Genomic DNA, 72,089 nt, shown 5'->3' on the forward strand with positions numbered 1-72,089 from the left:
AGAAGGCGCCCACGACAGGCGCCACCAGTGCGCCCCGGCGCGGGGTTATGTACCGTCGGTAGAAAAAGGGATGCCCCAGGGAGAGCCAGCACTCCAGGGCCATGGCCAGCAGCTGCAGCGTCGAGGCAAGCCCGAAGAAGGACATGAAGAAGGCGAAGGTTTGGCACAGCGAGCTGCCGGATGCGGGCGCCAGGCCCCTCAGGCTCCGGTTCTGCGCGTAGGCGGACAGCACGAAGGGGCTCACGAGGGACTTGCCCAGCAGGTCGGTGACCGTCAAGCCGCACACCAGCACGTAGAAGACGGAGGGCGGCGGGCGCGGCGAGCGCCGCGGGCACGTCCGCAGCCCTGAGCGCGCCAGCAGCCCCAGGGCTAGCAGGTTGCCCAGGAGGCCCGTGCTGAAGAGCAACCCGCCCATCGTCGCTGAGTTTCCCTTCTCCACCGACGTGGTGTTGCAGCAGCGGTAGAACAGCGGCCTCATGGCGGGAGGCGCGGCGAGCCAGAGCGGAGGCTGCGGGAGGGCTGGGGCCACGGCGTCTGCGTGCAGAGAAGCCCCCCGGCCGCCCCAGGCGCGGCTCCGCCAGAGAGGCTGAGCCGTCAAGGAAGCTCCGCGTATGGCGGTGCGCTCACCACAGCAGGCGCCTCTTATCTCAACTCTCGGGTCACACCCCGCCCCTCGGGGCGGGACGCGCTGCAGGCTGCGCACCCGGCGCCGGCTTCGCAGAGACCCCCGGCAGCCGAGTGAAGAGCTCCGCCCCAACGCGCCGGGTCCTGAGGAGACAGGTCCTCAAGCCCAGAGTCGGAAGAAGGGAGGGAGGGAGGGGAAAAGTAGGCAGACTCCCAGCATCCAAGACCAGTCCTTCCTGCGAGGCAAGAGAACTACTGAAATGGAGGGGAAATTAAGCCGCCGCCACTGCGAGGAGAGGGGCCCGAGGAGGAGGTGGTGGCGTGGAGGGACTCTAGCGGTGGCCGAGAAGAGGCTGGGAGGCTGAGAAAGAGCTACCACTAGTTTTCGCATTAGTGCTTTAAGGAGGGGAAAAGGTAACCAACCTTCGCATAACACCTAAGCCTTAGCTCCATTCTCTTCTAGATCCTGAAACAGGAACAATGAGCTTCATTGCCTAGGTGAGGAAACTGAGATCTTGGAAGGTTAAGTCATCTCCCAACGTGACAGAGCTAGTACTTGAGCTGGACCTGGAACCCGGATCTTCTGTTTATAGAGTCCATCTGTCTTGCTTTCATGGCTTCTCCTCTCAAGATTTCAGGCAAGTGGCTCCAGGGAAAACCAAGAGGAGATGTTGGGTAGCGTGAATCACGGTGGTTGTGTAGACATGGTGGGAGGAAGATGGTTAAGAGTGCTGATAACGTCAGACCCGGGTTTATGTCCTGGTTCTGTTACTCACTGCGTGACCCTGAGAGGCTTGCTCAACCTCGCAAGAAGTAACATCTAACCAGCTTGTTTGGCTCTTTCGAAACACAGGGATAACACGTGTAAAGTGCGAACACATAGGAAGCACTAAGTACATACTTTTGTCAGGATTCTATCATGTTTTAGGAAGGCTGTTTTAGCAGCTAATGTTTAACTGCAATTTTGAGACCAGAAAGTAGGAGACTTAGTTTGGAGCTTTTTCACTCTGGTTTGTGACTACTAGAAAACATTTCTGCCTTCCTGGCCTTTCACTTGGCTGCATGATAGAGTGGAGGGAGTTAATTGTGCTTAGCGTGACTTATTTCTTTAATTAACACTTGACACCCTGGGAAAGAAACTGGCTTGAGTGTGGAATTTCAGGGGGATGACCAGGACCCTATTACATAAGGAAGTAGATTATGCCTTGGCTTGAAGAAGCTCATTTTGTGGCTCAGTGCCTGTTCTGATGGACAGACTCAGGGAGAGAGTAAGACCGGGCTTTAGACGTAAAAGCCTAAAGGGTAGCCGGAGAGGCTGCTTTCAGCTGGCCAGTAATTCAAGTCTTGGGGTGGAGACAAAGAATCCAAGCTTTGGAATTTGATCTTTCTGAACTCCAGCACTAGCTGTGACCCACGGGTTAGTTTACTTAATCTCTCTGAGTCCGTTTCCTCATAAATAGGATATGGGACTTATGCTGACCTTGTAGGGTTATTGTGAAGCTGAGAAAGCGTAAGGCTTTTGGCATAGAGTAATAAAAATAGTGAGAGCTAACATTTATAAGCCCCTGTTTATATATGCTGAACACTCTCTAATCCTTTCACATCTATTGACTCAATTAATAGAAGGTCTTCCGAGGGCTTAGTTCCCTTCTACCTCTCGTCCCCACCACCTCTTATTCCCACCTCCAGCCCCTAACAAATAATGATGGACTTAGAGGAGCTCCATTTGAGTTGATGAAGAGGAAGAAGTAGCAGGCCCAATAACCAAAGGGCACAAAAATCTGATGAATCTGAGGTCTCTCTAGACAGACAGCCACACGTATGCACAATTTATACCAATTTCAGTGTGTTCACAGTTTCCTGAAGTCTCGCTATGCTGTCTGGAGGAGGCCCAATAGACTCTAGGTTAAGAATCTTCCTCGAATGACGTTGTATCGGGATGTTCTCTGAAGTGTACCGACTCCCATTTTTTGCAGTCTTATTTTTCTGTTCCAGCTGTCTTGACCTTCATACCCATTCCGAGAATGTACACAACTTTTTAGAAACAACTCTCAAGGGACTGAAGGGGCAGCTGTCCATCCTTGACATGGTCTATATATGTCATGCTTCACGGCTGGTGGCTTTGAACGGATACAATTCAGGAAAACACGTGCTTCCTTCCAGCCAATGTAGCTGGCCTTCACCATGGGATTTCCATCTGCTTTCCTTCCTGTTTGCTCTGGTTCACCCCGCCCTATTCTCATGGTTAACTTTGGAGTCTCCTGTCCCTCCGCCTAAGAAATCTTACTGTACAACTTCATTGTTCAGCCCAGAAAAGTATCATTTGTTCATACATCAAGTATTTTTTGAGCTCTTACTTTGTGCCAGGCATGGGAGTGAGGTGTGTGGGCCTTGAGGAACATACAGCAAAGAAGGGAAGGCAAATGTCATGTCATGTGACCTTTACATGGTTATACACTTTTATATCAGTTTTCATAGTAACAAGGCTAAGGTTCCCCACCCCCCACCCCGACCCCTAGAGGGAAACTTCTAATGAAAATATCTTGGGCCCAGTTACATAGTAAAGTTATCTTCATTATCTGCAGGTTGCTTAATTGGGTTATAAGACAGATCTTCTGGAAAAATATATATGGTATAATGTGAACATCTAAATATATAATTATATTATGGTTTTGTAAATATAAAAACCATATATGCTCATGGACAAGAACTAGAAGTTGGCATAGGCAAATAAAACAACTTAAACTTGAGAACGGATGGTTGAAAAATTTCTCTTGGATTTGTGATATTTCAGTATGGTACCTGTAATAATTATCTACAAATTTTTTAAACAGAAAACAAGTGTGCTCATGGCCAGATTTTAGAAAGGGGAGAGTAGGAGAAAGAATAGGATTTCCTGGGTCCATCCCTCACTCCTACTGAACTCTAAGCAATATTTTGGGCTGGGGATTGTACAGAGCAAAGGATAGAGAGGAGGAAAGCTAAAAAGTAAAGACAAACTCAGCTACCAATTTTGGAGCGTCTGCTGTGTGCTAGCGGCCGTGCTAGATACTCTTCACATGCAGGGGGTGAGGTGGTGGCACGGCAGTGTGGTGGTGATGGGAAGGGTCTTTGTGGTCATACTGTGTGAATTCAGATCTCAGCTTTGCCCCCTTGCTAGCTCTGTACCCTTGAGCGACCTTCTAACCTTTCTAAACCTGTTTCCTTGTCTGTGGAAATGGAGGGAGGAGTACTTATACTGAACTCATGTGCTAGTTATGTACCTTAAATAGAAAATAATCTTCATGGAGCAATCATTCTCAACCTTGGCTGTACTTTATTTATTCATTTATTTATTATTTTTAATTGAAATATAGTTGATTTACAATGTTTCAGGTATACAGCAAAGTGATTCCATTTATAGTTTTATATATATATATATTTCAGATTCTTTTCCATTATAGGTTATTACAAGATATCGAATATAGTTCCCTGTGTTATACAATAGGTCCTTGTTGTTTATCTATTTTATACATAGTAGTGTGTATCTGTTAATCCCAAATTCCTAATTTATCCCTCCTTCACCTCCCCTTTTTAACCATAAGTTTGTTTTCTATGTCTGTGAGTCTGTTTCTGTTTCGTAAATATAAGTTCATTTGTATCATTTTTTTATATTCCACATATAAGTGATATCATATAATATTTGTCTTTGTCTGACTTATTTCACTAAGCATAATATTATCTAGGTCCATCCATGTTGCTGCCAATGGCATTATTTCATTCTTTTTTAGGTCTGAGTAGTATTCCATTGTATATATATATCACACCTTCTTTACCCGTTCATCTGTCAATGGACACTTAGGTTGCTTCCATGTCTTGGCTATTGTATAGAGTGCTGCTATGAATATTGGGGTGCATGTGTCTTTCTGAATTAGTGTTTTCATCTTTTCTGGATATAAGCCCAGGAGTGGGATTGCTGGATCATATCTCCTTTTAGTTGTTTAAGGAGCCCCCAAACTGTTTTCCATAGCGGCTGCAATCCTTGGCTGCACTTTAGAATCACTTAGAAAGCTGTATACATTTCTGATGACTGGACACCTTAAACCAATTATATCAGACTCTCTGGGAGTTCCCTCCAGGCTTCACTCCACTGTGCAGTTACAGTGAGACTAGAATTTAAGCTTAGTGCTGTACTTACTCTGCATGGCTCTGTCAGTGATGTCAATATTTTTATTCCTGTCAGTGGCACCCGAGAAGTCTTCTTTCTTTTTCTCCCATTTTTCAGATAAGGAAAATGAGACTCAGCTTAATAACTTCTCCAAGTTTACATAATTAGTAAGTGATGAGGCTAGAATGGCATCCAGATCTTTTGGATTCCCCAGGCCTCTGCTTTGGAGGAAGAGACGAGCAGAGAAGACAAGAGGGTGGGAGAGAAAGGAAGGACCCTGCAATTTCCTTTATTTGCTCAGAGGTGGGGAGGCAGAACTCCCCCAGGGTCAGACAGCATGCCAGTTGCCTACATTTCTGCTGGTTGCGTATGTCATGTGGCCAAGTCTGCACAAACATCATATCAGCATCTGTTGGCTAAAGTTTGCAGGTGGTTTAGTAAACTCTTCATTTTGTCCCATTCTGATTTCTGCTTTTTTGGGTTCCCCAACCTCTTGTCCATCAAGAAGTTTCATTTTGATATCTTTTGCTGCCAAAGCAAGTAATTAAATACTCCAGAGATTCTGGGGAGTGGGTGTGTCCTGGCTGACCGCAGTGTCAGGATCAGGGTCTCTGTATGCTTGGATCTTGGAGAAAACGTATTCTCAATTAGAGCTTGGCTGTAGTTTAAACCCTAAAGCTCAGAATGAATTTTTGAAACTGTCTTTGGGTGATGACCTGGGAATAAATAAATGGTGGAATAATACATTTGTCAACCCAATTATAGGTTTGACGGTTCACTGATTACTGAGATTTTCTAGCAGTTTGCCTGTGGTTCTAAGGGGTGTTGTTGGCAGGTGTGGCTGGTTTGTTCCCTGTGAAGCGGACTCTATGATGGAGGCTAGTGTGTAGGATATTTATTAGGAGTGCTTTGGTGATGAACACCTGTGAAAGGGAAGCAACAGAAGCAGGATTGGGCAGAGGGTGAAGGCAGGCTGTGATAGTTTCAATAAAAGGACCGAACCAACCTGACTGGTAGCTCAGAAGCTGAAAGGAGTCTTCGGAGTTGCCCCAAACTGGGGGTGAGGGCCTTATCACCTTGGGTGGGCCAGGCACTGGGGGCCCAGGGAAGGGCACATGACCTCGAGTGCAGCAATTCTTTTGAGACAAGGCAACAGCTAGAGGGGGCTGATAGTGAGGACTGCGTGCCAGTAGCTGGAGGAGTAAGCCCTTTAGTCTGCATCCAGCATCCACTACCAGGATGGTACTGGTGGGCATCTCAGCTAAGACCCAGAGGCAGTGGGCCCTTAAGCTCCACCTACACTTACCTCAGGTTTAAAGAAGCCTCCCTAAACCCCTTTTTGGTGACCTCAGGCAAGTTAGGCCAACGCCTAGCTCACAGCACTCCAATGCTATTTCTTTATTCATACCTTTTTTAAATCTTGCTTTCCTCAGCATAGCCTTGGATTTTTATTTCAACAGACTTCTTCAGATTCTCCCAGAAGTTCCTCACCCTCATCCCTGAACCTAAGAAGCCCACTTTCTTGGGCTCTCTGAAAGCCCCATCACATTTAATGTATTATATTGTGTTGTGTGTTTGCACATTGGGGTGTGAATCTCTCAAGGGCAGGGCCTGTGTCTTATTTAACTTTCTCCCACAGTCCCAGCGTATGCTGCTAGGCATATGGTAGGCTCTGCATAAATATTTACTAAATGAATGAATAACAATGGCACTGTTTTTCCTTGTCCTGGAAGACTCTATCCTGAGTCAGAAACAATTTTGATCTCACATTCTAAGAAGCTAAGATATTCTTCTGTATTCAACTGCCAGACAGAAAGCCCAGGTCAAACAAATTTAAGTTGTATGCTTATGTAAGTCTGGGTGTCAAAATTATCTTGTATACCTGTATGTGGCTCTGGAAAAAATGGAGACTGGCTCTTGAAATCACTTGTTTCTCTGTGCATGTGCTAATTTATATGAAAGATGAGTTATTTGAAATAACACACATTCTTAGCAGGAGAGCGTTGAGAACAAACAATTGAAAAGTTGGAAACTTCCAACTTTAAGAATGAGTTACTATTATTACTGTTAATTAGGTTGGAGAGAGAGGAGGAAAATTTATGTGGTTCAAACGTTTCTGTTATCACCTTGAATTTCAATACAGATAAATGTCTTCCTATTAGAGAATAATCTGAGCTGAAGGAAGGATAATTTATAGGCAGGCCATTTTTAACCGCTGGTCAAGAGTAGACAGTAAATGTCATCTGTTAGTAACCATGGTAAGGAAATGCTGGGGAAGACTTTGATATACAGTCTACAGAGAGAATTAAACTAACAGGGGAGTCATTAATCTGGGCAGTAAGACACTGTGATCCCTGTGTATCTTATAAACTTCATCGGTGCTTTTTTTGTACTTGGCAAAAAAGCCTTATTGTTGACAACAACCAACATGACTCACATTTTGCAATTTTGGCTTTCTTGGGGGATTTAAAGTACAAACTCATAGTACATCTTATCTCATCTATTTCTTTATCTCAGTAGTTTTCAAACTTCACTTTTCACGGCTATAAAGGGGAACAAGTCTAATTGTGATTAGAAATGGTTCTTATTAGGGCAGAATGCAAATTAATTCATGCTTTATGACGACAACAATAAGAGAAAAAAATGTTGAGTAATACACTTGTTATGGCAGACAGTAAAGAAGAAATGCTCATCTTTGGCTTAAAGGATTGAACGAGTAAGATTTTCTGCCCTAGAATGTACGCAGTCAGGGTGCAGTGACTATGGCCTGTTCCATTCATTCCTGGTGGTTGGGTTAGGGCCGAATCTATTACTGAATGGCTTAACTGTAATGGTAGGCCAGAGACTAGCTAGTTGCCCACTAAACCCATTTCCTCCTCTTGGGTAGTCACACGTATTACATTTTCTTGCCTCCTCTGCAGTTATGTCTCATCATATAGCTGAGTTCTGGCCTCCTACATGCTGTCCTTCATCCCCTTTCTCCATCTACTAGCTGAATGTAGAGGATTTGGAGGTCCTAGAAAAAGATGGAATACATGCAAGGGACCTGGGTCCCAGAATGACCATGTAGGAGTTTTTCTGCTGGCTAGGAACATACATTTTGAGTATTATGTGAGCAAGAAAGTACTATTGTCTAAGCTGATGAGAATTTAGAATTTATCTTTTACAGCAGCTGACATTAACCTAATGAATTCAAGCATGTAAGCTTATGTTTCCTAAGGCCATCTCTACTACAAGAAAGGCTGGGAAATTTTGTCCTTTAGTTGGACATGTTACCACTTCAAATAAGATTGGAGTTGTGTTGGTAAGGAAAAGGGGAGAATGGGATATTTGGTAGTCAACCAACAGTCTCTGCCATGGTATGTAATAGTTCACATATTGCAGAGTGAACGAGGAAAATGAAGACTAAGAAAAGATCATTGAATGTGGCAAGTAGGAAGTCACTGATGACCTTCAAGAGCCCAGAGTAGAGCAATTATCAGATTGTAGATGAAGGAGTGCACGGGTCATGAGTCATTGGAGCCAGCAATTCGTTTTGGCTGTGAAAGGAAAGAAAGAAATTAAAAGAGCAGAGGGGAAAACAAAGCCTTTTTCAAGCTGGGGGAAAATTGTTCCTATTTTGAGAGCTGACAAAGGAGAGAGTAAAGCTGCTGGAGAAGAGGAGATGATTGAGGGAGCAAGACTCAGAGATATTGGGAATGGAAATAGTGGTGAGGAAGTGAGCCCTAGAAGGATAAGATCTTCTCCCATGATGGGAGTTAAGAATCTGAAGGTGGTGTATATGGAGACAGAGATATTTTGAGATGAAAAGTAGGGTACAAGATAGAGCTGACCCCAGAGAGCCTCATTCATACATTCACTAAATATTCATTCACTAAATATCACTAAATAAGGCTGTGAACATGAAAGATGTGGTCCCTGCCTACGTGGAATAAGGATAGATGACCACTGAGCAAAAACTTACAATTAAATAAGAAGAGTGAGGTGAAGAGTTTGTCTGGAAAGTAAGGAATGTCAGGGGTATGAGGAATTTGGAGAAGGATGGAGGAGCCAATGTGGGGAAGGCCCTAAAGCACCACTAGGAAGTGATGGGGTGGTCGTCATGGTGATGGTGGTTGACAGACAAGAGTGAGAGCACAGCTGAAATTAGCATGAATTCGTAGTGCGTCCTTTAGCACAGTTCTTTACTTTCTCAGCATTCACACTCTGTGACCCCAAGGCAGGAAAGCAGAGGAAACACATGGGTCAGTCCAGGGAGTATTCTGTCTCCAATGTTAAGTGTAGTAAATTTTGGAATAATGGTCCAAATAAGTGAAAATTCTATACAATAACCTAGTTAAAAGCCATTAGTTTTATTATTTTTGTATAAGTTAGTTAAAGAGAAAAAAAACACTAGTAAGGATAAATTACACTTTAGAATTTAGTGAACATTAATTTTTATCATACATGAGTGAATTTGAGCACAACTTAAAAGTCCATTAAAGAATTCTTAGCTCCTTGAGCTTGGTTTGGAAAAATTGATTTTAAATTGAATTCCCACTAATTACTGTAGTAGAGATGAACTGCTCACTGTACCAGTTTCCTCTTTTCCCCAGGCACACAGCTAAATGACATTTCCCAGCCCCCCTTAAATTTGGATGTGGCTGGTGGCTGACGTCTGGCCCATGAAGTGGAGGTGGAAGTGATGTATGCTACTTGCAGATTCAGCCTATGAAAACTTAGCCACCCATGATCCTCCAGTTACTTTCTTCTTTTGCCTACTGGCTGAATGCAGAACATCCAGTGGAGGACTCTGAGGCCCAGGGATTAAAGGAGCCAGGGTTCCTGAATTCCACATGGAAGGCTGCCTGCTGAAAACCCAACTGAACTGTAAGTGTGCAAAGTAAACCACTGTGTCAGGCCTGTGAGATCCTGAGGCTTGCTGGTGATAGCACCTAGCTTCATCTAACTAATAAAATTATCAATCAGATGGGAAGTTGGATTCCTTAATAATAATGCAGTTTTGTAGTCTGAAATACAGTCATCCCTAGGTATCCATGGAGGATTGTTTCCAGGACCCCTGCAGATACCAAAATTCGAGGATGCTCAAGTTCCTCATATAAAATGGCACATTACTTGCATATAACCTATGTACACCCTCCTTCATATTTTAAATCATCTCTAGATATCTTATAATACTTGATACAAATGTAAATGCTATATAAATCATTGTAAATACAGTGTAAATGCTATCTAAATAGTTGTTTGTACATGACAAATTCAAGTTTTGCTTTTTGGAACTTTCTGGGAAAAAATTTGTTTTTTTCCAAATACTTTCTATCATGGTTGATTGAATTCGCAGATGGGGAACCTGCAGATACCAAGGGCCAACTGTATAGCAAGCCCTGCCCAACCTCAAATTTCTTTACACGAAATTTTAGTACAATTTACTTAATATCTGTCCTAAAATTATGAAAATGTTGGATAATGTATATGTGGATTTCAAGGCACTAATATTGAAGATGAATGGAAAAATTGCTAAGAATAAAGGGAGGTGAAGTATCTGGCAAAGGCTGGGAAGAGGCCTTTGGAATGCAGCCATGGGAAAGTAAAAGAATTCAAGCAAAGCCCTCCTGGGTCTTGCACCTGCATTCCTGACACCACAGTGGAGAGACAGCTGAGCTGCCTGAGCAGCAGTGTGCTGATGCATGCTGGAAGGAAGTTTTCAGGGGAGTGCCAAGTTTTTCAAATCCTAGGAACAGGGAAAGGAGTTTGAGAAATACTCCTGGGGGCCAACCTGGAATTCTATACCCAGTGAAAATATTCCTGAAATCAGAGACAAAACAAAGACATTTCTCAACAAAGAAAATCTAAGAGAATTCATTGCCAGAGGACTCACTCTAAAAGAAGTAATAAAGAGAATTCTTCAGGCATAAGGAAAGTGATCACAGACAGAAAAAAACAGAAATGCAGGAAAGAAAGAGTAAACACTTGGGTAAATCTAAATAAATACACACTATACAAACAACAATCGTAATGCCTTGTGTAGTTTAAATATATATAGAACTAAATGCATGACAACAGTAACACAAAAGGCATGGGGATAAATGGAGTTAAAATGTTTTAAGGTTTTAGCATCATCTAGGAAGTGGTAAAAGTATTAATACACACTATACAATAATAAGTCAGTAATGCATGTCATACTCTCTAGAGTAACAGCTAAATAATAGTAAAAGAATATATAATTAATAAAGAAGAAAATGGAATGACATAAAATATTCATCTATTTCAAAAGAAGGGAAAAAAGAAGAAAAAATATAAAATATGAAAACAAATAGTGAGATGGTAGATACAAATTCAAATATACCGTCAATAATATTAAATGTAAGTGAACCAAAGTCATTATAGACTTTTAATTTTGAAAAAAATTAAGCTACTTCTCACTTGATAGAAGCACACAGCACATAGTAGGTACAGTGGAACTAAGCAAATTAGGAATTTATTTGCGCATCCTTTACAATGAATTTAAAAGTAAAATTTTTTTTGGAAACTACAGATAAATCAATCATCTCTTCTGCCTCTTGTTTTTCCAAATCAGGTCTTTCATGTTTTGAAACATCAACTGGCAGCGAAGAGATAGAATGAATGAGAGGACACTACACCAAAAAAGGGAAAGGACTTACATACAACTCTTTAAAACATTGACTTCTATAGCTTTTGTGAAAGGCTGGTGCTTAAATATTGAATAAAAACCAGGTAACTAATATTTTCAAGACATTGAAAAAAAAGAAATTAGAAGTTAGCACATCAATTCGCATCAGTTAAATGAACATTAGTAAGGCTTTTGAATGTAGGTTCTGGGACTCATGGCTAGACAGAGACAATTTGGGAGCAATCTTCACTGCAAGTTTCTCAAACTTGGACTCCTATTCATAAGCCCAAAGATTAACAAGCTTGTAAGAACTCTTAATTTTACATTTTTATTTAAATAATTTTAAACATTTCTATAAATCGATTCTGGCTAGTCAGTGTGACCTAGTATTGTTCCTATATGTTTCTGTTCATAACCACATGGTCCCAAGGCCTTATGATGTCATGGCACAGCGTAAAAGAAATGTTCCACACTTGTTCCAATAAAGAAAAGCTGTGGAAGCATCCCTCTACCACATGGCACATAGTGATATAGGCCCACAGAATCCAATAGAACCTTCAAGGCAATAGTCAATTCCATATTCATATTTTGAATAGATGTTTTTTGTACAATAGATCTTGCATACCAACTTTGCAAATTCGATCAGCAGTAAATGCAGTAGTAAAAACCCAATGAAGACTTCTCTGTTAAATTTGTATTTTAGGGTACACAAAAAAACGAGCTGTCAAAATAATAGATCTGTGGCTTAAAATGAGTTCACTATAAAAAGGAAAAAACAACAATACAAAACGTACTGAAATAAAAGGTAATTACCTTTAAAAAAAAAAAAGGAAAAAACAAAACATAAGGATGATGATGGTTCATCACCTTGAAAACAAAGTTGTAGGGAGCTATAGCTGTGCTCCCTTCTCTATGGTCCAAATGGGAGCTTGGCAACAACCGTAGGAACGTCCCAAGCAAGCAACCACAAGCATTCATGCCTGGAGTATCTTGACTCAAGGGAATCCTTGATGTTCTAGGGAAGATCAAGAGCAGCTGACGGGAGCATGCCCAGACTCTTTGGGTCCTTAGGAGATTGAAGAAGGGTGAAACCTTGTTAACCCTGAGAGGTCAAGGAAACCAAGAAACAAAAATGTTTCCTCTTGGGAGCTGCTTTCTATAGAACAGCAGCAAACTATTTAAGGCATGTAGGTAAACTGAGTCTCTGACCAACTCCAAGAAAAAGAACAATAAACCTAAACAGCCAAGCTTTCATGGAGAGGAAAAACAAGTGAAACAGGCTCTAACACACCAGAGGCACAGACGGGGAATGGTGATAACAGCAAAAATAATAACAGCACTTAAGGAGATTTGGGTATAGCTCAGAAAAGATTTTCTGAAATTAAAAACATGAGTGTCAAACAAACACAACTTAGTAGGTGAAATGAAAGAGAAGTTGCTTGCTTTTGAGACAGAGATGCTTTCTTTGCCTGTCTCGTTGTTTATTCAAAAGTTCAGATCCTTTTGTGTGTTATGGTTGGAATTGATCACAGCCTCTTTCTGGACCCCGTCATGGCCTGAGAGATTTGGTTTTGGACCCTAACAGTTCTCTGTATCGACTCCTGTATATGTTTCAAACTTCTTTTGCTGTTCCTAGGATTTAAAAAAACTTGGCACTCCCCTGAAAACTTCCTTCCAGCATGCATCAGCACACTGCTGCTCAGGCCAGCTCAGCTGTCTCTCCACTGTGGTGTCAGAAATGCAGGCGCAAGACCTAGGAGGGCTTTATTTGAGGTTCTTTTACTTTCCCATGGCTGCATTCCAAAGCCCTCTTCCTATGCTCTGCCAGATACTTTACTTCCCTTTTCTCTTCACTACTTTTCCACTAATATTAATAGTCCTTAATATTGGTAATTTGCAATCTACATATATTGACCCAAAGTTTTAGAGTTCTAGAACTTATGTTTGTGTTTTTTATACATTCCAGTCCTTTTGTGAAATTCTCTATCCTATCATGTATTTTACTGAACATTTTAATCACAGTTACTTGAAAGTCCATGGCAGATCATTCTAATACCTGAGTCATCTGTAAGTACATTTCTATGGTCCTCTTTTTCTCTTGGTCCAGACAATTTTTGATTAAATGCTGAGCATTGTGTAAAAATACTGTAGAAGCTTTAATGAAGTTATCTTTCTCCAGGGAGGGTTCACGTATCTTTTAGAGGATAATTAGAACGAGGGCAAATTACCTTAATCCATCAGGGATTGAGCTGATTTGAGGCTGGGTTGAAGTCTTTTTGAAGCAACCTTGGCTGAGGGAGTGAATGGGGGCCGAAATCTAGCCTGTAACTCTGCTCCCTAAGCCATGATTCCTATTGTGCTCTACATCTGCCCAAAAAAAGCGTGATCTTTTCAATTCATACAAAAGTATGCATATGGGCTAAGTAGCTGCCCATTTTCAGCTCTTCTCATTACTGTCGCTTTTAGGGAAAATGGAAATGTAAACGAGTAGGCAACCTCAGTTATGGTTACGGTTTTCCAACACTTGTAGTTCTGAAATTCCAAGAAACTTATAAGGCAAATTAACTGAATAGAGCAGGACCAGTCCATTAAAAAAACATGAAAGTGGCATTGTGATGCATCAGGTCTGCACTTTTAGAATAATTTTGTAAAACAAAACAAAAACATTGTCCTGAGATGTTTAGATGTCTAATTAATTCAGAGCAGTACTGAGTGGCAAGTATCAAGACAAAGGGGCCAGGATACAGAATAGATGCTTTCTGAAGAGTGATAGGCAAATTTTCTCTAAAATCCCACAGGTATGTTCAGTGGACATTTATAAACTTTCTTGGTTTCAAGATGATGGGAGCAAAGAGAGTAGCAGACCTAGTAAATAGTTAGAACTTCTGCCAAAGCTAGACACCAGGCTGCCTCATCTAATATGGTGCTTTCAGTCTGGCCCACAATAGACATACGCTTGTTCAAATGACTTCTTTCCTTATTTAAATCACTTTCTATATGGATATTTGTGCCCCCAAATCAAAGGTGTTATTTAGAAGTAACTCTTGCAGTATGTTTTGACTAAAGGAAGCACCCCTTGATTTCACCCCAAACAACTTTGCAGTTATATAATATTTTCCATGAGTTAGTAAATTAGGGTAAGTGACATGAAGCAGAAACAGAAAGGTGCTGTAGCCTCTATTGCGTTTTTCAATTGTTTATTTTCAGGAGATATTTATTGGTAGCTTCTAGCGTGTATACTTGCACATTTATGAAAGTTCATACCAGCAATTTATGAATTTCCAATTAGACATACCTAAACATGAAAGAAAGAAGTCTGCAAAAAAGTCTCTTTCATGATTTTTCCTTCTTCCTTAATGTATGTGGCTGTACCCTACCCAGAGGTCTTGCCCTGTGCCCTGCTTCATTTCATCTGGATATGCCCCTGATAACTAAGTCACTGTAAGTGGGAATACTCCTTCGCATTAGGCCTCTTCTGTCCTGTTCCCAACGGCGACCTGTAGGTCTGGCATCTGACATGGGAAAGGAAAAGCCCTAAGGGCAGCCAACATGACTCTCCAACTGTTCTATCTGAAGTACAGTTTATGGTAAAAGCTACCCCCTTAATCCTTTAGGGCCCAAGATTTTAGAAATTCGAAGACATTTTTCCTCAGAGCTATAAGCTCTAACATAATTTCAAAATCCTCATTAGAAACCAAAAGCCAGGCCTTACTTTCTTTGTTTCCTGGCCGTCACTGTTACATCTCTTCCCTGAGGCAAAGGACGGGCCAGAAGTACAGCACTTCAGAGGAGCTTTGATACCACATTAGGCGTCATAACAATTACAAATAGTTTTCCAACGAATACCCTTCCTAATCTGACCAGGCCTACTTTTTTTTTTGAAAACCTTATCACTTATTCCCTGCCTTCCCTTACCCTGCCATCCCCACCCCAGCCTGCCTGCTCACTCACCATGTACCCTCTGGTCCAGCTGTATAGGAGAGCTTTTCATTTCCTGAGCATGCTGGGCACTTTCATACCTGTATTCTTTGCTCATGCTGACTCTGCCTAGAGTGTTCTTTCCCCCTGTGACTCTCTCCACTGCTGAAAGCTTACTGATTCTTTAACGTTCAGCTGATATAGGACTTCCTTGGAGAAGTCTTCTGGCCTGTGCCTCATCCCGGATTCTTCCTCTATGCTTTGCCAGCAGGTAGTTCCTACTGTTCAAAATAAAGGCATGTATCAGAGTATTTATGGGCAGCCCAACAGCTGTGGATGGGTCTCCCCCATAGAACTGAGCCCCTAGAGAGATGGAACATTGTTCTGGGCCTCTTTGAACCCCTAGTGCATAGCACAGTGCCCAGCACATGAAGAGAATTCTGTAAACAGAGAATACTTAAATAAATTAAAGAATGAATGGGGAAAAAAGGAACAAATTTAGATAAGGGGATGGTAACAATGGATTTGATTTTAGATACATTAAATTTGAGGATACCAGTGGGACATCCAGGTAAAGATTCTCCATCATCTAAGTTATCGCTGATATCCCTCCAGGATTCATAGTGGTTGCTACATGTGTCTTAAAATGATGCTGATTGGACCCATTCAGGTTTGGAACTGTATCAGTTAGGTTGTGGTAAGAAAAAGACACCATCCTGGCGTGGACATACATACACGACCCAGTGGAAACTAGATAGCTAGTGGGAAGCAACTGCATAGCACAGGGAGATTAGCTTGGTGCTTTGTGACCACCTAGAGGGGGATAGGGAGGGTGGGAGGGAGATGCAAGAGGGAGGAGATATGGGAACATATGTATATGTATACCTGATTCACTTTGTTACACAGCAGAAACTAACACACCATTGTAAAGCAATTATATTCCAATAAAAATGTTAAAAAAAAAGAGAAAAAGACAGCATCCTTAAGTGGGAAAATTGAAGAGGGGTTAATGGACTGCTTTCCAAGACATTAGGGGAAAATAACAGGGATGTTGAAGCACATCCTACCAATACATGTCTTATTCCTGAAAAGGCAAGGAGTGGTTACTGGAATTTACAAGACTGGAGCTTATGGAGTTATGGTTGTCGTTATAGCTGTAGGAGAAGCTGCTGGAGGGAAGCTGTGGTCTTTGGTGGAGGGATGCAGCTGTTGCCAGCCTGCAACCACACAGGAGGGAGCCGAAGGAATAAATACCTTGCCCTCTCTTTTCTACTTATCCCCGAACTGCTGCCAGTCCTTTCCATTGGCCTAACCCTACTGGAAATCAGTGGGCAAGGGCTCCTGTTTTTTATCCATAGAGTGACCTCTGGACAGTAAACAGGATCCCTTCTGGGGGCTGGGACAGGTAGAAAAGTGTGGAGAGGGGATCTGGAAGGCAACCTGAGGTCACTTGGCACAGAGGCTCTCTAAATCAGGCCATCGTAGCTGTTTGCAGCCCTTCTACATGCTAGCCTTTATTGGGGCTTGCCTCTTGAGCATACGCCATTCAAGGTTCCAGGGCTCGGGCTGGACAGACGAGGTGATGAGCTACAAAGCAGGGACCTCAAAGGGAGGAGCTGTAATTGAGTATGGAAGCTAGAGGTCAGAGCTGGCTAGAGAAGCGATACCAAGCCAAATCTATGCAATGAGACCGTTTGAGGAATGAGTGAAGGAGTTAGAAAGAGAGCCGGAATAAGCAGGATGTAGAGGGCTGGAGTGGTGGGAGTGTCTCATTCAGGAAGGGAGAACAAAGGAGGTGAGTTGTTATAGGTGAGCTCTTACCTGAGCAAGCATCACAGCAGGGGGAGGAGAGGTGCCCGCCTCCTCAGTGAATTATGCCAGGCCAGCCGCAACACAACTCTTGTTGACATTCCACTGACTGTTTCCAATCACGACCACAATTCTTAAGTCTCTGTCTCCAGCCCAACCTACCTCTTTCAGCACTGGACCTGGCTCCTACTTCACCAGGGTGATTGGGGTCATCAGAAGTAGGCTTGCTCAACCTCTCCCTACTACCTCCCTTCCCGTCTTCCCTTCCTCTTGCCTCAGGGAAAAAGTTTTCTTTCTTCATCTCTATGGCTCTCCGAGCCTTCCCCTGCATCCTTAATCTCTTTATCCCTCCATTCCCCAAAAGGACGTTGGCATTTCAGTTATCTTCTCTCTCTAATACTTTCCACTAATGTTCCTTCACATAAATTATCCCGAAAAACAAAATCACAGACTGATCACTCTTTTCCAGCTGCTGTCCTCTCGCTCCTTACCTTGGGCATCAAAATCCTAGAAAAAAATGTCTCATGGGGGCTTCCCTGGTGGCGCAATGGTTGAGAGTCCGCCTGCCGATGCAGGGGATGCGGGTTCGCGCCCCGGTCCGGAAGATCCCACATGCCGCGGAGCGGCTGGGCCCGTGAGATATGGCCGCTGAGCCTGCGTATCCAGAGCCTGTGCTCCGCAACGGGAGAGGCCACAACAGTGAGACGCCTGCGTACCGCAAAAAAAAAAAAAAAGGCTCATGGTCGCTGCCTCGCAATCCTACCACCTACTCCCTCTTTACTCCTCTGTGTTTTGGCTCCTTTGACATTGCTCCAGAAGTCTCCTGGGGCCAACTAATCAGCCCCTTAAAACCTTTTTCTCAGTCTAGGGTTATGAATTATCTGAGAGATTTATAATTATGAACAACGCTTGCCTTCTTGAAACTCCTCCCTTCACATCCATGACCCAGTGTTCTCCTGGACCTCTGCCCACTTCTCCTATAGTCCCTCTCCCTTCTCCAGCAATGTTGGGCCCAGGGTGCAGCTCTGGAATTAGACTTCCTGGGTTCAAATCCTGGCTCAGGCACTTCCTATTTGTCATTGGATCCTGCTGTACCTTGGTTTCCTTGTCTGATAAACAGAAGTGGGAATGGTAGCTGCCCTTTTGAGTTGTATGAGGATTCAATGGTATGAAGAATGTAAAGCACTTTGCAGGCTGCCTGGCTTTAAGAAGTACTGAGTTAGCTGTCAGCATTTATATCTCTCCCCTCTTGTCTCTGATATATTTTCTTCCACCAGGTGTATGTACATATCATTTCTTGGACTTTCTTTGTGCTTTGCTGATTTTGCTTACACCATTGCCCCTCCCAGCTTCACCTATTGAAATCCCTCTGCTTCTTTAAGACCCACTTAAATGCCACCTTCTCTGTGAAACTCTTCCAGGTCACTCAAGCCAAAGCTAATTTCTCCTCCAATGAAATCTCATAGTCTCTTGCTCATTCTCCTGGCATTTTCTGCCTTGTATTATAATTCTATAATTTATCTTCCTTACAATATTTTAAGTTCTTTGATTGCAAAAGGATACCTAGTAGGTGTTGAGTAGTAGGTGATCATGAAAACATTAATATGGGGCCAGGTATCCTAATCCAGTGGGGAAGGCATTATATTAGATTCAGTGGAAATATCTTTACAAAGAATATAGATGATCTCAAGGGAATACTGAGCAGAGTTTGCTTATATGATTCTGAAATAAGATTGCATGGGAAAAGCAAAAGAATGAGCACATGGATTCTTCATATGTTTTTAATGAATATAAAACACTGGGGAAATATATAGAAAACTGGAGGTTGTAACCTCAGAAAAGCTATTTGATTTTTTTTTTTTTTTTGCGTTACGCGGGCCTCTCACTGTCGTGGCCTCTCCCGTTGCGGAGCACAGGCTCTGGATGCGCAGGCTCAGCGGCCGTAGCTCACGGGCCCAGCCGCTCCGCGGCATGTGGGATCTTCCCGGACCGGGGCACGAATCCGTGTCCCCTGCATCAGCAGGCGGACTCTCAACCACTGCGCCACCAGGGAAGCCCAGCTATTTGATTTTAACACACATAAGAATGAAGTGCTGAGCTGAAGTTGTTTAGGAATTAATCAAGTAAAAAAGGAAAATTTATATATTGAGTCCATGCCTGTTCTCAGAATCTCAGGAAACTACTGAGAGAGTTTGAATTTGGCTCAATATGAGAGAAGGAAAGAGAGATAATGGTACAAATCTTGCACACAGTGGGTCTTTGTTAAATATGAGTGAACAAATGAGTTAGGAAATGAATCTGTCAGGGTTAAATCTTATTGCTTTAAGATCACCATATTCAACAAGAGTAGATCGAATTTAATGAATTTGCCTGTGTGGCTTTGACAGTGAGCTCTTTTCACTCTGCAAATATTTGTCACTGATGCACATTTTCTCTTCAATGTTCCCTCTTCTCCTGGATCCTTTTGAGATACTGCCGTAATGAACCTAGAGATGATCATACTAAGTGAAGTAAGTCAGACAAAGACATATATCATATGATATCACTTATATATTGAATCTTAAAAAAAGATACAAATGAACTTATTTATAAAACAGAAATAGACTCACAGAGGTAGAAAACAAACTGATGGTTACCAAAGGGGAAAAGGCAGGGGGAGTTTGGGATTAACAGATACATGCTATTATATATAAAATAGATAAACAACAAGGACCTACCGTATAGCAGGGAACTATATACAATATCCTTTAGTAACATATAATGGAAAAGCATCTGGAAAAGAAGATATATATTTATAAATATATATAGCTGAATCACTTTGCTGCACACCTGAAGCTAACACAATGTTGCAAATCAAATGTACTTCAATTAAAAAAAAAAAGATACTGCCATGGTTTTCTTCCTACTTCTCTGGCTACATATTCTCAGTTTCTCTTCCTCAGCATTCCATTCTTGGAGTGTGTCTCTTCTCATTTTGCTCTCTGTATCCTTTCTACATGATCCATCCATCCATGCCCATTGTTTCAACTCTCTTTCATATGCTGATAACTCTCAAATATGCATTTCCAGGCTCCAGACACACTTATCCAACCAACTATGTGAAGTTGTCACATTTCACTTGTCACATACGGAGCTGAACTCATCCGCTTCCACCACCCAGCATGAGACTGAGCTACATGAGCCTCTTAGCTAGTTATTAATTTGTCCCTTCATGTCACCCTTTCAATATTGATTGATTGATTGTATAGTTTATCACATATAACATATTAGTTTTAGGTGCAACCTAATGATTCATGTATATTGCAAAATGACCACCACAATAAGTCTAGCTAATATCCTCAACCTTTATTTAGAATAGAGGCTGAGAACTTTTGAGAAGGGCAGAGAAAGAATTGTCAGTGTTCCAAAGCCCCAGCCTCTCTTCTATTTTCCTGACCAAATTAGCTTGGTGCCAAACTTGTATATCGCATTAAGAAAAGCAAAACCCATGGGGCTAATCAGAACCTCCCTCCTTAGGAGTCAGTCCAGTGACTTGCCACTTTTACTAGAATGTTCCATTGCAGGGAGTGGAGTCTTATCTGCATCTCAAGTGGCTTATCAGACTATTCTGTACAACTACATGTAGTAATCTCTTCAGTAGAGGTTCTGATGACACTTTCCTCCATCTTCTTGTATTTCCAGTGATCTTTAGAGCTATAGATAAGTTCTGCAGGAAGCTACCCACCTAGAATAACTCTGCCCTGACTCAAGGCTCACTTTCCTGTAGAATTAGCAATCTAAGTAAGTGGTACCACATTACGTATTTTCCCAAGCCAGAACACCAGATATCATCCTTATTTCTTCTTTCTCTTACTCAACCACCAAATCAGATCTGCTTCTTAATTTCTAAAATTAGCCCGCTTTCTTATTTCAAATAATTTATCCATTCAGTCTCTTGAATTCTTGTGCAGTGATACCATCTGTGCGTAATGACAGTTGTGTTTCTTTCCTTCCAATAAGTATGCCTTGTTTTCTTTTCCTCAGGCTGCCAGTAAAGTGTTAAATGGACATAGCGATAGCCAGCATCTTGGCCTTATTTTCTTTTTGAAAGGAAATATTTCTAATGATTCATCATTAAGTATGATGTTTGCTCTAGGTTTTTGGTGGATACTCTTTATTAAGTTAAGGAAATTCCCATGTATTTCTAGCCTGCTAAGAGATTTTTTAAAAGGCTATACATCTTTTATCAAATGTTTTTCCTATGTATCTTGAGGTGATCATATTTTTGGACCCACATAAATCAGAAAGAATCATTCTTCTCTATTCACTAGGAGGTTGGTCTAGATTTTTCTTTCCTCCTGTTGCTCTTGTCTAGGTTTAGTATCAAGCATTTACTTGCCTCATAACATGAGATGGGCGAGTTGACCCCCTTTTTGACTCATTGGAACAGTTTGAAATGTTGAGATTATGTATGTGTTTCCTAAAGTTTTACTAGAACTCACCTATAAAACTGACTAGATCTACAGTTTGTTTGTTTGTTTCTTTTTTTTTTGTTTTGGAGGTAGATTTTACTTTCTTGAAAAGCTCTAGGCTATTCAGGGTTTCTTCTTGAGTTTGCTTTGACTAGTTTTTATAGGAATTGTTCCCAAACCCAAGCTTTCAAATTTATAAACATAAAAGTTTTCTTAGTGGCTTTCTGTCTCTGAATGTGATATAATTTACTTCTTTAACTGCTCAGTACTCTTCAAGAGTGTCAAGATCATAAAAGACAAGTAAAGTTTAAGGAAATGTCACAGACTGGAGCAGACTGGGGAAAAAAAACAATTAAATGTAATTTGGGGGCCTGGATAGTATCCTGGAACAGAAAAAGATCACTAGTGGAAAAATAGGTGAAATTTGAATAAGGTCTGCAGTTTAGTTAATAGTATTGTACCTATGTTAATTTCTTAGTTTTGATAATTGTACTATGGTTATGTAATATGGGGAGAAGCTTGGTGAAGGAACTCTTCTATTTTCAGCAACTTTTCTGTAAGTCTAAAATTAGTTTAAAGTAAAAAGTTGAAAAAAGAGATGATTCTGGTCACTATGTAGAAAATAGGCCAGGGGTGGGGACAGACTGGACACAGTGAAAATAAGTAGCAGTTCAAGAAAGGTGGTTTGGAAGAGTAAAGACGGTAGCAGTAAAACTGAGAAGTGGTTGATTAATTTTTTCAACTACCATGTCTGTACCTCTGTCTCATTTTTTGTTTCCTAACATTGTTTATTTTACTGTCTCCTTTTTTAAATTAATAAATGTTACTAAAGTTTTATTGACTTAGTAGTCTTTTCAAGGAACTAACTTTTGAAAAAAATTCTTTTAACTCTTTGTTCACTATTACATTCATTTCTGTTCTTTATTTCCTCGATAAATATTTGTAGAGCTCTTACTATATCCCAGGCATTTTCTAGGTGCTATAAATAAATCAGTGAATAAAAGTGACCAAGATTCCTGTCATCAAACCCATCAAGTCTTAAATTCAGAGGAGCCCAGCAGCAGTGCATAGTGAGAGGGCAATGGTACATCTGGGATCAAGTCTAGGTAGGACCAGAGGGTATGAATAAGCTGTATGAGCAGATAGTCCAGAGCCCCATGTCACCCCACAGTTGCACCAATGCTTCTGCCTCAGCTCATACTTGTGGCCATATGGAGAGATCCTTGTGAGCAGCTAAAGGTGGAGGCATAATCCCAAGCTTGTTTTACAAATGAGTTGGCTTGGAATATTGTGTAAGCTGAAAATTACAGCCACATTCAGGAGTTGCCTTGAAAGACATTAGAGAGTGAAAATCTTCCCAAGGAAGGAATGTGAAAGGTGCACCTGGTCATCTACTTTGTGCTGGAATGGCCTGAGGTGAGGATGCACATAGATTCCTGTGCAGTGGCCAATGTGCTGGCTCTCTGGACAGGAAATGTACTGGAAAATCTGGTGTAAGATGTATGGATGGACTGATGGGAGGAGGCACAAAGTGTGATGATCTTTGTGTCACATGTAATGCCCACCAGAAAGCATCCCCCATGGAAGAGACTCTGAACAATCAAGTAGACAAATTGGCTCAGACAGATGGCATTAGGGAGACTTCATAATCAGCCACCCCAGAACTGGCTGATGGGCACACGAATGGAGTGGCCACAGTGATCGAGATGAGGGCTACTGACCTGATTTAGCTACTGTGGCCTCTGAAAGTCTGACCTGTTAGCAATAGAGACCAGTGCTGAGCACCTGGATATGGTATTATTCCCTGAGAAGACCAATCAGCCACCTGGTGGCAAGTCAATTACGTGAGGCTCCTTTCATCCTGAAAGGATCAGTGACTGGTTTTCACAGGGTTAGATGCTTATTCTAGGCGTGCTTTGCCTCGCCTGCCCATAGAGCAAGCCTCAGCCAGCATCCTTATTTGGGGGCTTATAGAATGTCCGATCCACAGGCATAGGATCTCACACAGCATAGGGGAATCATTTCATAGTAAAGAACATATGGGAGTGAACCCATGCCCATGGAATCCGTTGGTTGTATCACAAACCACATTTCCCAGAAGAAGCAGGCCTCAGAGAATTCTGAAACTGTCTTCCAAAGGCACAGCTGAAGAATCAGCTCAGACACAACACTCTGAGAGGAGGGGGCATTACCCTTTAGGATGCAGCATATGTGTTAAGTCAGAGACCTCTGTATGGCACTGTGTCCCTATTTGAAATAATATATGGGTTGGGGAACCAAAGAGTGGAAGCATGAGTGAACCCCCCACCCCATCACTCCCAAGGATCCACTGGGAGGTATTGTCCTTCCTGATGCTGCAACTCTGGGATTTGCAGGGTTAGAGATTCTGGTCTCCCAAAGAGGGTCCCCCTTGCCAGGGACTACGGCCACCGTCAAAGCTCTTTGGATTTCTTGTATCCAGGGCCAAGCAGGCAAGGAGAGGTGTCGCTATCTTGGCAGGAAGTGGAGCTGCTGTTACACAAGGGGGCAGGAGGAATACATGTGGAGCTAAATGATCCACTAAGGAGCCTCTGGGTGCTCCCAGGCTCCTTGTTACTTGTGAATGGACACGTGCAACTACCCCAACCTGAGAAGATGCCTCAGGAATGAAGGTTTGGGTCACACCACCAGGGAAGCCACCAAGACCTGCTAAGGTGATAGCTGAGGGCAAGGGAAATTTCGACTGGATAATGGAGGAAGGAGATGATGAGTATCAGTTATGCCCTGGAAACTACTCCAATTCCCTCTCCTCTAAGTTTTCCCTTAAGACTGGAGGCCATGGGAACCATGGAAGAGCTGCTCCCCAAACCTACCTGGAAAAGTAGACCTATGTAGGTTAAAGGGTGGACTGTGGCTGCCATGGGAACAGACCAGATCTCCTGCTGTGGGGAATGTTCCTGACTGACAATTCCTCTGTATCTACCACCACGTTCACACAGAGGCTGTTCCAGCTGTGATGGAGCACAGCTGGGTCCTAGGGAAGACCCATTCCTGTAGGGCATGGACTAACTCTAATGGGAAAGTCAAGAACTCCCCATCAGCCTGGTCAAATTTTCTTGGAACTGAGCTGCAGTTTGAGACACTTCCTACCCAAACCTCCCTCCTTCCTCCTCTGTTTTCATAGGGGTGTCCTCATGATCTGAAGCCTCTCTCAGCCTCTACTCCTGCTTTCTTTATGCTTCACAGCATACAAATCTCTTGCACATCTAATCCCATCTTGGTGTCTGCTTCTTGGTATTTAAGGCCATAAGACTGGGTGAGATGCTCAAGGTTGTGAGTGCAGATAGAAATGGGAAGGGAACTGAACTCTGGGGCTCTTCAGCACTGAGTGAAAGAGAGGGAAAGTGAACAACAGAGACCAAGAAGAGGTGGCCAGCAACGTAGAAGAAAAACCAAGAGAATATGGTGTCCTTGAAACCAAGTAAAGAAAGTGTACCCGAGAAAAGGAGTGATTGACTATGTCAAGGATGCTGCCAGATTGTGTAAACTAAGGATCAGGGGTTTAGCAAGATGAAGCTCATGGTGACTTTGACAAGAGCAATTTTAGTGAAGGGTGTGGATGCTGCCTGATTGGCCTGGGTTTAAGAGAGAATTATTCCTGTTGCACAGAGGAACTGAGAAATGGGGGAGTGGCTGGCAGGAGAACAGAGGTCAGAGAAAGGATTCTTAAGATGTTCAAGATAACAGCATATTGGTGTGCTGATAGGAATGACCCAGTAAGGATAAAACATTGAGGACGTAAGCAGAAAGTGAAGCACTGCTGGAGTGCTGTTGAGTAGGTGAGAAAGGATGAGGTCACTGAAGGGGGAAGCTCTTCAAAGAGTCTTCGCTCCAACTCCCTGCTTCTCCCAGGCCCACGCCTCACCTGGGGTCAGTTAAGCTCAAGTATCTGAGATAGAACAAAATTTCCTACCCTTTTAACTGAGTGTTGCATCAGCTGAGGCACTCACCACTTGAATTTTCAGTTCCCTCTTTGTGTTTGTTATCTAACGATTTCACTTAGTCTTTTGTGACTTTTGACTATACGTTTAAACTAATTTTAAAACTTTAACCCATTTTATGTTTTTGAACCTGGAATTTTTTCTGGTTATCTCAGTCTGCTATCTTACTGGAAATGGGAATCTCCTGGAATGAGTTTTTTCTCAAATGCAGATCTTATCAGGGTACTACTTTGATGGTTTATAGTTACCATATGAATAAGATCCTGGCTTTTTATGATGACATTAAAAACCTGTTTTTTCCCTCTCTGGCTCCTAGCTGTCCATGTCTTGCAGCCTCAGGAAACACTAAGAGGTCCTAAGACTCATCGTGCTCTCCAGTGTCCCCTTGTCTTTGCGTATGTTGCTCTCTTCCCTGGAAAGGCATCCCCCCTTCATATGTTTAAAGCTTGCTTACCCTTTAAGATCCATTTTGGGAGCTGATGACTATGAGGAATGTTTCCAACTTCACTTATCCCCGACGCTAGTTTAAATGTCTGTCTCATGTGCTCCCACACCCATAGCTCTGGGAAAGCTTTTCACCCTGAGAATCCTTTTCTATTTACTTCTTGGTTTCCTCTGTCCACCCAGCTCCTGGCTGCCTCCAGTATTCCCAGTGCTTCCACATCCTTGGCATACAATACCTTGGTAAATGTTTGTGTTGGGTGCAATTAGGTTTTCTGTATGGGTCACGTTAAGTCTCAAAATAGATTCAAATTTCTGGAGAGGGAAATATATCTTAACAATTTATTTGTATAAAATATACTTTATTGATTGCTAAAGCCTTTATACAGCATTGGCATAACTCAGAGAAATAAAGAATGTTAGAATTTCAGATCTGGAAAGAATCTAGAGATTCTTAGAGATTACTTAACTCACCTCCTTTATTCTCTGGATAAAGAAATGTTTCTTTGTACCAGTTTCTGTGTCTATCCACAGTGTATGAGGATGCCTCTGTCTGCTCACACTTTCTCCCTAGAAGGAGTATTTCCAGTGTCTTATATCTTTTATAGTAAATTGAGTACATTTGTATATGTTTGTTGGCAATTTAGCTTTCTTCATTTTTGAAATGTCTGTTCATATCCTTCTCCCAGTTTTAACTGGGATGTTGATATTTTTCATATTTATTTGTAAGTGCATTTTATAACTAAAGATATTAACCCTTTGTGTCTCACGTACATTGCAAGAGTTTTTCTAGATTTGTTTAACTTTCTTTAGAGTGTCTTCTTCTGTACCAGTGGTCAAATACGTCAGTTATCCTTTTGGGTTTCCAACATTGGTGCCATTCTAGGAAGGACCTTCTTCACTCTAAGATTATAAGACTGTTCTACGTTTAACATAGTACATTTTATTATCTTTTTTTTTACATTTCAGATTTTAGTCCACCTCCTTTTTTTTTTAATGTGAGAAAGTAATCTAACTTTACTTTTTCTCACATTTTTTAGTGAATTGCTCCAATGCCCTTTTTCCAATTTTAAATATTACTGGTTCAAAATGAAAGCACTGGCGAAGTTTCATTAAGAGCACAGAGCTGGGGGGCAGAGAGGTCTGGATTTGCTCGCTGAGTGCCAGCTCTGCCTCTTCCCTGATGTTGTGAGGTTTTGATGGAGACAGTTTATGTGTGGCACTGGCACCCAAGGGGAATTTACTAATGTCATCATGTTGGGCACCTTTATGGCTTAGTAGTGGTAGCACTAATGGATTTTTTTTTCTTTTTTGGACTCTCTTTTATTCTGTTGATCTCTTTGCCGGGATTGTAGTGCTTTAATCTTTTGTAGTTTGTTAGAGTATTTTATTATCTAATAGGTAAAATCCCTTCTGTGGACTTTAACTTTTTGTAAATAATTTTAAACATCTTTTTTATTGCACATATAACAGTGCTTTTCATTGCTTCCCTTTTCTTGTCATTAGTTATTATAAAAGCATCTTAATGTTTTTTAGTATTTTGAGATTTACTACTTAGGATTTTAGTATTCAGAATGTAATTCTAATTCAGAATTTTAAGAAAATATTGCAGACAATGGATTTCAAAGAAAAAGTTGAATGGTTTAGGGTTATTAGGATTGGCTTGATGTATCATGAAGAAGAAATTAACTTGTTATTTTCCATTGCGTCTGAGAACCAAATGAGGAAATAGGCTTAAATTGCAACATGGGTTTCAGTTAAACAAAAACAAAGAATTAAAAAAAGAAAATGTAAGTCTGGCTAGGGAGTGAAGCATACTTTCAAAGAAAATGATAAACGCTCTTCTGGGATTTGGGACATCTGGTTCTCTCTTATTTCTCTCTAGAATCTTGTCCTGTGGAGGGGAAGGGAATGAATTCCTGCTGATTGCTTAAGGGGCTTTCTAACTTTAGGATTACATGAATGTTAACCTTTAATGCAAGCTATCCCGCATTTTGGAGACTTTCCATGCATGTCAGGAACCAAAGTGCCACCATTCTCAGCAGAGAGTCTAGTTCGATCATAGTTTTGCACAATAATGTACATATCTTAAAACACTTATTTTTCTTTGTTTTAATCAATTTCTCTTGACTTGTCATTAGAATTTCAAGCATACTGCTGAATCATTATCTCTCTCTCTTTTTTTAAAGTCTTTATTGAATTTGTTACAATATTTCTTCTTCTTTTTTTTTTTTTATGTTTTGGTTTTTTGGCCACAAGGCATGTGAGATCTTAGCTCCCCGAACAGGGATCGAACCTGCAACACCTACATTGGAAGGTGAAGTCTTAACCACTGGACCTCCAGGGAAGTCCCCTGAGTCATTATCTCTTAAAACATGTCTCTTCCCTTGTTTATTTTCTGCACACGCGCGGTGGGACAGGAAGCAGCAGGAAACGATCCCTCACTGACTACTGTCATTCAGTGCTCTGCAACTTCTTCTGCTGCATGGTTTATTTATTTTTTTAATTCACACACACACTCACTTTATTAATGCTCTGCCCAGTCTAAAGCACATTACTGATGCTGCTTTACATTTGAGGAAATAGCAAAATATCACCAGTGAGCTGGAAACAGAGAAATAATGGAGACTTAGGGCATTGCAGTTTCCAGAAATGTCTTAGTTTTCCAGTAACTTCATTGCTTTGGATTAACATCAATCAACCAAATATTTCTAGAGTTAGTCTTATAGTGGGTGTTGTGTGAGATTCAAAAGAAGTATTTATTTATTTAGTTATTCATTCATCATTTAGCAAATGTTTATTGAGAGCCACCTGACAGGTGCTGGGGATCTACTGGAAAGAAATTACACATAAAGGTTTCAGTCCAGCCAGGTTGGCAGATGTAAGTGTTATGAGTGCTATGAAAAAAAGAAAAGCAGTCAAATTTATTTATTCAACATACCTTTCTTGACCCACCTCTGCTTCGTGCAAAGCATTAATGTTACATACATTGGGAAGTGGATCAGCAGAGGCTTCCTGTGAGAGGAGTTGAGCTGCCAGCTGAAATGCAGGGACTTTCTGAAGTCGTAGGTGAATGAGTTGCCTTTGTAGTGTGTGAACCAGATGTCACCAGGGAAGCACTGGCAGAAATTTCCCTCCTGTCTTCCTACTGCCTGCCACCCTGAGAGCCGCACTTCACATGGACTGTCATTTCAAGGGAAGCAGCAGGAGCAACTATGGAAGCCACCTGAAGCTGGCAGGTGGAGAGGTCATCAGAAGAACCTGCAGTGGCTGTGGAGGGAAAAGGAGGCAGAGAGAGAAATCCTGCCAGCCACGGAAGGTTCTGAACAGGCCCAGGTGAGGGTCTCTATAGGTCTCTATAGCCATGTTCCTGCTCTGTGCTCTGAAAATGGGAATTTCGATATCTTTTCCAACTTAGGTCTAAACCCTAAATCACATCAAGAACCGTGCCTTCCCTCCCCTCAACCAACCATTCATTCCAGCAGCCATCAAATCAATCAGCCAAAACCTCACATTTCTCACATTGGCTGGCCTTTCTCGTCGAGCTCTTCCTCCATTTCTTTCCCCTTCTGGATGGTTTCCAACCTTGGACGCACATTGGAATTATCTGGGGGGTACTTGAAAATACTGATGCTTGACTTCCATCCCAGAATTTCTGACTTAGATGGTCTGAAATATGGCCTGGGCATCATGATTTTTAAAAGCTCCTGAAGTAACTATAATGTACTAACAAAGTTGAGACTCGTTAGTTTAAAAAATAATGTGATCGGTGCACCATCTAATTCACCAAAAGAAAGAGAGCACTGCTAATCATGTTCATGTGTTTGTTGGGGAAAAAAAAAAATCACAAGCTTAAATTAGAACCATAGGGTCTTTTTTTGTTTTTCTAAATTAATTAATTTATTAAGTTCTGGCTACATTGGGTCTTCTTTGCTGCGCGCAGGCTTTCTCTAGTTGCGGCGAGCAGGGGCTACTGTTCGTTGTGGTGTGCGGGCTTCTCGTTGCAGTGGCTTCTCTTGTTGCGAAGCACGGGTTCTAGGCATGCGGGCTTCAGTAGTTGTGTGGCTCACAGGCTCTAGAGTGCAGGCTCAATCGTTGTGACACACGGGCTTAGTTGCTCTGCGGCATGTGGGATCTTCCCGGACCAGGGCTGCAACCTGTGTCCCCGGCCTTGGCAGGCAGATTCTTAACCACTGCACCACCAGGGAAGCCCCTGAACCATAGGGTCTTAAATAGACATTTGGTTTAGGACTGTTGTCTATAAAGAGTTTCCAGGGAAGAAGATGAAGATGGCAGCGGCTGGGGGTTGGTCCTGGGAGACTGAGGGCTGCAGAGGACAGGCTGAAATGTGGTGTCGTTGGGAGCACAGACAAGCCTCCCACATTATAAAGGACGTGCTCCCAGGGCCCTATCCCAAGACCTCAGAAGAATGGGCAGCCACAGCCACGAAGTATAATACGCGGGTGGAAGATTATGAGCCCTGGCTGATGATGGCGTGGGGTATGGTGAGGGATCCATGGTGTGTCTGGGACCACCCAGACCTGAGGTTGAACCAAGTCACTGGGACCTGGACGTGTACATCAGGAACTGTGTGCACATGTCCCCCATGCCTGCTTCTTGGAATCTCGTGTGTAAGCAGCTCTTCAACTTCGTGCCCTTCATGTGGTTCATGTTTTGGGTGGAGGAGAATTACCCCACCCACCAGCCCATGCGTGGAGCCAAAGCAGCATCCTTATACTAATCTGCACCTGGAAGGGGTCCATGATCCCACCAAAGAGCCTGAGCTGGTGGTTTACTATGAGATCTGGGGAGGCTTTGTGCACCCTAAGTAACTCCCTCATCCTTAGAGATTGAACCTTAATGAAATCCCTAATGAAACAGTGGTGTGGAAGGAAAAAAGAAAAGAAAAAGAATGAAAGAGGTTCTAATCCAACTGTGGAGTTGTCTTGTAGAAACAAATCAAGAAGGAGGCAGTACAGTGTTAAGTCTGTGGTGGTGTCATCGACAGAGTGTTTTTGTCCCCCTTGAATTCATATGTTGAAATCCTAACTCCCAATGTAATGGTAAAAGGAGGTGGGGCCTTTAGGGGGTAACTAGGTCATGAGGGTGGAGGCCTCATGAATGGGATTAGTGCCATTATGAAGAGACCCCTAAGAGCTGTCTCTCCCTCTTTCTGCCATATGAGGATACAATGAGAAGATGGCAGCCTGAAACCCAGAAAAGAACTCTCACCAGTATCCATTTGGTTTCAGTATCTGCTTATTGTTTAAGCCATCCGGTCTGTAACACTTTTATTTTAGCAGCCCAAGCTGACTAAGACATGTTGTGACAATTAATCAAGGAAGCTGGCATAAGGTAAGGCAAAGAGTTGTAAACAAGCATTATCTTGTTGGATTTATCAGGAGAGGGCTTGCCCAGGGTTTTATGAGAAATTTTATATGATTTAATCATTTCCTTCATTTGGGCATGTGAACAAATATAGCTTAAGGCATTGACCAGTGACAGATAGTCCTATGAGGAGTTGATGGCCTTCTTCAGATAGCTGAAGGGTTGTGTCATAGAATGAAAATTAAATTTATTGTTTGGAGCCAGAGGGAAGAATGAGGATCAAAAAGGAAATGCTACATGGGAACATATTTACATTCAATATGAGGGGAGAGATGTTATCTTTTCAAAATGCTGCCAAGTAGTGAAATGGGCAGCCCCAAGAGGTAGAGACATTCTTGACTCATGAAATATTCAAAGATTGCAAAATCTTTTATTGGTTATTCTGTTTGTGAGAAATGTGTATATGTTAGAGAGATGGTAGGAAGAGTCATGACCTCCACACGTCAATGTGATGTGAATGCTCCTGTTTAAACACGTACATATGTGTAACACATATTTAACAGTGTAGAACTTAGATTTTTCTTTATTAAAAAAATAAAACCTGAAATGAGAAAAGAGAATGCAGCCAAGGTTGAGGCTTGGATCCTATGAAAGTCAGGACATGGGTAAGGGTCTTTCTTCACATCTCTATTCCTTACACTGCTTAGTGTCACTTAGGAAAAGTGGCCTAGGATAGGGTTGGCAATCTACCATGTACATACAGAGGAGGGGCTTGGGTCAGCCATCAAAAGACTGAGATAAAGTGCAGTGTGAACTTGATGTTCTCTAACCTTTCTGTAGGGTTCTCCTGCCTTGCATGAACCCTATTCCTTGACCCTCGAATCTCCAAACTATCATGTTGCCTTTCTACTGTCCAAAGCTGACCCCTACCTTCAGGGTGTCTGCTGCAGAATGCCGTCTGTCTCATGCCTGTAACTCAGTCCCTCCCCCTCCAATCTCCTCTCCAAACTTTCCAGTCTGTTCAATCTCCAAAGATAATCATCTGAGAAAGTTATATCAATATTAGTGTTTTGAATGGCCACTGGCTCACCTATCCTTAGGAAGCAAGAATGTAAGTGGAGGTAATGTAAGTGGAGGGATATGTGTGGTGGATTTGGAGGGTAGAGGTTGTGTGTGGACCTGGGCAGAACCTTTTTCTTGTCCTCAGTCCTAGGGCCAGGCAACCTGGAAGCCCATTTGCAAGACTGCCAAATTTTGATTTGATTTATAGGTATAGAGATAAAAAAGTGCTACCCTTCTTAGACAAGGATTTCTTTCTTTTACAAAACCGGGCGTGTTATAGACATCGTTCCTCTGTTATGTCAGGAATAATTTCTATGAATAATAACTATGAAAAAATTCCCATAAACAGTTCAGTTTTAGCTTGGAAGAGAAAGTAAAAATGGCACATCTTCAAAGCAGCAGAAGAAATAGTTGCATTCATAGAAAGGACATCATCTGTTTCCTGTAATGAACACCACTCTTGCAACACCTATGGGGCTTAGGGCTTCTCTTAAGAATTTTATTTCAGTGGAATGCCATAAAAGGATGAAACTGGGAGCTTTTTAAAAATGTTTAAATTTTATTTTGGCTGCATTGGGTCTTCGTTGCTGCACGCAGGCTTTCTCTAGTTGCAGTGAGCGGGGCTACTCTTCATTGCGGTGTGCGGGCTTCTCATTGTGGTGGCTTCTCTTGTTGCGGAGCACAGGCTCTAGGTGCGCGGGCTTCAGTAGTTGTGACTCGCGGGCTCTAGAGCACAGGCTCAGTAGTTGTGGCGCACGGGCTTAGTTGCTCCACGGCGTGCGGGATCTTCCCGGACCAGGGCTTGAAGCTGTGTCCACTGCATTGGCAGGTGGATTCTTAACCACTGCGCCACCAGGGAAGTTCCCAGGAGCTTTTTTCTTAAGAAAAAAATAGCAATAGATTTTCTTCTGTCTGGGAAGATTTTTTGAATCATTTTCCCCCTGGTTTTTATTTTTATTTTATTTACTTATTTATTTATTTAGAGCATCCTCATCTTTATTCGGGAAGGGGAGAAAGGGAATTCTGGGTTGTCACCCACCCTACCCTGCTCTGGGGGCTAAGCTTGCTGTCCCCAGCCCCTGTTTCTTTCGTGGGTGAGGGGGGAGGACCAGGTGGGCATGGGCATCGGGAACTAGTGGAGGCTGAGTGGGCGGGAGGGGGAGATGTGGGACGGCCAGGGCGGGGAGGGGCAGCTAGCATTGTGTTTGCATGCAGTGTCAGGGTGGGAGGCCAGCTGTGCCCGGAGGGGCCGGCAGGAGGACTGTCAGTTACACGTGTGTGAATCGGGGAAGTGCAGGTGGTGTTGGACCTCTTGAGGTTCTGCTCCCTTCTGAACTGGCCTCCCACTTGCACCTCCAGGCCTCAGCTTGCCTAATCTGTGGTATGAGCAGGTATTCACCCTTTGAGGCTGAAGGGGAGGAAGAGGGAGGCAGGGAGTCGGGGGTAGGAGCAAAGCCAGCGGGTAGCACACAAGCAGGGTGAGGGCCCCAGCAGGCGGCTACCATAAATACGACCAGAGTTTAGCCAATCCCGAGCTATAATGTGTCTTGAGCTGAACCTTCCTCTCTCTCTGTGTCCGACTCCCCTTTGTACTCCATCCTCCACATCCCAGCCACCCGCTAATCCAGCTTCTCGCCATCATCCTCCTGGTGGGTGTCACTATCATGCCCGTTCTTGTATTCCTTGGAGAGGTGGGCCGAGGAACCCAGCACAGAGAGCGAGAGGAGGCAGGTGTCTGCGCTAGCTGCCAGCAGCGAAGGGGGCTGCAGCCTCCCAGGCAGTGGGGTCAGGGGCTGGGCCAGAGTCCGCAGCTGGGACAGTTGGTGGGCTTGGAGCTGCTGTCGGCTGATGGGGTTCAGCTCAGGAGCAGCGCCCTTCTTGGCCCTCTGCTCTTGAGGAATGTAGGGCCGGACCTAGGCACGTATCCCATTCAGCCTCTTGAAGATTTCAGCCTGCTTGTGCGTCTTCATGTTCAAGCTGTAGGACATTTCGTAGTACGTCACTGTCGACTTTAAAAAAAAAAAAAAATGGGGCTTCCCTGGTGGCGCAGTGGTTGGGAGTCCGCCTGCCGATACAGGGCACACGGGTTCGTGCCCCGGTCCGGGAAGATCCCACATGCCGCGGAGCGGCTGGGCCCGTGAGCCATGGACGCTGAGCCTGCGCGTCCGGAGCCTGTACTCCGCAACGGGAGAGGCCACAACGGTGAGAGGCCCGCTGGACAACGTGAGAGTTGCGAGTTAAGTTTTATCTGGAGCAAAATGAGGACTGCTGCCCGGAAGACAGCATCCCAGAGAGCTCTGAGAAACTGCTTCAGAGAGGCAGGCGGGAAGGTCAGTATACATGTGATTTTGGTGAAGGGGATACAGGCAATCAAGCACATATTTCTGCAGAAGGTTGCTGCTAGTCTCGTGAAGGTTACTGCTACTCACAAGGAGCAGTTGTCACCGTGAAGGATTTTAGTGCTTTTCTAAATACGAGGAGATACAGGATCTGGGCCCGTAAAATTGTCTCCTGAAAATATCTAACTATCTGAAGGCCTGTTCTGCCAGTTTTTCCCAGAGCACCCAGTGCCTCATTTCTGCTCTCCACCTGAACTCCTTTCAGGGGGTGTTGAAAGTCAGCAGCTGCAGCAGCGCATGATTTAATCCTTGTAGGGGTCGATGGCAACTGCCAATGGAAAATGCCAGTTTGTAGTTGACGTCACATAATGACTCTGCATCTCCAGCTTCTCGCTGGCCTGCCTGTCACATTTGAGTTTCAGACTGTGGTACTGAGCTTGCAGCAGCTGAAACTCGTCTTTGATATGGTGGCGGGACTCTGGGGTGGTGAATTTGAGTTGCTGGGTTAGGTGCGATGAGCCGGATGCCTGCTTTGTGGAAACACCTTGTTAGTCGCGGTGGGGGGCGCGGAATGCTTCCCAGCCGTGCGCCCAGGCTAGGACTGCTCGTGGCGCCAGGTGGCTGGGCCTTTGTCCAGGAGCGACAGATCCGCAGCTCCTGGGGCCGCCGCCGCAGCCTCCCGGCGCCTGGCCTCACCCGCTTCCTGCTTCCTGGTTTTTAAATTCTGTCTTTTACATGTCTTATCCAAATTTTGTCAATCAGACTTCTCTCCCTCCCCGAAGAGCAGAAATAGGTCTTTTCTGTGTGGAGGTGTTTTTTTTTTTCTTCCATTGGGGATCAACTCTCAAGACAGGATGTGGGTAAGAATAGCAAACGTCTGAGAAAGCGAGCTGCAATATATTTTATTTCCCCCCGCCATAATCAAGGACTAGCAGTCAAACACAAGTTAAAATTTCCTTCTCCTCAACGCTGTCAACCTCACTTCTAGAAATTCTTCTGGGGAATTTTATCTGGTTGACAACTGGAAGAATAACGCAACACACATGTTCACACACATACATGTTCATACACACACACAGCCTAGCTCTCCCTTTGGCCTCACTTTTGCTTTCACAGGCATTTATGACCAGTTTGAAAGGGGACTTATAGTGAGGTGGCAATGTCCTAAAATCTCATTGTTTGAGGAGCATGGCCCCCAGTAAGAGTTACCGCCTGAAGTCGCATGTTTCCCTTGTGTTGTGTTCCTGGGTTGGCCAAGCCACAGAGACTGGGCAGGAAAACGACCCATTGGCATATAGGTAGGCAGGTTCACTCCTGATTATGTAGAATAGATCAGGGCTATCTTTCATGTATTTATGAATTTATGAATCACTGGGAATCCTATTAACGTATAGATTAGAATTCAGTGAACTTCTGGAATAGGGCCCAAGAGCCTGCATTTCGATGTGTTTGCAGGGGGAGAGGTGAGCTCCTCTCCTTCTCCTCCAGCCATCTTGAGCTCCTCCCCATGGAGTCTGCATTTCTAACAAGTTCCCAGGTGATGCAGATGCTGGTGCTCTGTGGCACAGAAGAGCACCTCTCCCTGACCTTCTCTTCTCTACCTTCCCATCAGAAAATTTTAGAACTGGAAGGGATCTTGAACATCTTGTTGAATTACTCCTAAAATACTGGCCTATGGAGTGGTCTCATCTGAACCACTGGGGGAGTTTTAAAAACCTAGACTCCCAGAAGTTCTGATTCAGTCCCAGGCATCTGTATTCTTTCAAAGCTTCCCAGATCAACTGGAGGTGAAAAAAGGCTTTGAACTATTAACTGTCTCCTTTTATAAATAAGGAAACAGGTTGTGAGTGATTATGTGACTTGCCCAATAAGACCTAGTTAGTGACAGCAATGGGACCAGAACTTAGAGACCCTTTCCAGCTCACCGCCCTCCTATTTCCTTTTTGGCTGCCCAGGGCAGTAGCTTATGCTAAGAAATGAAAGCAACTTCCCACCCCAATTCTTTAGGATGAATAAAAGCCAAGTCCAGTGCTGTTTACTGGCATGCCATTTCACCCAGAACATTTTCCTCTGCTGGAAGCAAGCCCAAAGAGGTCTAATGGGCATTTGTGTCTATCCTACTCTGGCAGAAAGTTGCATGGACAAGTGCACTGTGGAACCGGAAATGGACGTGTTTCACATCATATTCTCCTGGGAGATAATTTCATACTTTAAAAGGTTTTTGTTCCTAGGTGTTTTGGACACCGAATGAAAATATCTGTGCTTTCAGTGGTTTCCATGTAATCAACAATCCTAAAATTGACATGTTGTCATCCTTTCTTCCTAGAACCTGAAGCTTTCTTGTTTATTTTCATCTCAGCTGCCATAGCTCCTGGATTGGGTTGCCTTTATCTGGTCTCTTTAATTTTTGGTGAAACACTGAAACTTTGCACGAAGTCAACTTCTCCCTCCTTACTGAGCTCTGCCAATTCGGAGAATGGAACTGTGGTTTGGGTTATTCCTTCTGTCTGGGTAATTCCTGCTTTACCATTGTTGGTTCTTTGTCTTTAAGAAGAAGAAAATCTCTATTAATGTTAAAGAAATGTATATGCTGGTCTTGTTCCACCTAAATAGCCCTGTTGTCCAGTGTGAGGAAGTTTCCATGCTTTACAAGGGTTTTCTCTGCAGTATCTGCATCTCCAAGCTGGACCATCTCCTCTCCACTTACAGTGAGATGTCTCAGCCAGAGAACCTCTCCTACCCATCCTGAAGCCACTCTGGGCTGCTCTGGCAATTAGAAACTTCAGCCTCTGGTCACCCCCCAAAGGAATTTCCTGCTAAACAGGACATCTTGTGACCCATCCTTGGGTTTCTCTGCTAGAGACAAATCTATTCTTGTCCTATGAATGCTGCCTCTAGAGAAAGAATAAACATAGAAAGAGCCTTCTTCGAGTGAATTTTCTTTCTAGAGCAGCTTTTAAGCAAGTGGCCTAAGACTAATTCTTGCTTAGGGACACTGCAGACATTTTCAGGGCACTGACTTTCAGCAGGTGCTTTCATTATACAGTGGGCTTAGCTTGGACTAAGAATGAGATGGCTAAGTGCCAGGCTCAGCTCCCCTCTGCATGGTCAGCTGTCCTAGAGAGCTTCAGGCTTCCCACTCTTATAATGGGGATAATGTCACCTGGACTATTTAAAATGAGAGCATGAAATGGAAATCCATGGGACATCCAGATATTTGAGGATGTCCTCCAACATCTAAGACAAAAAGCAAAATAATCAAGGAGAAACCTCCCAGAGGAAGCAGAGGCAATGCAGCAGCAGAATACTTTGGAATAAGAAGGTATGCTATCCATAATAAAATTACTTAGATGCTATATAAAGATGGAATATTCAGAAACAGCAAAAAAAGCTTTTTAGAAATTAAAAATAAGATAGCAAATAAAAATTTAAAGGGTTGGAACTTAAAATTGAGGATACCATCAACTTTAAATTGTAAGTGGAGCAAAAAGACTAGGAGATAGACAATAGGAGAGAAAACAAAACAAAATAAGAGATCAACCCAGGAGGTCCAACATCAGTCTAATAGGTGCCACAGCAAGCGAGAACAAGAGAAAATGGAGGGGAAGAAACTATCAGAGAAAGAATACAATTGTCCAGCACTGAAGGATAAAAGTTTTCAAATTTAAAAAGTTCACTGAGAACCCAGCAAAATGGTTGAAAAAAAGATCACATCAAGGCAGATACTTGTGGCATTTTAGATCACTAAGGATAAAGCTAAAGCTTTTGACTTCTTGACTTCAACATTGGAAATTAGATGAAAATGGAGTAATGTCTTCAACCTACAGAGGAGAAATGAATTTCATCCCCAAACTATCCATCAATATGAGTATAGAATAAAAACAGTTTTAGACATGCAATTTTTCAAAAACTTTACCTGTCAGACACCTGAGGAGGCTCAAGCACAAAGGGAGTTCAAGGAAGATGCACAGAACTCAAAGCAGGAAGCACCTAGGCCTCATGGGAACTGGAAAGTCTTAAGGCCACAACCTTCTCCATCTTTTTCTGTTCCTTTCTGGAGCTGTGGTCTCTTACCTCTGCACATCTTCTTTCTCCTTTCAATGTAGACCACTTCTGTGAGTCTTTCGGCTTTTGTTCAGGCTCTGGCTTGACTGGGATTCTGATTTTGCTGGTGCTCATAGGGAGAAAATGGAGAGAGAGAGGTTCTTGAATACCTCTGACTAATAAGCAGAGACAATCACAGATTTAAGTTCCAGAATGATTCAGAGAAGCTATAAATCATTAAAGACCACAGTGCTAGCTGTGTATTACAACTTGAGGTGAGCAACAGAGCCTAATAATTGTTCCCCAATATCCACTCTCTTCTTTCTTTTGATAAGCAAACCCCCACTATTTACTTAGGTACATGACTGCCCAGGTAGAGACATTCACAGGCCTCAGTTGGAACTAGATGGATGTGGCCATGTGACTAAGTTTTGGTCAGTAGAATGTTAGCAGAAATGATGTGTCCACTTGTAAGTAATGTCTTGCCTTTCACTGCCTCTTTATCCCTTCCCACAAACCAGGGCATGAATGGAGCTTCAAACACGAAGATCAGACTCTGGGACAAGAGTCATCAAACTTTAACCCATGGGCTAGATGTGGCCTGCCATCTGTTTCTGTAAATAAAGTTTTATTGGAATAATGCCATACCCACTCATTTATATGTCTATGGCTGCTTTCATGCTACAATGCAAGACTTGAGAAGTTATGATAGAGACTGTATGGCCCACAAAGCCTAAAATAATTACCATCCGGCCCTTTGCAGAAAAAGCTTACTGATTCCTATTCCTGTTCTATGATTATGGAACAACAAGAGAGAAGGAGCCTAGATACCCAAATGACCCCATGGAATGGAGTCTATTACTTGCCTAGATTATCTGCCTACCCCTGGACTATTACCAGAGAAAAATAAATTTCTCTCATTTGGGTCACTACATATCTGAGTCACTTATAGCAGCTTATTTAAACTTAGTATGGTACAAAACAATATTGTAACAAATTTAGTTTCCTATAATGAACATATAATGAGTAAATTTAATGTTTCCATAACAAATAATTAAAGGTAGCTTAGCCACAAGATTAGGGTTATGTAAGACAACACTAATTACTTAAGACAGGATTTAAAGGGAACTCTTACAATCATAACTCGATAGAAAAAAATGTGAAAACAACTTACAGAATATGTATATATCTGACAATATGGTGTCACTAATGTAGTTTAATATTTACATTCACAAGTTTTTCAAAGTAAATGTCTTCTAAATACTCTCCAGTTTTTACTCTTATTGAATAAGACAAAATGACTGGTTCAGTCTTGTCTCTTCAGAGCAGCTGTCTACAGGGTCTACTTTCTTGAAGTTCTCCAATAAACTGCAGATTGAGACATGTCCTTTGCCTTCAACTACAATTTCTAGCCGAGGCTGAATTTAAAAATATGTGTCTCAAGGTCATGCAATCGTTATTACTATCTACTTCCAGAACATTTGCATCACCCCAAAAGGAATTCCATATTCATTAGCAGACACTTCCCTTTCCCCCCTTCCTCCAGCTCCAGGCAACCATTAATATGCTTTCTGGCTCTATGAATTTGTCTTTTCTGGGTATTTCATATAAATGGAACATGTGGCCTTTTGTGACTAGCTTCTTTCACTTAGCAATCTCTTCAAAGTTCATCCATGATGTAGCATATATCAGTACTTCATTCCTTTCTTCTTTTTCTTTTTTTTTTTGTGGAACGCGGACCTCTCACTGTTGTGGCCTCTCCCGTTGCAGAGCACAGGCTCTGGACGCACAGGCTCAGCGGCCATGGCTCACGGGCCCAGCCGCTCCACGGCATGTGGGATCTTCCCGGACCGGGGCACGAACCCGTGTCCCCTGCATCGGCAGGCGGACTCTCAACTACTGCGCCACCAGGGAAGCCCTACTTCATTCCTTTCAATGGCCAAATAACATTTTGTTATATGGATATGACACATATCATATATGGATATGACACATCAGTTGCTGGACATTTGGGTGTTTCCATTTTTTTGGCTATTAGGAATAAAACTGCTGAGTACAAAAAAAATATGTCTTATAGTTTTCTATTTCTAAAAGAGACGGGGGGTTAAGCCTAAAGGAAATCAGAGGTCAATTATGGAGAGCTTTAAAAGGTTGCCACAGGACAGAGCGAAGGGGAAAATGAACAAATTTAATTAACTATTCTCACAGCTGTCCTCTTTATGTCTGAGCTTTCTGCATTTCACCTGATAAACTACAGGATAAAAATTTTAAAACAATGCAATTTTAAAAAAAATTTACTCCAGAAATGAAAATATATATTCATATGAAAGGCTATATGTGAATATTTAGAGTAGCAAACTTGGAAACAAACCAGTCTTTCAACTGACGAATGGATAAACACTTAACTCAAGCAATAAAAGCAGGATAAACTACTCCTCTGCAATGAAGAGGAGTGATTATTGATACATACAAAACATGGATGCATCTCAAGTGCATTATACTAGGGAAGAAAGCCAGATTTACAGGCTATCCACTGGGTTACTCCATTTATATTACATTCTGGAAAAGGCAATACTGCCAGAATAGAAAGATCAATCTTTGCCGAGGACTGAGAGGGAAGGGTTGACTACAAAGTCCAACACAAGGGAATTTTGGGGGTAATGGAAGGGTATGACTTGATGCAGGCTATGGTTACACAACTCTAGGCATTTGTCAAAGCTCAAAGAACTCAAAACGGAAAAAAATAAATTTAACTATATGTAAATTAAAATGTAAATTAAGAAAAAATAAAAGGACACTAGAGGTGATAGAATTAAAATAGCAATGTCTGAATATTCTTAACCATGGCATTATGCATGTATAATAACACGGGCAGAGTGAAATACACACAATCTTGTGAAATCTGCTCTTTGATATAGAGACACAAAGATGAAATTAAATTATTTATATGGCACTAAATTATCCCTCTCACTGTTTTTTTTTTTTTTTTTTGCGGTACGCGGGCCTCTCACTGTTGTGGCCTCTCCCGTTGCGGAGCACAGGCTCCGGACGCGCAGGCTCAGCAGCCATGGCTCACGGGCCCAGCTGCTCCGCGGCATGTGGGATCTTCCCGGACCGGGGCACGAACCCGTGTCCCCTGCATCGGCAGGTGGACTATCAACCACTGCACCACCAGGGAAGCCCCCTCTCACTGTTTTTGTTTTTGGTTTTTTGTTTCCTTTTTTTTTGAATGTCACATAACAATTTATTTTTATTTTTTTTAACATCTTTATTGGAGTATACTTGCTTTACAATATTGTGTTAGTTTCTGCTATATAACAAAGTGAATCAGCTATATGTATACATATATCCCATATCCCCTCCCTCTTGCATCTCCCTCCCACCCTCTTTAGCCCACCCCTCTAGGTGGTCACAAAGCACTGAACTGATCACCTTGTGCTATGCGGCTGCTTCCCACTAGCTAGCTATTTTACATTTGGTAGTGTATATATGTCAATGACACTCTCTCACTTTGTCCCATCTTACCTATCACCCTCCCCATCTCCTCAAGTCCATTCTGTACGTCTGCATCTTTATTCCTGTCTTGCCCCTAGGTTCGTCAGAACGTTTTTTTTTTTTTTTTTTAGATTCCGTATATATGTGTTAGCATATGGTATTTGTTTTTCTCCTTCTGACTTACTTCACTCTGAATGACAGACTCTAGGTCCATCCACCTCACTGCAAATAACTCAATTTCATTTCTTTTTATGGCTAATATTCCATGGTATATATGTGCCACATCTTCTCTATCCATTCATCTGTCAATGGACACTTAGGTTGCTTCCATGTCCTAGCTATTGTAAATAGTGCTGCAATGAATATTGTGGTACATGACTCTTTTTGAATTATAGTTTTCTCAGGGTATATGCCCAATAGTGGGATTGCTGGGTCATATGGTAGTTCTATTTTTAGTTTTTAAAGGAACCTCCATACTGTTCTCCATAGTGGCTGTATCAGTTTACATTCCCACCAACAGTGCAACAGGGTTCCCTTTTCTCCACACCCTCTCAAGCATTTATTGTTTGTAGATTTTTTAATAAGGGCCTTTCTGACTGGTGTGAGGTGATACCTCATTGCAGTTTTGATTTGCATTTCCCTAATGATTTGTGATGCTGAGCATCCTTTCATGTTTGTGGGCAATCTGTATATGTTCTTTGGAGAAATGTCTATTTAGGTCCTCTGCCCATTTTTGGCTTGGGTTTTTTTGTTTTTTGATATTGAGTTCATGAGCTGCTTGTATATTTTGGAGATTAATCCTTTGTCAGTTGCTTCATTTGCAAGTATTTTCTCCCATTCTGAGGGTTGTCTTTTTGTCTTGTTTATGGTTTCCTTTGCTTTGCAAAAGCTTTTAAGTTTCATTAGGTCCCATTTGTTTATTCTTGTTTTTATTTCCATTTCTGTAAGAGGTGGGTCAAAAAGGATCTTGCTGTGATTTATGTCATAGAGTGTTCTGCCTATGTTTTCCTTGAAGAGTTTTATGGTGTCTGGCCTTACATTTAGGTCTTTAATCCATTTTGAGTTTATTTTTGTGTATGGTGCCAGGAAGTGTTCTAATTTTATTCTTTTACATGGAGCTGTCCAGTTTTCCCAGCACCACTTATTGAAGAGGCTGTCTTTTCTCCATTGTATATTCTTGCCTCCTTTATCAAAAATAAGGTGGCCATATGCATGGGTTTATCTCTGGGCATTCTATCCTGTACCATTGATCTATATTTCTGTTTTTGTGCAAGTACCATACTCTTTTGATTACTATAGCTGTGTAATATAGTCTGAAGTCAGGGAGCCTGAGTCCTCCAGCTCCATTTTACTTTCTCAAGATTGCTTTGGCTATTTGGGGTCCTTTGTGTTTCAATACAAATTGTGAAACTTTTTGTTCTAATTCTGTGAAAAATGCCATTGGTAGTTTGATAGGGATTACGTTGAATTTGTAGATTGCTTTGAGTAGTATAGTCATTTTCACAATGTTGATTCTTCCAATCCAAGAACATGGTATATCTCTCCATCTGTTTGTATTGTCTTAATTTCCTTCATCAGTGTCTTATAGTTTTCTGCATACAAGTCTTTTCTCTCCTTAGGTAGGTTTATTCCTAAGTATTTTATTCTTTTTGTTGCAGTGGTAAATGGGAGTGTTTCCTTAATTTCTCTTTCAGGTATTTCATCTTTAGTGTATAGGAATGCCAGAGATTTCTGTGCATTAATATTGTATCCTGCTACATTACCAAATTCATTGATTAGCTCTACAAATTTTCTGGCAGCATCTTTAGGACTCTCTATGTATAGTATCAGGTCATCTGCAAACAGTGACTGTTTTACGTCCTCTTTTCCAATTTCGATTCCTTGTTTTTCCTTTACTTCTCTGATTTCAGTGGCTAAAACTTCCAAAACTATGTTGAATAAGTGTGGTGAGAGTGGGCAACCTTGTCTTGTTCCTGATCTTAGAGAAATTGTTTCAGTTTTTCACCATTGAGAATGATGTTGGCTGTGGGTATGTCATATATGGCCTTTATTATGTTGAGGTAGGTTCCCTCTATGCCTACTTTCTGGAGGGTTTTTCTCATAAATAGGTGTTGAATTTTGTCAAAAGCTTTTTCTGCATCTATTGAGATTATCATATGGTTTTTATTCTTCAATTTGTTAATATGGTGTATCACATTGATTGATTTGAGTATATTGAAGAATCCTTGCATTCCTGGGATAAACCCCACTTGGTCATGGTGTATGATCCTTTTAATGTGCTGTTGGATTCTGTTTGCTAGTATTTTTGCATCTATGTTCATCAGTGATATTGGCCTGTAGTTTTCTTTGTTTGTGAAATCCTTGTCTGGTTTTGGTATCAGGGTGATGGTGGCCTCGTAGAATGAGTTTGTGAGTGTTCCTCCCTCTGCTATATTTTGGAAGAGTTTGAGAAGGATAGGTGATAGCTCTTCTCTAAATGTTTGATAGAATTCGCCTGTGAAGCCATCTGGTCCTGGGCTTTTGTTTGTTGGAAGATTTTTAATCACAGTTTCAATTTCAGTGCTTGTGATTGGTCTGTTCATATTTTCTATTTCTTTCTGATTCAGTCTTGGCAGGTTGTGCCTTTCTAAGAATTTGTCCATTTCTTCCAGATTGTCCATTTTATTGGCATAGAGTTGCTTGCAGTAATCTCTCATGATCTTTTGTATTTCTGCAGTGTCAGTTGTTACTTCTCCTTTTTCATTTCCAATTCTATTGCTTTGAGTCTTCTCCCTTTTCTTCTTGATGAGTCTGGCTAATGGTTTATCAATTTGTTTATCCTTTCAAAGAACGAGCTTTTAGTTTTATTGATCTTTGCTATCGTTTCCTTCATTTCTTTTTCATTTATTTCTGATCTGATTTTTATGATTTCTTTCCTTCTGCTAACTTTGGGGTTTTTTTGTTCTTCTTTCTCTAATTGCTTGAGGTGCAAGGTTAGGTTGTTTATTCGAGATGTTTCCTGTTTCTTAAGGTAGGATTGTATTGCTATAAACTTCCCTCTTAGAACTGCTTTTGCTGCATCCCATAGATTTTGAATCGTTGTGTCTCCATTGTCATTTGTTTCTAGGTATTTTTTTTATTTCCTCTTTGATTTCTTCAGTGATCACTTCGTTATTAAGTAGTGTATTGTTTAGCCTCCATGTGTTTGTATTTTTTACAGATCTTTTCCTGTAATTGATATCTAGTCTCATAGCATTGTGGTCGGAAAAGATACTTGATACAATTTCAATTTTCTTAAATTTACCAAGGCTTGATTTGTGACCCAAGATATGATCTATCCTGGCGAATGTTCCATGAGCACTTGAGAAACGTGTATTCTTTTGTTTTGGATGGAATGTCCTATAAATATCAATTAAGTCCATCTTGTTTAATGTATCATTTAAAGCTTGTGTTTCCTTATTTATTTTCATTTTGGATGATCTGTCCATTGGTGAAAGTGGGGTGTTAAAGTCCCCTACTATGAATGTGTTACTGTCGATTTCCCCTTTTATGGCTGTCAGTATTTGCCTTATGTATTGAGGTGCTCCTATGTTGGGTGCATAAATATTTACAATTGTTATATCTTCTTCTCGGATCGATCCATTGATCATTATGTAGTGTCCTTCTTTGTCTCTTCTAATAGTCTTTATTTTAAAGTCTATTTTTTCTGATATGAGAATTGCTACTCCAGCTTTCTTTTGGTTTCCATTTGCATGAAATACTTTTTCCATCCCCTTACTTTCAGTCTGTATGTGTCTCTAGGTCTGAAGTGGGTCTCTTGTAGACAGCAAATGTATGCGTCTTGTTTTTGTATCCATTCAGCCAGTCTGTGTCTTTTGGTGGGAGCATTTAATCCATTTACATTTAAGGTAATTATCGATATGTGTGTTCCCATTTTCTTAATTATTTTGGGTTTGTTATTGTAGGTCTTTTCCTTCTTTTGTGTTTCTTGCCTAGAGAAGTTCCTTTAGCAGTTGTTGTAGAGCTGGTTTGGTGGTGCTGAACTCTCTCAGCTTTTGCTTGTCTGTAAAGGTTTTAATTTCTCCATCAAATCTGAATGAGTTCCTTGCTGGGTAGAGTCATCTTGGTTGCAGGTTTTTCTCCTTCATCACTTTCAGTATGTCCTGCCACTCCCTTCTGGCTTGCAGAGTTTCTGCTGAAAGATCAGCTGTTAACCTTATGGGGATTCCCTTGTGTGTTATTTGTTGTTTTTCCCTTGCTGCTTTTAATATGCTTTCTTTGTATTTAATTTTTGACAGTTTGATTAATATGTGTCTTGGCATATTTCTCCTTGGATTTATCCGTATGGGACTCTCTGTGCTTCCTGGACTTGATTAACTATTTCCTTTCCCGTATTAGGGAAGTTTTCAACTATAATCTCTTCAAATATTTTCTCAGTCCCTTTCTTTTTCTCTTCTTCTTCTGGAACCCCTATAATTCGAATGTTGGTGCATTTAATGTTGTCCCAGAGGTCTCTGAGACTGTCCTCAGTTCTTTTCATTCTTTTTTCTTTATTCTGCTCTGCATTAGTTATTTCCACTATTTTATCTTCCAGGTCACTTATCCGTTCTTCTGCCTCAGTTATTCTGCTATTGATCCCATCTAGAGTATTTTTCATTTCATTTATTGTGTTGTTCATCATTGTTTTTTTCATCTTTAGTTCTTCTAGGTCCTTGTTAACTGATTCTTGCATTTTGTCTATTCTATTTCCAAGATTTTGGATTATCTTTACTATCATTATTCTGAATTGTTTTTCAGGTAGACTGCCTATTTCCTCTTCATTTGTTAGGTCTGGTGGGTTTTTATCTTGCTCCTTCATCTGCTGTGTGTTTTTCTGTCTTTTCATTTTGCTTATCTTACTGTGTTTGGGGTCTCCTTTTTGCAGGCTGAAGGTTCGTAGTTCCTGTTGTTTTTTGTGTCTGTCCCCAGTGGCTAAGGTTGGTTCAGTGGGTTGTGTAGGCTTCCTGGTGGAGGGTACTAGTGCCTGTGTTCTGGTGGATGAGGCTGGATCTTGTCTTTCTGGTGGGCAGGTCCACGTCTGGTGGTGTGTTTTGGGGTGTCTGTAGACTTATTATGATTTTAGGCAGCCTCTCTGCTAATGGGTGGGGTTGTGTTCCTGTCTTGCTAGTTGTTTGACATAGGATATCCAGCACTGTAGCTTGCTGGTCGTTGAATGAAGCTGGGTGCTGGCATTGAGATGGAGATCTCTGGGAGATTTTCACCGTTTGATATATGTGCAGCTGGGAGGCCTCTTGTGGACCAGTGTCCTGAAGTTGGCTCTCCCACCTCAGAGGCACAACACTAACTCCTGTCTGCAGCACCAAGAGCCTTTCATCCACACCGCTCCTTAATTTGGGATGATTCGTTGTCTATTCATGTATTCCACAGATGCAGGGTACATCAAGTTGATTGTGGAGCTTTAATCTGCTGCTTCTGAGGCTGCTGGGAGAGATTTCCCTTTTTCTTCTTTGTTCTCACAGCTCCCAGGGGCTCAGCTTTGGATTTGGCCCCACCCCTGCGTGTAGTTCGCCGGAGGGCGTCTGTTCTTTGCTCAGACAGGACGGGGTTAAAGGAGCCGCTGATTCGGAGGCTCTGGCTCACTCAGGCCGGGCGGGGGGGGGGGGGGTAGGAAGGGTCACGGAGTGCGGGGCAGGCCTGTGGCAGCAGAGGCCGGCGTGACATTGCTAGCCTCATTGCAGTTTCGATTTGCATTTCTCTAATGATTGGTGATGTTGAGCATCTTTTCACGTGTTGTTGGCAGTCTGTATATCTTCTTTGGAGAAATATCTATTTAGGTCTTCTGCCCATTTTTGGATTGGGTTGTTTGTTTTTTTGATATTGAGTTCATGAGCTGCTTGTATATTTTGGAGACAAATCCTTTGTCAGTTACTTCATTTGCAAATATTTTCTCCCATTCTGATGGTTGTCTTTTGGTCTTGTTTATGGTTTCCTTTGCTGTGCAAAAGCTTTGAAGTTTCATTAGGTCCCATTTGTTTATTTTTGTTTTTATTTCCATTTCCCTAGGAGGTGGGTCAAAAAGGATCTTGCTGTGATTTATATCATAGAGTGTTCTGCCTATGTTTTCCTCTAAGAGTTTGATAGTGTCTGGCCTTACATTTAGGTCTTTAATTCATTTTAAGCTTATTTTTGTGTATGGTGTTAGGGAGTGATCTAATCTCATACTTTTACATGTACCTGTCCAGTTTTCCCAGCACCACTTATTGAAGTGGCTGTCCTTTCTCCACTGTACATTCCTGCCTCCCTTATCAAAGATAAGATGTCCATATGTGTGTGGGTTTATCTGTGGGCTTTCTATCCTGTTCCATTGATCTATCTTTCTGTTTTTGTGCCAGTACCATACTGTCTTGATTACTGTAGCTTTGTAGTATAGTCTGAACTCAGGAAGCCTGATTTCTCCAGCTCCGTTTTTCATTCTCAAGATTGCTTTGGCTATTCGGGGTCTTTTGTGTTTCCATACAAATTGTGAAATTTTTTGTCCTAGTTCTGTGAAAAATGCCATTGGTAGTTTGATAGGGATTGCATTGAATCTATAGATTGCTTTGGGTAGTATAGTCATTTTCACAATGTTGATTCTTCCAATCCAAGAACATGGTATATCTCTCCATCTATTTGTATCATCTTTAATTTCTTTCATCAGTGTCATAATTTTCAGCATACAGGTCTTTTGTCTCCTTAGGTAGGTTTATTCCTAGATATTTTATTCTTTTTGTTGCAATGGTAAATGGGAGTGTTTTCTTAATTTCACTTTCAGATTTTTCATCATTAGTATATAGGAACGCAAGAGATTTCTGTGCATTAATTTTGTATCCTTCTACTGTACCAAATTCATTGATTAGCTCTAGTAGTTTTCTGGTAGCATCTTTAGGATTCTCTATGTATAGTATCATGTCATCTGCAAAGAGTGACAGCTTTACTTCTTCTTTTCCAATTTGGATTCCTTTTATTTCCTTTTCTTCTTTGACTGCTGTGGCTAAAACTTCCAAAACTATGGTGAATAAGAGTGGTGAGAGTGAGCAACCTTGTCTTGTTCTTGATCTTAGTGGAAATGCTTTCAGTTTTTCACCATTGAGGATGATGTTGGCTGTGGGCTTGTCATATATGGCCTTTATCATGTTGAGGAAAGTTGCCTACTTTCTGCAGGGTTTTCATCATAAATGGGTGTTGAATTTTGTCAAGAGCTTCCTCTGCCTCTATTGAGATGATCATATGGTTTTTCTCCTTCAATTTGTTAATATGGTTTATCACATTGATAGATTTGCGTATATTGAAGAATCCTTGCATTCCTGGAATAAACCCCACTTGATCATGGTGTATGATCCGTTTAATGTGCTGTTGGATTCTGTTTGCTAGTATTTTGTTGAGGATTTTTGCATCTATGTTCATCAGTGATATTGGCCTGTAGTTTTCTTTCTTTGTGACATCCTTGTCTGGTTTTGGTATCAAGGTGATGGTGGCCTCGTAGAAGGAATTTGGGAGTGTTCCTCCCTCTGTTATATTTTGCAAGAGTTTGAGAAGGATAGGTGATAGCTCTTCTCTAAATGTTTGATAGAATTCGCCTGTGAAGCCATCTGGTCCTGGGCTTTTGTTTGTTGGAAGATTTTTAATCACAGTTTCAATTTCAGTGCTTGTGATTGGTCTGTTCATATTTTCTATTTCTTCCTGATTCAGTCTTGGCAGGTTGTGCCTTTCTAAGAATTTGTCCATTTCTTCCATGTTGTCCATTTTATTGGCATAGAGTTGCTTGTAGTAATCTCTCACGATCTTTTGTATTTCTGCAGTGTCAGTTGTTACTTCTCCTTTTTTATTTCTAATTCTATTGATTTGAGACTTCTCCCTTTTTTTCTTGATGAATCTGGCTAATGGTTTATCTATTCTGTTTATCTTCTCAAAGAACCAGCTTTTAGTTTTATTGATCTTTGCTATTGTTTCCTTCATTTCTTTTTCATTTATTTCTGATCTAATTTTTATGATTTCTTTCCTTCTACTAATTTTGGGGTTCTTTTGTTCTTCTTTCTGTAATTGCTTGAGGTGCAAGGTTAGGTTGTTTATTCGAGATGTTTCCTGCTTTTTAAGGTGGGCTTGTATTGCTATAAACTTCCCTCTTAGAACTGCTTTTGCTGCATCCCATAGGTTTTGGGTCGTTGTGTCTCCATTGTCATTTGTTTCTAGGTATTTTTTTTATTTCCTCTTTGATTTCTTCAGTGATCACTTCGTTATTAAGTAGTGTATTGTTTAGCCTCCATGTGCTTGTATTTTTTACAGATCTTTTCCTGTAATTGATATCTAGTCTCATGGTGTTGTAGTCGGAAAAGATACTTGATAGAATTTCAATTTTCTTAAATTTACCAAAGCTTGATTTGTGACCCAAGATATGATCTATTCTGGCGAATGTTCCATGAGCACTTGAGAAGAATGGTTTTGGATGGAGTGTCCTATAAATATCAGTTAAGTCCATCTCGTTTAATGTATCATTTAAAGCTTGTGTTTCCTTATTTATTTTCATTTTGGATGATCTGTCCATTGGTGAAAGTGGGGTGTTAAAGTCCCCTACTATGAATGTGTTACTGTCGATTTCCCCTTTTATGGCTGTCAGTATTTGTCTTATGTATTGAGGTGCTCCTATGTTGGGTGCATAAATATTTACAATTGTTATATCTTCTTCTTGGATCGATCCCTTGATCATTATGTAGTGTCCTTCTTTGTCTCTTCTAATAGTCTTTATTTTAAAGTCTATTTTTTCTGATATGAGAATTGCTACTCCAGCTTTCTTTTGGTTTCCATTTGCATGGAATATCTTTTTCCATCCTCTTACTTTCAGTCTGTATGTGTCTCTAGGTCTGAAGTGGGTCTCTTGTAGACAGCATATATAAGGGTCTTGTTTTTGTATCCATTCAGCCAATCTGTGTCTTTTGGTGGGAGCATTTAGTTCATTTACCTTTAAGGTAATTATTGATATGTATGTTCCTATTCCCGTTTTCTTAATTGTTTTGGGTTTGTTATTATAGGTCTTTTCCTTCTCTTGTGTTTCTTGTCTAGAGAAGTTCCTTTAGCATTTGTTGTAAAGCTGGTTTGGTGGTGCTGAACTCTCTCAGCTTTTGCTTGTCTGTAAAGGTTTTAATTTCTCCATCAAATCTGAATGAGTTCCTTGCTGGGTAGAGTAATCTTGGTTGCAGGTTTTTCTCCTTCATCACTTTCAGTATGTCCTGCCACTCCCTTCTGGCTTGCAGAGTTTCTGCTGAAAGATCAGCTATTAACCTTATGGGGATTCCCTTGTGTTATTTGTTGTTTTTCCCTTGCTGCTTTTAATATGCTTTCTTTGTATTTAATTTTTGACAGTTTGATTAATATGTGTCTTGGCATATTTCTCCTTGGATTTATCCTGTATGGGACTCTCTGTGCTTCCTGGACTTGATTAACTATTTCCTTTCCCGTATTAGGGAAGTTTTCAACTATAATCTCTTCAAATATTTTCTCAGTCCCTTTCTTTTTCTCTTCTTCTTCTGGAACCCCTATAATTCGAATGTTGGTGCATTTAATGTTGTCCCAGAGGTCTCTGAGACTGTCCTCAGTTCTTTTCATTCTTTTTTCTTTATTCTGCTCTGCATTAGTTATTTCCACTATTTTATCTTCCAGGTCACTTATCTGTTCTTCTGCCTCAGTTATTCTGCTATTGATCCCATCTAGAGTATTTTTCAATTCATTTATTGTGTTGTTCATCATTGCTTGTTTCATCTTTAGTTCTTCTAGGTCCTTGTTAAATGTTTCTTGCATTTTGTCCATTCTATCTCCAAGATTTTGGATTATCTTTATTGTCATTATTCTGAATTGTTTTTCAGGTAGACTGCCTATTTCCTCTTCATTTGTTAGGTCTGGTGGGTTTTTATCTTGCTCCTTCATCTGCTGTGTGTTTTTCTGTCTTCTCATTTTGCTTATCTTACTGTGTTTGGGGTCTCCTTTCTGCAGGCTGCAGGTTCATAATTCCCGTTGTTTTTGATGTCTGTCTCCAGTGGCTAAGGTTGGTTTAGTGGGTTGTGTAGGCTTCCTGGTGGAGGGTACTAGTGCCAGTGTTGTGGTGGATGAGGCTGGATCTTGTCTCTCTAGTGGGCAGGTCCACATCTGGTGGTGTGTTTTGCGGTGTCTGTGGACTTATTATGATTTTAGGCAGCCTCTCTGCTAATGGGTGGGGTTGTGTTCCTGTTTTGCTAGTTGTTTGACATAGGTTGTCCAGCACTGTAGCTTGCTGGTAGTTGAGTGAAGCTGGGTGCTGGCGTTGAGATGGAGATCTCTGGGAGATTTTCGCCGTTTGATATTACATGGAGCTGGGAGGTCCCTTGTTGACCAGTGTCCTGAAGTTGGCTCTCCCACCTCACAGGCTGAGCCCTGACTCCTGGCTGGAGCACGAAGAGCCTTTCATCCACACGGCTCAGAATAAAAAGGAGAAAAAGTAGAGAGAATTAGTAGAAGTAGGAAGAAAGAAAGAAAGAAAGAAAGGACGGAAGGAAGGAAGGAAGGAAGAAAGAAAGAAGAAAAGAAGGCAAGAAGGAAAGAAAGGAGGGAGGGAGGGAGGAAGGAAGGAAGGAAGGAGGGAAGGAAGGAAAAAGGACAGAAAGAAAGAAGATACAGTAAAATAAAATAAAGTATAATAAAGTTATCAAATTAAAAAATAAATTATTTAGGGAAAAAAAAAGGGACGGATACAACCTTAAGACAAATGGTGGAAGCAAAGCTATACAGACAAAATCTTACAGAGAAGCATACACATACTCCCTCACAAAAAGAGGTAAAGGGGAAAAAATCATAAATCTTGCTCTCAAAGTCCACCTCCTCAATTTGGGATGATTTGTTGTCTAAAAGAGGGAAGGAAAGAAGGAAGGAAGGAAGGAAGGAAAGAAAGAAAGAAAGAAAGAAGGAAAGAAAGAAAGAAAGAACGTAAAGTGTAATAGTTATTAAAATTAATTATTAAGAAAAAAATTTTTAAAAAAATCAATGGACGGATAGAACCCTAGGACAAATGGTGGAAGCAAAGCTATATAGATAAGATCTCACACAGAAGCATACACATACACATTCACAAAAAGAGGAAAAGGGGAAAAAATCATAGATCTTGCTCTCAAAGCCCAGCTCCTCAATTTGGGGTGATTCGTTGTCTATTCATGTATTCCACAGATGCAGGGTACATCAAGTTGATTGTGGAGCTTTAATCCGCTGTTTCTGAGGCTGCTGGGAGAGATTTCCCTTTCTCTTCTTTGTTCTCACAGCTCCCAGGGGCTCAGCTTTGGATTTGGCCCCGCCTCTGCGTGTAGGTCGCTGGCGGGCGTCTGTTTTTTGCTCAGACAGGACGGGGTTAAAGGAGCCGCTGACTCGTGGGCTCTGGCTCACTCAGGCCGGGGGGAGGGAGGGGCACTGCGTGCGGGGCGGGCCTGCGGCGGCAGAGGCCGGCGTGACGTTACACCAGCCTGAGGCGGGCCGTGCGTTCTCCCGGGGAAGGTGTCCCTGGATCCCAGGAACCTGGCAGTGGCGGGCTGCACAGGCTACCCGTAAGGGGGGTGTGGAGAGTGACCTGTGCTCGCACACAGGCCCCTTGGTGGCGGCAGCAGCAGCCTTAGCGTCTCCCGCCCGTCTCTGGGGTCCGTGCTTTTAGCCGCGGCTCGCGCCCGTCTCTGGGGTCCGCATGTTTAGCCGCGGCTCGCGCCCATCTCTGGAGTTCCTTTAAGCAGCGCTCTTAAACCCCTCTCCTCGCGCACCATGAAACAAAGAGGGAAGAAAAAGTCTCTTGCCTCTTCGGCAAGTCCAGACTTTTCCCTGGACTTCCTCCCGGCTAGCCGTGGCGCACTAACTCCCTGCAGGCTGTGTTCACGCCGCCAACCCCAGTCCTCTCCGGCGCTCCGACCGAAGCCCAAGCCTCAACTTCCAGCCCCGCCCGCCCCGGCAGGTGAGCAGACAAGCCTCTCGGGCTGGTGAGTGCTGGTTGGCCCTGATCCTCTGTGTGGGAATCTCCCCGCTTTGCCCTCCGCACCCCTGTTGCTGTGCTCTCCTGCGTGGCTTCGAAGCTCCCCACTCCGCCACCCGCAGTCTCTGCCCGCGAAGGGGCTTCCTAGTGTGTGGAAACGTTTCCTCCTTCACAGCTCCCTCCCAATGGTGCTGGTCCCGTCCCTATCCTTTTGTCTCTGTTTATTCTTTTTTCTTTTGCCCTACCCAGGTATGTGGGGGAGTTTCTTGCTTTTTGGGAGGTCTGAGGTCTTCTGCCAGCACTCAGTAGGTGTTCTGTAGGAGTTGTTCCACGTGTAGATGTATTTCTGGTGTATCTGTGGGGAGGAAGGTGATCTCCGCGTCTTACTCTTCCGCCATCTTCCCAGCACCCCCCTGCTGCTCTACTTTAAATTTTATATTGGATATTAAGTTTGGCTATAAAAATATAAAAGGTCAAACTGTTTTACTTGCTATTTAAGCTTATACAGATGTATCTTAAATTGCCTGGCTTGTCTTCCATTTTAAATGTTTTTACACTATTTAATTTTTAAAAGTGTTAAATTGGTGGGTTGAAGATATTACCTTATAGATGTATATAGTATTTGCTGCTCATTGCAAATATATGTAGCTCTAAAAACATAAGAAAGTGAGATTTTAATAAATAATAAATGGGAAAATAAAGATGAATCAATAATAAAATAGAAGACATGGGGGAAAGGCAGAAAAGCTTAAAAATGAAATAATATTTAGTGAGCAATAAACTGAGCAAAGCATACAGAATGAGAAGGTTTAAATGGTAAAAAAAAAAGGTTTAAACTAATAAGATAAAAATCTTAAAAAAGTGAGGGTTGTCTCAGGTATGATATTCATTTTTTCAGTTTGGGTCTGCAAAAAAAATGAAGTGGGGTAGCTTTCCTTATATCTCCATAAGTAGGCTCAATTCAGTTTTTGCTAATGGTAGAAAACTTAAACTTGCCAATTCAATTTAATTCAGTCCTTCCAGTTTAAAGCAATCAGTTTTGTCTAATTGCTCTGTTCTTTTAACATTCTCCATCTTCCTTCTTCCTGGGGGTAGCCTGAGACTCTAGGGGCTGCACAGTGTCCTGACTGTGAGGGAGGGATGCCTGTGAGCGGGCCAGCCTCTGCCCTCACTGGTGTCCTCTCTCTGGGCTTGACCTCGTCCTGTGTCCACCCGGCTCCCTTGCTGATGTCTGCAACTCCATCTTGGCTTGTAGTCAGCAAGTTCCACGCACATTGCTTCCTGTTTGTCGCAGTTATGAGCCCTCCTCCTTCTCAGCTCTCTGTTCTTCAGGGCAAATGCCAATTCCAGAGGCTCTTCTGTGCCACCCAGGTGTGCAGGGGCCTCTTTGGGGCTGCTGTCAGGGCTACTTACATGGACACCACACTCAGCATTGCTAATTCATTGCCTTGAGTCAGGCTGGACTTGGGGCTCCTCTAGGGCCCTTCTCTCAGTTTACCCAGGGAAGGGAAGTACAAAACTCTGTTCTTGAGGCCCCCCAAACTCATCAGAAAGTCCTAATCAACCCTACAACATTGGGGCTCAGCCTGCAGGAGAAGCAGCCTGGGTCCAGGCTCTTCTCAGAAGCTGTGCATCTCAGGTTTTACATCTCCCTTTGTAGCCACTGGTTGAATTCTCATTTCCTTTTAGGATGGGAAACATCTTTGATAACATCATGTACCTCTCCCCACAGAGGGACATAAATAACTTCCTCTGAGGCCTCCAGGCCCCCCAAATTAGAACACAGACAAGGCACTTCTGGTTTTTGACAAGTAGGAGACTAGCTCAGGCTGCTGGCCTCCTCCTCCAAACCTATCCCTGGAGGGGCCTCAGAGAGAGAGGGAGGTGTACGGAGCTGAAAAAAGTAAAAAAAAATAAAGGGAAAATTTGAGTGAAACCCTCATGGGAAGCCATATATAGCCTGGTGGGAATATAGCCTGGTAAGTGGGAGGTAAGAACGGAATGCTGGTCATATGCAGGCAGACATCCAACTCCCTGAATGTCCCTCCTCTCCCTCCATTTCCAGAGGCCAAGGAGAGTATAAAAAGGGGGAACTTTTAAAGAGAACAGCCTCTGGGTAGAAGAGATAAGTAGGGATTCCTGAGGGGCCCAGTTACCTGATGAAGAGAAAAAGCAGGAGTGGTAATTTCAATCCGGGCACCACAGGCACTGAGGTCTGCCCTCATTCTTGCCCCTTAGACCTGCTGGGAAAGCACAAGCTAAGGCCCTGGCATCAGCCAGGAGCATGTTGCTAATCAAGGCAGCTGTGGAAATGACTGCAAATTGTCTACTAATATTTGTTTTTTCATAAGATGGAAAAAGAATGCCCATGTTTTAGCTGGACACATGATTACCCAGAATAAAAACTGAATTTCCCGGCCTCCTTTGTAGCATTCATATGACAAAGAATATTTTTTAACAACTATATGCTAATAAATCTGAAATTTATAAAAGTGAATTTCTGAGAAAAATAGAAAGCTAATATTGTCACAAAAAATAACTTGAACAGGCCAATAATCATTAAAGTAACTACAATTATAGTCATCAGAGATCTCCCCCAGTCACCCTAAAAGCTCCAGGCTTAAACAGTTGCATAGGTATAGACATAGACAGAGGTTTAGATAAACAGCAAGATAATGCTGTTTAGTGCAAGTAGTTTCAAAAAACATGCCCCAGCTCTTTTCATGAGGCTGGTTTACACTTGTTTTCAAAATTGCATAAGGAAACGAAAAGCAAAGAAAGTTACAGACCCATTTTCACTTATTAACATAGAAATCATAAGTAAACTACTAGCTAATCAAACCCAACCGTATATTGAAATATATTAGGTTAAAGTAGTTTCTCCCAAGAATGCAGAAATGGTCTAACATCTGAGAAATCTATTAATGTAATTCATTACTTCAATGCAGTAAAAGAGAAAAAAAATCACATGTTTATTTCAATAGTTATAGAAAAAACACTTGATAAAATTCAACACCTAAAATAAATAAGAAAATAAATAAACTCTAAGGAAAGAAGGAATAAATGAGAGCTTCCCTAATTTCATGAAGTCTATATACCATAAACTAATGGTAATCTTCTTTCTAAATGGAGAAAAGTTAGACACATTTTTTTTTAGCTCAATAAACAAAAAAACAGGGATTATCACATTACCACTATTTTGTTGTCATAGTAGCAGATATCCTGGCCACTGCAATAAGTCAATCAATCAATTGATCAAATAAAACATATAAGAAATAAAATGATAGGAAAAAAGCTGTCATTAATGGCAGATTAAACAATTCTGTACAAAGAGAATCCAGGAGAATTGAGAGACACATTATGGGAATTCATCAAGATTACTTGATAACTGATCCTTATACAAAAGTTAGTTACAGGGACTTCCCTAGTGGTGCAGTGGTTAAGAATCTGCCTGCCAATGCAGGGTACATGTGTTCGAGCCCTGGTCCAGGAAGATCTCGCATGCCACCGAGCAACTAAGCCCGTGTGCCACAACTACAGAGCCTGCACTCTAGAACCCTCGAGCCACAACTACTGAGCCTGCATGCTACAACTACTGAAGCCCACGCACCTAGAGCCCATGCTCCACAACAAGAGAAGCCACTGCAATGAGAAGCCCGCACACGGCAACGAAGAGTAGCCCCCACTCGCTGCAACTAGAGAAAGCCCGTGCACAGTAATGAAGACACAACGACCCAACACGGCCAAAAATAAATAAATGAATGAATAAATTTATTTAAAAAATATCAGTTACATTACTTTACACCAATAAGTTAGGTCAATGTAATTTTTTAAAATAAAAATATCATTTTTAAGAAACAGAAAGCACTGAGAAGCAAATATCACAAAATATGTACCAGATCTTTGAGGTGAAGATGTTAAAGAAGACCTAAATAAATGGAAAGTTTTATTATTATTTTGTAAATAGGTAGATTAAATAGAAAAAGTTTATTTTTACCAAGTTAATAATGTTAATACAACAAATCTTGAATTAGTAAATGTTAATACAATAAAAATTCCATTTTTGTGGAATTTAATAAGCTGACTCTAAGTTTTGTACAAAAGAACAAACGGCCAAGAAAAATTAAGACAAATAAGCAGGGAGACATGCCTTATCAGATATCAAAATTGTAATGACGTTAAGTAATTAAAACAATGTGATGTAAGTACAGAGATAGACAAATGGAATATGGAACAGATTAGAGAGTCCAGGAACAGACCCATGCAAGTAAGAAAACTTGCTAAATAAATAAAAGAGATGTTCATACAGATCAGCAGGAGAAAGATGGACTATGTGAGAAATGGTTCTGGGGAAAATAGTTAAGCACAGGAGGAAAAATAGAACTAGAGCTCCACATCTCACCACATACAAGAGGTGACCCAAGCTGAATTAGACCTTGACGTCCAAGGCAAAAATTTAACTCTTTTGGAGGAAAATTGCAGAAAATTTCTATATGTTAGGGCGTGAAAATATTTTTTTAAAAAGACAAAATAAGTTCAAACCATAAATGAAAGATTGGAATATTTGACTAGATTTTTTTCAAAATTCCGTATTACAGAAGATAGCATGGAGGAAATGTTAAACTACAGCCTGGGATAAGGTATTTACAGTGCAGGCGATGGACACAGAATTGGTACTTAATATGTAAATGATTCCTAAAAAGAAAAAAAAGTTAACACAATATAGAAATGGCAAAGAATATAGATAGGCAATTCATGGAGGAACGGGGGTTTAACCTTAAGAGTAATCAAGGAAATGCAAATGAAAACCACAGTGAGGTACCGTTTCACACTTGTCATATTGGTAAAAATTAAAAAGTCTGACCATCCCAGTGGGTGGAGACAATACGGATCAACATTGCTGGGGTGGGAGAGGAGAGAGTAAGTTAGAATCATCACTAGAGCAATTTGGCAAAATTTAGTAAAGTTGAGAATGCGTATTTGCTATAATGCTGCAATTTCACTTCAAGGTGTCTACCCTAGAAACTCTTGAACAGGTGCACAAGGAGACACATAGAGGATGCTCACTGCAGCATTATTTGTAATGGCAAATAGGTGAAAATCACATTGATGTCCATCAGCAGGAGAATGAATAAATAAATGATGATGTCTTCATACTAATTTATTGGCCATGTGATCTAGAAGCAAAATCTATTAATAGCAACAACAGCAATAGAAGTAGTACTAGTAGTAATAGTAGGAATGTATAGCAGTACAATAAATGCCTCAACATGGCTTAATTGCACAAATAAGGGAATGGGAAAAAGAAAGTCGCAGAGGACTGTATATGGTATAACACCATTTGTATCAAATTTAAAACCGTTAAAGCCATACCATATAATGTCTATGGATACACACATATGTTACGGGATTGTAGAAACATGCATGGGAATGATGAACACCAGATTCTGGATGGTGATTACTTTTGAAGGTGGAGAGAGGGAAATGGGATCAAAGAGCTGCAGTAGTATCTATTTTATTTTTGTATGCCTGAAAAAACAACTTTTTAAAAGGTTTACTTGGGCTGAGATCATACTTAACATTTCTCAGCTGCCCGGTGTTCATGCCCCTGTTCATACACACTGGCTGCTTAGAAACATGATTAATTTAAATCCAGGAAGACTTCATTTCAAACGCCCAAGGCAAGCAAGCAACCTCATTTCAAAAACACTTAAAAAAAATTCTATTTTGTCCATTTTTGACACAGAAATAAGTTTCCTGAGAATTGGGGCTGTGCTGTATGTTTTCCTGGTCATCTGGCATAAGATAAAAGTAAAAAGTACATTATACAAATTAGTTGGTGATTCACTTCTCTGGAATTTGAAAATAAATTTTCCATGGAATATTTTAAACAGAGTGATTAACTCCCCACCCTATCCCACGCAATCCTATTTAATCCATGTTGTTGCTTAAATTGAAGACAATTATGACAAACATAAGAAATCATATGTATTTTTTTTCTCAGTACTACAAAATAACGTCAGCCTCAGTAGAGGTCTACTTTCATTGAAACAGGAAAATACTAAATTCACTGGTGTTCTAAATTTCCCTTTCTCTCAGAGTATTTAATAACCTCATCTCTTTGCAAATATACAACTCAATCCAATTCCAAATATGCCATAATTATGTTCTTCTGAAATGGATTTTCCTCAAGGATGAAAATTCTTAATTCAAAGCCAGCACCTCCCAACTGATTTGCGGTGACTTCAAAGGGGAGTGTTGGGAAAACCCTGCCCCAAGTCAGTACCTCTTCCTGGGTGACTGCCTGGATCTCACTCCCTCTCAGAGCCAAAACAAACCTGGTGGGAGAAGAGTGGATGCCCCACCTGGGTAGACAGAAGCTGCAGAAGGGAGACTGGACAGAAATAGCAGAGACAGCACTGCTGGGGAGGAGAACAGGGCATCATCAGGAAGATCCAGGTTGAAACCAGGAAGATGACAAGCTCTAAGGGCAAAGCATCACGGAACAAGAATGAACAGGGTTGAAAAGCAGAGAGAAATTAAGTTGTTCAAAACCAAGTCTGCTGACCATGAGTTTGGGCTGGAGTTCCCGTAAGGTGGGAGCTGTGCACCTGAGCTGGGTGCAAGGGCTTGATGGAGTTTATAGACAGGACATCTGGGAGGAATTTCTTCTTGTCTTCTATCTGGAAATTGAGATCCATCTTTTCTCCCCCTTTTCATCCTTCTCCTTTTTCTCCTCTCTTCTTTCTTTCCTCCATCTTCTTTTCTTTGGGAAAAAAAAACTTTATATACATTTCACAACTCCAAATGGATAACTTAATATTTTATCATATTTGCTTCAAATATTTTTAATCAAAATATAAAGGGTTACAAATAAAATTGTCCCTCTCTTCAGTCCTATTCATCTCTGCCCAAGAAGACAGTCCTAGATAACATCGCTTACTTGACAGAATTCTCTAGTATGCAGGAATACAGGCTTGAGAACCAAATTGCCTGGGTTCAAATCTTGTCTCTGTCTCCAATTAACTGAGGCTCTAGCGTCAGTTGTGGAGTTGACTCGTGTCAGTCTTTGTTGGCGCTCAGTATCTTTGAATATTCCTCCAATGTTTGGGCGAAGGACACCTGCCAGCACCTGGTCAGATGACACCACAGAGAGGAATAGTACAGATGTGCTTGCCCCAGTGTGGAGCTGGCAGAGGCCACAGCAGCTGTATAGAAGAGTGGGGCAGGGGGAGATAAGTAGATTTCCTACCGTGTGGGAACAGACCCTGGCATAGGACTCCAGCCAAGAGGAGAAAGGAGTTGAAAGAGAGGCATAATCTTATGGCTTTTAAACCCTGTGAATATACCCATTAGAAAACTTAGTCAAAACAGTGCCCTGACAACCGACCAAACCAGATCCACATTCATTCTCCCTGGGGTGCAAGAAAAAAGGGAGAGGAACTAGGAGAAGAGAGGAGCTTTGTGAGCTTCCCCCCGCCCAGGCCAGGTGCACAGAGAGGTGTTCCCAATCCCTGGGTCCTGGGAGTCTGGGTCCCAGCTTCTTGTCAAGCTAAGACACCTATTACAATGGTAGAGTTAAATCTTTCGCCCAGAAATCTGCCCAGAAAAACTAGCTCAGAAATCTGCAGATAGAGAAGATAGAATATGCTTATAGGGACATCAAGAGAAGAGGTAAAGAATGACAGGAGTTTGGGTGTTAGTTAAAGTCTATTTATTTAAGAGGTGTGAGAAGTTGTTGAACAATTCTTCTATTCTCTTATCCAAATGTTAGTGAAATGAATTTGCTGTAACATGTTAAACATGCTTACATGTATAAAATGCTCATCATAAAATCACATCAAGATAGCTAAAATCGGTCTTAAAATATTAAATAATTCCCCCTTCATGTCATCCCAGGATCATATTTTAAAGACTTGGAATAGTTCTGCTAGCTAATCTCTCAAGTCACCCAGGATTTAGACCACAAGATTCAAAATTCTAACTGATGACCTGGTATTAACTTATAATCCTGTCACTAGGATAATTAAGTTGTCATGAGGTAGATAAATGATATAAAATAGTATAAGTGGTATAAACAAAATGATATAAATTCTTGGTTATTATAGAAATCTTAAAATGATTTAAAAGTAATCCATAAAGAAAAACTTCTGTTTATCTGACATTTACTAGCACCAGCGGTCCTTTTTCACAATGTCAGAATGCTCCTTATGGTTGTTTTTATGTTTTTTCAGTTTTTTTTTAATAGACTTTATTTTTAGAGCAATTTTAGGTTCACAGTAAAATTGAGTGGAAGGCATGGATTTCCCATGTACCCTTTTACCTCCACTTATGCAGAGCCTCATTAGCAACATCTGTCACAAGAATGGTACATTTATCCTTGTGTTTTTCTACTGCCAAGACTATGAATCAACAAGGTTTGATCTTTTAAAGCCTTTGCCATTTAGATGAACCTTCTTCATCCCAGCCTTGTTAATGATCATTGACAGGACTTCTTGTACTAAAGGAACATCTTTTTAACTCAGCCAATTATGGCCCAGTTGACAATTGCAAGAGGGCAGTTGGAGAGAGAAACTCCAGACTAGGATTTCCCAAAAAGCAGGGAGTGCGTCAAAAAAAGGATGTGGTAACCGTTAAGAGAGTTTGAGCCATTGTCTCCCCCTGCCAAAAAATATTTTGGGGGTAATGCTAGCATCATATGATTCTTCAAGATAAAGAGTCATAATGTCAGTTAAGTGTGTGAAAAACCACAGGCACTCTCTTGGAGACTTATGATGAGTATATTAAAGACTGAGAAATTCTTTACTAAAAGAACCTTGATAATTTTTTTCTAACCTAGTATTACCTAGATTTATTTGACCACAGGGAAGTAATCCTATTCTATTCACATTTATGGAATTTGGGCTCCATGAAAATCATTTGGGAAAGTGCTGATCAGCATGAGAAATCTGGGGACTGACCTTTCCTCCAAAATCTCATTCTGTTCAAAGCAAAATGTTTTAGTATGGTTACAATTGTCAATAGTGAGCAAATCCACAAACAACCTTGATCCATTACTACCAGACATTAGGATCATGCCCTCTCTTTGCTTTCTTCACCTGTACTACTTTCTCTTCCACCAGACTCCTGTTTATTTATTTTTCCCTATTTATGTGTTGAGTTTTTAAAAATCTTTTAAAATATTTGAAAAAATTTAAAAATAAATCTGTATAGTATACTGTGAAATAATAGAAAATATATATATTGGTCTCTGCTCCTGGTTCCTGGACCAGGGCTTCTAAAACGCTTGTAAGTTCCTAAGTGTTAAGACTGCTAGGAGCATCTTTCGTTCTAATGATGTGACTCTGAGTGGGCTCCTAAATGGCTCCTGGATGAGGGCTTGCCATCAGAAAGACCAAGCCATGATTAGAAGCCTGGAATTTTCAGCCCCACCCTCCAATATCTTGAGAAGAAAGAAGGGCTGAAGATAGAGTTAATGATCTATCATGCCTAAGTAATACAGTCTCCATACAATCCCCAAAGTATGGGGTGTGGAGAGCTTCCAGGTTGGTGAACACATCTATAAGGGAGGCTGATGCACCCCAACTCCATAGGGACAGAAACTCCTTTGCTTGGGACCCTCCCAGACCTCGCCTTATGTATCTCTTCCTCTGGCTGTTCATCTGTCCTTTATTATATCCTTTAAGAAATTGGTGAATGTCAGTAAGTGTTTCCCTGAGTTCTGGGAGCTCTAGTAAATTAATCAGACCTGAGGAGGGGGTCACTGGAACCTCTGATTTGTAGGCAAACTCAGACAGAAGTTGTGGGTAACCTGGGGACCTACTAGTGATTGGCATCTGAAGTGTGGTAGGAGGGGCAGTCTTGTGGGACTGAGCCCTTAACCTGAGGGATCTGATGCTAAGTCCAGATAGGCAGTGTCAGAACTGAGTTAGATTGTAGAACACTCAGCTGGTATCGTGGAGAATTCCTTGATGTGGGGAAAAACCTCCACACGGTTGGTGACCAGAGTGAAGTGTTCTGTGGGACCTAGTAAGGGAGACACATAGGAAAGAAACACACAGTAGGAAGAACTGGGTTATTCCCTACATAGGCAGATGGAAGACTAAGGTTTTTTCATTATATATACCATAAGAGAATTAAGGGGTAAACGTAAAGATTTCCATTCCTCTTTGTTAGCATCAGTTTATATATTGTCATTAGCAAAGTTGTGTTGGTTTCTTTTTGTGATATTCCCATATTCATAAACAAGCATGAGAGTGCAGTCAGTGGGATGTCTAGTTAGCAGAATGGTCTTAAGTAAAGAATAGCATCTTTTATATACTAATAAGATTCTGATTCATATTAACTCATAAGACCGGAAAAATAAAAGAATAATTTGATTCTCTGGTTACAGTCCAAAACAGAAATATCTTTCTGATGGGTGTATGCTTAGATGAAACAAAGCACAATCACTAAACACCAACCAGAGATTTGCAGCTCAAGTGCTTTGCCAGCTCTACGGGAGAAGATTACACCACATTTCCCTTTGCAAAATGTATGATCTGGTTGGGAAGACAGAACCAGCACACAAGGAATATGAGGGAATCATGCAAGGGAGTATGTAATTCATTGTTAACTCTGTGGAATATACAGAACTGTCCTGACACGACATTTTGACATTTGCTTTTGACATCTTCCAATTCCTCATTTCTGTGCTCCTCTCCTTTTCCCTGGGTCTTCCTCTCTAACCTCCCAGGTAGCCAGAATATATACTCTCCTTGCCACCATATCTGACCTCAAGTGTGTATTTATTGAATTCAAGATGCTATAGATTACAAAATATACGATTATTTTTGTACCACTATGAAAAAATCATGTCAATTAAATTATATTACACTGCTTTCATTTAATTTCAAATTTTAAATCATTTAGAATTGGGCGTAGATAGATTTTTTTTTACATATAATACTCTTTTGCATACACAAAAAGGAAAATAAAGTTAATGGCTAAATTATTACAGTTTTCTCAAACCTTCACAACTTCCAATAAAATAATGTCATTAAACTGATTTTTATTGAGTTATAAATGACTAGTCCCAGATTCAATTTCCTTTTAAGTCAACACGTATTTATTGACTATCACTGTATATCCTGCACTACAGAGGATCCAAGAAGAAGTTCAGATAAAGTTCAGTAAAGAGGTTAAGATCTGAACTGGACCCTGTGGGATGGATGAGATTATACTTTTGGGGGATGAGATGCAAGAAAAGGGAGAAAGTTGAAAAAATAAACCTCTGTGATGTGAATCATTGTTCAGTTGCAAAGAGATATTGCAAGTACCAGTCTGATATCAGAAACAGACAATTCACACAAAAATAAATAAAACCAAAAACATATGAACACAGAGATATCCATTAAAAGTATCCACTCTTCAACCAAAATGTCCAAACTGAAATAAAGTACTTAAAAAAATGAATAAAAGAATAAAAGCTGAAACATGGAATATTACACAGGTATATAAAAAATGGAAACTATTTACAGTATAGTATCAAGTAAAAAAGTGGGATACAAAGTTATAGCATAATTACATCAATTTAAAAAATATATGCCTGTAACCCAAATTGCAGAAAGAACTTAGGTAGAAATACATATGATTCTTCCTTCTAGATTTTTTTCTTTGAGGTACTATCTTGTATTAGTTTCTTTCTTAGAGGGCATATTAGTTTCTTTCTTAGAGGATGTATTAGTTTCCTAGGGCTGCCATGACAAATACACAAACTGGATGGCTTAACAAAAATTTGTTTTCTCACAATCCTGGAGACTACAAGTCCAAGATCAAGGTGTCAGCAGGGCTGATTTCTTCTGAGGCCCCTCTCCTTGGCCTGTAGATAGCACTCTTCTCCCAGTGTCTCACATGATTGTTTTCTCTGTGTGTCTCTATGTCCTAATTTTTTCTTTCAAGGACACCAGTCTTATTGAATTAGACCCATCTATATGATCTTATTTTACCTTAATTACCTTTTAAAAAATTTTTTATTGGAGTATAGTTGATTTACAATGTTGTGTTAGTTTCAGGTATACAACAAAGTGAATCAGCTATACATAAACATATAACCACTCTTTTTTTTTCTTACATTCTTTTCCCATATGGGCCATCACAGAGTACTGAGTAGAGTTCCCTTTGCTATACAGCAGGTTCTTATTAGTTATCTATTTTATATACAGTAGTGTGTATATCAGTCCCAGTCTCCCAATTGATCCCTCCCCCATCCATCTCCCGGTAACCATAATTTGTTTTCTACATCTGTGACTCTACTTCTGTTTTGTAAATAAGTTCAATTGTACCTTTTTTGAGATTCCACATATAAGCGATATCACATGATATTTGTCTTTCTGTGTCTGACTTACTTCACTCAGTATGACAACTCTAGGTCCATCCATGTTGCTGCAACTGACATTACTTTGTTCTTTTTTATGGCTGAGTAATATTCCATTGTATATATGTACCACATCTTCTTTACCCATTCCTCTGTGATAGACATTTAGGTTGCTTCCATGTCCTGGCCATTGTAAATAGTGCTGCACTGAACATTGGGGTGCATGTATCTTTTTGAATTATGGTTTTCTCTGGGTATATGCCCAGTAGTGGGATTGCTGGGTCATATGGTAGTTCTATTTTTAGTTTTCTAAGGCACCTCCATACTGTTCTCCATAGTGGCTGTATCAATTTACATTCCCACCAACATTCCCAGCAAGAGGGTTCCCTTTTCTCCACACCCTCTCCAGCATATATTGTTTGTAGATTTTTTGATGATGGCCATTCTGACTGGTGTGAGGTGATACCTCATTGTAGTTTTGATTTGCATTTCTCTAATAATTAGTGATGTTGAGCATCTTTTCATGTGCTTTTTGGCAATCTGTATGTCTTCTTTGAAAAATATGGAATGCTTCACGAATTTTCATGTCATCCTTGGGCAGGGGCCATGCTAATCTTCTCTGTATCATTCCAGTTTTAGTATATGTGCTGCTGAAGTGAGCACCTTCTAGATTTTTTTTTGACACTATTTTTATACCCTCTTTTTAATTATCAGTTTGAAAGTACATATGAGGAAAAGTGAACTCAGCAGGTTGGCTAGGGGTGGGAGTGGGGAAGAATGATATAGAAGGTAAATCAAGAGGAGATTATAAAAAGAGAAGAAATTATTATCAAAATATTATTTAAATGCTAACATAAACCTATTATACTTCTGCTTCATTTTAGTATAATATTCTAATAAGTTATCCAAAGGAATCAGAAAAAGAGAAGCATGGTATAACAGAGATCGCACTAGTTAACTGCCATGTATTAATATTTCATGACCAGTTTTTTCATACACAATCTAATGAAGGCTGTAAATTTTTTTTTTGATTATAAACAACAGAAATTTATTTCTTACAGTTCTGCAGGCTGGATTGCAAGATCAAAGTGATGGTCAATTCAGTGTCTAGTGAGAACTTGCTTCCTCATAGACCACAGTCTTCTCACTGTAATCTCACTTGGCAGAAGGACAATGCTGTAATTTTTTTAAAGCACAAAATTGGAAAGCCACGGTGGCCATTGACATACTGACAACCTAAAATATCTACATTTGGATTTTTCAGATATGTATTATGTTTTCAGACTCAAAAATAGATTTTTCTATTTTATATATTACCATTTCACGTACTCTTTATTCCTTTGTATAAATCCAAGTTTTCTTCCTGATGCCATTTTCCTTCATCCTAAACTTCCTTCAACACTTCTTGCAGTGCAGGTTTCCTGGTAAGAAAATGTGTTTATTTCACCTTCATTTTTTAAAGGATCTATTTGCTGGATATGCAATTACAGGTTAATAAATGTTGATGGGTCCCCTTTTCCTCCCCCTCTAGTAATTTTTAAAAATGTCATTCCATTGTCTCCTGATTTGCATTGGTTTTGATGACAAGTCAGTAATAATTCTTATCATAGATCCCTGTATGTAATGCGTCTTGGGCTGTTTTAAATATTTTCTCTTATCATTAGTTTTCAACAATGTAATTACAATGAGTCTTGGTGTTATTTTCTTTGTGATTATCTTTCTTGTTGTTTGTTGTATTTCTTAGAGCTGTGTGCTGATATTTTCCATCAAATTTGAAGAAAAAAATTGGGCATTATTCCTCCAAATAATAGAGCTATTAGGATAGAGTTGATAGTTAATAGGATAGAGTTCTTTCTCACTCTATCCTATAAACCCAATTATACATATGCTATATCACTTGATATTGGTGGTGTCCCGATATCGTGTTTTTTTAGAACAGCTTACAGAAAAATTGAATGAAAAGTACAGAGAGATCTTTTTCTACCTGATAATTTTATGCTGGATTATGTATAGTATATTGTTAAGTGCCTAGATTTTATTGTCTTCTTTTAGATGGGGTTGAATTTTGTTCTGATGGCAGTTAATTTACTTGTGAATTGACACAGTGCTTTTGAATCTTGTTTTTAACTTGGTTAGGGCAGATCTAGTCTTTATTTGAGAGCTAGCATATCCATTGTACTAAGGTGTGGCCTTTCTTGGCTATCAGCTGAGTACCAGGGGTCTCTCCTCTCGACTGGTTAGCACTCTATGTATCTCAGCCCTGTGTAAGCTGCAGGACCCCTGTGATGGTTTCCTGCTTGGCCTTCAGGAGTCTTGGACTGTGCAAGATCAGCTAAGAACTCAGTAGAAGTTACAAGGGGAACTTCATGCAGATTTCTAGAGTATCTTTCTGAAGCTCCCTCCTTTCTGAGAAAATTCCATTCATCTCAACACCTTTGAACTTTAAACTATGTTTCCTCAGCTCAGTGAGACTACCAGCTCTGTTTGGGTTCCCCATCCTTGCATCATGGTAAGGAAAATTATTGCTGGTCAGAAAACAACGGTGATGTGCGACTTACATCATTTGTTTCCCTTCCATCAGGGATCATAATACTGCACTGCCTCTTGTCCAACATTTGAAATGATTGTTTCATATATTTTTCTAGTTTTATGCTTGTTTACCACAGGTACCATTTAGTCTATCATAGTCAAAAACAAAATCCACGATAGAGTTTTTTATTTAAAAAATTGTTTAATTATTGAAAATTTCAAACACATATGAAAGAAGATGGAGGAGTAAGATGAAATCCTAGATCACTCAACTTCAATAATTAGCAACTCATGGTCAATCTTGTTTCATCTATACCTATTCATTCATTCACCTCACTTCTATCTTATTTTGAAGCATATATTAGCCATCATATCATTTCATCCACAAATATTTCAGTATTTATCTCCAATAAATAAGATTTTTTACTAGAGCCACAATACCATTTTCATACTTTAATGAGTTAATAATTCCTTAATATAATCACATAAAGAGGAAGTGTTCATAAAAGGTAAGAGGTGAATACTATTTATATGTTCTTGGGTAATTCAGTTAACTTCTTGGTGCCTCCATTTCCTAATCTATAAAATGGGTCTGATGGAAGGAAGTTGGGCTAGGTGTTGTCTCAGCCCCCTTATCCCCATCTTTGTTCTATAACTAAAAATCTTGTACTCTCATCTTAAAAGTCATTATCTTGGGTTTGAGCAGCTTGCATTATTTAAAAAAAAAGTAGATCATGGAGACCCGGAACACCCCTCCCCAAGAATATGAAAGAGATGATGACTCTTACGAAGTGTTGGATTTAACTGAGTATGCAAGAAGACAGACACCACTGGTGGAATCGAGTGTTTGGCCACAGTTCCGGACCTATGGTAGAAAAATACTCAGTAGCCACCCAGATTGTGATGGGTGGAGTGAGTGGCTGGTGTGCAGAATTTTTGTTCCAGAAAGTTGGAAAACTTGCAGCAACTACAGTAGGAGGTGGCTTTCTTCTCCTTCAGATTGCCAGTCACAGTGGCTATGTGCTGATCGGCTAGAAGAGAGTTGAAAAAGATGTAAACAAAGCAAAAAGATTAAGAAACGAGCAAATAAGGCAGCACCTGAAATCAACAATATAATAGAAGAAGCAACCGAATTTGTTAAACAGAACGTTGTGATATCCAGTGGATTTGTGGGAGGCTTTTTGCTAGGCCTTGCATTTTAAGGATAAGAATGTTCTATCACAGTGGAGTCACCTCTGAGAAGAGAAATGGTGGTGACAAGGTGGTCTCAACATTACCCATTGACAGATTCTCCAGGATGACAAGAAACAACTAGCTGGACAGTACCAAACTCATTGCTTAGCATTTTGCCATCTGAACTTTGGCAGACAAGTATCTGCTATAAAACAATCTGTATGATCTATGTATAATAGTATTCCTGAGAAAAACATGGCTTTCATTATTTTTTAAAAACTTGCATTTGCTTAAAATTTGCATATAAAACACCACCATTGGATGTAGATATGGAGAGAGAAAAAAATCTCTTGGCTATATTCCCCAGTGAAGTATCATCCTCATTTTATTTAAATAAGATGTTCTCCATTGTGCTTTTTAGTATAGTGCCAATAATTTAAAAATTAGTATTATAGCTTCAACAGTAGGGCTGACTTTTTTTTTTAAAGATATGTTTGCAGTAAACTGAAGAACTGTAATGCCCTTTTATGGAAGAATTTACAAATAATAGAATTATTAAAGATATTAAACAAATTTAATACCAATTTTTAGGTTGTTTTTTCCTGCAATTCTTACTTTGCTTACTATGTAATAACTGTAGCAAATGCTCTTCTAGGGAAATGTTCTTCTAGGGAAATACTACATGTCTAAAGCTCTTTTTCTTTTTTTTTGATGTCTATAGTTGTAAAAATATCTTCTTGTATATAAGCTTCTAATTTTTTGTATTCATTTGTTTATCTTGGCAGCCTGGGTAGAATTAATTATTTTGAGGGTACATATAGTTGGGTCACTGATTCATTTTATTAACTTTGAGTGAACCTTGTTTTTCATTAAAAAAAATCCGAATTATTATTTTGACCCCTTCTATACAAAGAGGTAAAAATCACCTTAAAATACTTAGTAGTATAGTATGAATTTATTGTCTGAAGAACAGTGATTTTCTATATAATCATGAAATTGTAGTTTAAAGAGAATCATCTCTTTGATCTAGTCTGAGATGTAAATGCTGAGGCTTTCAGCTTTTTAGGTAGCATTTTATGTTGGTCCCAACACTAGGCCAGTTGACTTGTTTCTCAGGGCCAATATCACACTCCCTCAGAGGGTCCTTGGCCTAGAAAAGCTTTTTGTATTGTTTGTTTTGTCCAGAGTTCTACGTTGGAATTGCGAAAAACAGCAGAACAACGTGTGTTGGAATCTTCAGATTGGAAAGACTTTGCAGATACTCAGACTATCTCCTTTTTTTTTGCGGTATGCGGGCCTCTCACTGTTGTGGCCTCTCCCGTTGCAGAGCACAGGCTCTGGACGCGCAGGTTCTGGACGCGCAGGCTCAGCGGCCATGGCTCACGGGCCCAGCCGCTCCGCGGCATGTGGGATCTTCCTGGACCGGGGCACGAACCCGTGTCCCCTGCATCGGACTCTCAACCACTGCGCCACCAGGGAAGCCCCAGACTATCTCCTTTGATAGGAAATCCCTATAGTATTTTTTGTGTATTGTAAACATAAGGCATTTCATGCTTTCAAGATTGTTACAGTTTGTGTGCTTTCATTTTTGCAAGACTCCTTAAAATTGAATGTGGGATTGATTTCATTTTCTTCCTTTACTCTCAGCGCCTCAGATAAAATGCTAAATAAAACTCGACTTTCTTAATATGAAGTGATTTTGCTTATAAATACTTCATTTTTCTTTTTTGAGCTTTTCTCTGTTTCTGCCTTGACTAGCTTTTCATGACTGTGC

General features: G+C 40.9%; 1 protein-coding gene and 2 pseudogenes across 3 annotated transcripts in view; 1 reads left to right on the top strand and 2 right to left on the bottom strand.

The window, feature by feature from the left end:
- PTGDR (prostaglandin D2 receptor) overlaps positions 1 to 527 on the bottom strand; it is a 9,499-nt gene extending 8,972 nt beyond the window's left edge. The window contains exon 1 of the mRNA XM_079914077.1: positions 1 to 527. This exon is cut by the window's left edge and continues 368 nt beyond it. Within this exon, the coding sequence (XP_079770203.1) occupies positions 1 to 478 (478 nt within the window). The 5' untranslated portion in view covers positions 479 to 527.
- Positions 528 to 33,761: 33,234 nt separating this feature from the next.
- LOC307182319 (TLE family member 5-like) lies at positions 33,762 to 35,954 on the bottom strand (annotated as a pseudogene). Its single transcript has 3 exons — positions 35,940 to 35,954; positions 35,096 to 35,274; positions 33,762 to 34,394 (listed from the first exon to the last, which is right to left on the bottom strand). The product of its transcript is annotated as a TLE family member 5-like (transcript).
- Positions 35,955 to 69,225: 33,271 nt separating this feature from the next.
- On the top strand, positions 69,226 to 70,391 carry LOC307181006 (FUN14 domain-containing protein 1-like; annotated as a pseudogene). The gene has a single exon. The product of its transcript is annotated as an FUN14 domain-containing protein 1-like (transcript).
- Positions 70,392 to 72,089: the final 1,698 nt, after the last annotated feature.

Source organism: Stenella coeruleoalba (assembly GCF_951394435.1).
Source record: "Stenella coeruleoalba genome assembly, chromosome: 2".
Taxonomy (NCBI): domain Eukaryota; kingdom Metazoa; phylum Chordata; class Mammalia; order Artiodactyla; family Delphinidae; genus Stenella; species Stenella coeruleoalba.